The following is a 71,520-nucleotide window of genomic DNA, read 5'->3' on the forward strand; positions in this document are numbered from 1 at the left end:
ATCTCCACCCCCTCGCTCTCTTGTGCGTATTGTTTTTGTAAGCTTTTGCAGAGAGATAACTTATGTCTTCATCTAATTTTTCACCCGTGCTAAGGAAGGACTTTCATCCCCCACACTGGGCACGCGGGTCGCTCCTCAGTCTCACTTAGGGTACAGGTGTCACACTGCAACAGTTCGCTGGATCTGCAAAATGTGGCTTCAACTTTCCAAACCCTTGTGGCAGCTCTGGGGGTTTCAGTCCATTAGCAAGACGAGCTGGCAGCAGCGTTAGCTCTCAAACCCTCCCAGAGGGTAAAACATTTCCCACCACAAAATGCCAGCACAATGCACACTGGGAGGGGAACCAGCTATGCGCTATCATCACCTGGCTGGCACCGGGGCAGGTCCTGTCCTGCGGTGCCGTGGTAGGAGATGGGACATGCTGCACTTGGGCTCTGACAGGTCTCCTCCAGCCAGCCATCCCTCCTGCCATCACCAACCTGTGCTGCGAGGTGCCCTGGCATTGGGCACAGCCGAGCAAGACAGAAAGTGCAGCTGCCTACCTGTGATCCCTCACGTGTTATTTCTGACCCTGACTGAGCAAACCCCCACCTCCCCTCCCTTCACAGCATCAGTTCTTTGTCCCAGATGAAGACCTTGGGAAGTGAAGTCCTTTCAAGGCCTGTTTTCAAGAGCAGCTCAGCTCCCTGCACGTCCCCAGACACAGGCGGAGTGCGTTTTAAAGACAGTCCTTCACTTCTAAGAGGAAAAGGTCATGAATATCAGTTACTCTCAAATTCAAAAGGCTGCTTCTTCCTAATCAGGGGGGTGAAATGTCGCTGGCTGTTCTCTGCAGCCAGTGCTTTGCTCTGAGGGCGTCAAAGATGCTCAGTGTTATCATAGACACTCCCGCACCCCCAAATGAAAGGGGATCGCTGACTGACCAACAGCCCCCACCACCTGGGACCAGGTCTCTCACCATAAGTCCCACTGAGCTGGTTACCAGGCCAAGGCATGCTCGTGTCTGCAGTGCAGTGCAAGTCACTGGAGATGAAAGACCAAGAGACGGGGGAATAAGGGACACACCTCACACCCTGTCCCTACCCATAATGTGAGCAGTAAATCACTACTGCTGTGCTGGCAGGAGCTGAGCTGTCTCACTGGAGTGATACAAAGTGAGCAAGAAAGAGAGAAACTGAACCACCTTTGATCAGCAGCCAAGGGTTGACGAAGACCCACCACTCGGGTCTCCCAAATAGTGCAGAGCAGAATTAATTTTTCTACTTGCAGTGGATGTTTGCAAACAATAAGTACTTGATGGACACACTGTGCAACAAAGGGAAAAGGAGGCTGAGGGGAGACCTTATTGCTCTCTACAACTACCTGAAAGGAAGTTGTAGTCAGGCAGGGCTCTTCTCCCAGGTAACAAGCGATAGGACAAGAGGAAACAGCCTCAAGTTGTGTCAGAGGAGGTATAGATTGGATATTAGGAAAAATTTCTTCACAGAAAGGGTTGTCAAACATGGAACAGGCTGCCCAGGGAAGTGGTTGAGTCGCCATCCCTGGAAGTATTTAAAAGATATGTAGACATGCTGCTGAGGGACGTGGTTTAGTGGTGGACTTGGCAGTGTTAGGTTTGCGGTTGGACTTAATGGTCTTAAAGGTCTTTTCCAACCAAAACATCCAATGATCCTATGAAAATTTTCCTATTTGGGCTGCAGAGCAGCTGTCCTTGCCGTCATTCGGCTGCTGGCTGCTTTCTGGTGTCCCAACTCACACCCGTACTGTGGCCAAACAGCTGCAGCCTGTGGGAAAGGGCAGCCATAGAGGTATCGTCCCATAAGGCCACCTTGCCAGGATGATTGGTATTAGGGATTGATTGATATCTCTAGACTGAGACTAGAGAAAGAGACCTGCTTGATTTAATATTGCCATAACTAAATTAGATATGAAGTTAACTTCATCTTCTTTTCCTGCATCTTTTGCAAGCATTGTAAATTTGTTGTGTGTTTTGAGGCTGTGAATAAATAAATTGTTTTATTTGCGTTTTACCTTAGGCTGGCTTGAACCTGATAACACGTGGTAACTAGACAGAAAAAGGGATCTCCTGTTTGCGAATATGACAACCCAGGACCAGGGCACCTTTGTAAGTGTTTTAGCTCTGCCAGATGAAGGTCCCCAGAGCAGCCAAAGGACAGCAGGACGGGACATCACTTTTGCTGCATGAGTGAGAGGTGAACTGGTATCGCAAGCGTCAGGAGAGGCAGAAGTCTTTTCTGGAGGTTGCCCTAGATGCTGGGACCCAAAGGCACCTAAGGAGTTTGCAGCAGTTTAGCGTGGCCTGGGCTTCAGCTGGGAGAAAAGAGGAAAGGCACATGGGAAGCGACTGCTACTGAAATTAAATGAGAGTAAGGCAGTAGCTGTGAGCATCTGGGCCAGGCTCCTCTGCCAGCAACAGTGAGAGGAGGGCATCCCTTACCACCCCGGTAATACGCATATCCAAGAGGTCTGAGGAGGCCCAGCAAGGCCTCGTGTGTGGTCTGGTGCCCCCAGGCAATGGCAGAGGGAGGGTGCTGGCAAGGGAACTGCTCTCCTCCTGCCAACCACCATTACATTTGTCTTCGCTGCTTAAGTCAGAGCCAACTGCTCCCTGCGCTGTCACGCTTCGCCCTCCTGGGCAACCATTAACCGTCTCCTTCGCACAAGATTTCCAACCGAGAGAATACGGCGTCCCCTGGGACTCCCAGCTCCTAGGCATTGAAACATGGCTCTAAATTGAGCAGAGGAAAACAAGGATAGCGAGAGGAAGCACACAGCGTGTATGTACAGTGATCCAGATGCAAACAGCGTGGGCTGCATTTTGCTTTCATCACTGTCCAAGAGCATCCTCGGGATAAGGCTGTTTCCCAGCAAATTCAGGTGACATGAGGGTGCTGCTGCTCTGCTTCCCCGGGGTGGCCAGCAGCCCCAGGGTGACCTCCAGCAGGACCTCAGCCCCAGCAATGGGTTGGGACTGAAAATGGACCCAGTGCTTGCATGAGGGGCACGGAGGCATGAGGGAGAGATGAAGATGCTCCAAAACCTTTCACCTCCCCCCACCAGGCACTCCAAAATTGCGGCTGCACACCAGTACGTGACTGCTGAGCATGCACGGGTAACTCGGTGCTCGGAGGGCTCTGGCAGAGGGTTTTAAGCAGACAACTTAGGTCTCAGTATGATCTTTGCTTATGTTCAATTTTTTCTGTTATGAACTTTGGTTCCCGATCTGCATGGGTGTAATCACTTTCTTCCCTTTGTCTGGGAACAGGGAAGAAGTGAATCGCAAGCCAGCCAATGTGGTCTTTCTGTACTGAGTTTTTTGTTTGAGTGAAACTTTGCAGCATCCTCTGTGAGATGATGTTCTTGAACTTCTTGCATTTTCCAGGCACTTAAAGACACCCTGAATTACAATGTAATTGAAAAATGAGCCTGTTTCTTAGAAATGAAGTGTAACCAATAGCCCCGGTCTGCTGACTTAATAGAGAAGCTTAACATCATTATATCTATATTAATAACAAGGCCAGTTAGCCATTAGCAAGAGCAGTTCATTCATTGCATCTCTCTGACGCTTTCCAGCTTGCTTTTTTTCATGGTAAATGAGTGTTGCTTGTCCTCATTTTCTATTCAGATAATTCCCATTAGCAAGATAAACATAGGAGTGAGAGATCCCACTTCCCCCTACTTCTAAATACGCGCTGTTAGCAAGATGATGATAGAAATAATATCAATCCATGACAGAGGAAAATGCAAAGAGGAGGAGGACCCATAGAGAAAGCAGTTCTGGGGCGGGAGGGCAGGGAAGGTTCGGGAGGAGGGACCTGGAGCCGTGACCCAGAACAGTTCAAGGCTTTCTAGCAACTCACCCCAAGCTAAAAGAGATTCTCTAATGGGCAGCAGTACTGGAGGGCCTGGGACACGGAGACAGACAGCTGAACTCGCTGGGAGCTTATTGTATTTAGCTTTATAGCAAGCTCCTAACTGAATCAATATTAGCCACATATATTCCCACTGGTCTGTCATTCTGCACCACAATCTTGTTTTGAATAAACATCTTGGCGTTTGAGAGGCAAGTCAGACAGCTTGGATGTATTTCATTGACCAGATGCACTTAATATAATCTGCTTGATATAACGCTGTGAAGGATCTGTTCCGTTTTCCTTGTCGCCGGCAGATAATGTGTACTCAACAGGTTAGCGCACTTACCTCAAAAAAAAAAAAATCACAATTCTGCTGGAGACTAGGTATTACCAACTCAGCAAAGTCATCAGTTTAGTGGTGTGTAATAATTTCCTCTCTTCTCCTCACAAAGCTGCTCAGGGGGTAGCTGTTACACTCTGGGCTGCAGGACTACATCGTGTCTCCCCTTCTCCATCCACCTGCTCCATGGGTACCAACCAGCTTTTGCTCTTAATCAGTCAGCACCGTCGTTTAATCAGTTGTAACTAAATTAAACTCAGCTTGAAGCTTGCTGCCTGTTTCAGACCAAAAGAACGATCTCTGTGTTCAGGGGCTTACCTGCTTTTCCAACTGTATCAGTTGCACCGATAAAATGAATTTCTACACCCTTTTGCCTTGCTTCCATCTGCCTGAGGCAGAACAGCATGAAGTCTGGCAAATGGCAGTTCTTAAGGAAAAGCTATTCAGCTGCTGATGTGGAAAATGCAGATGCAACTAAACAAAGTGCAGCCTTTTTTTTTTTTCTTTTTGTTTTGTTTTTTTTTTTTTTTTTTTGTGTCAAAGACACAGCAATCAGAATTTATTTTTCCTACAAGCCTTCCTGGAAATGGATTATCTAAATCTTCTGCCTGCAAATCAATATTCCCACTACCAAGCAATCTCTCCAGAGCCAACAAGCATTCAGGCTCTTAATGCTCACCACAGTTGCTAAACACCGGGCTGGTACGGCTTTTGTACTGGTGATTAGGGCTGCCTGCACACTGCAAACAGCGTTTGTAAATATTTGTGAACCTTCCCCACTGCCCCCCCCCCCCAAAAAAAAAACCCCACGCTGCTGGATTCATCCATGTTCCTGATCCACACACACTAGTTACTTTTCCGGATATTTCTAGAAAAATCCACCCCTTCCTTTATAATTAGTGGTGAAATAGATTTTCCCGACGGGAGCTCAGCCTGTAGAGGACACTAAAGCAAAGGACAATGGTGTGCTGGTACGTTAAGGCTTCTGTGTACCACAGTTGAAAAAAAGAATGCTGAGTGGTTGATGGGCATGCTTGCGCCTTAAAATACAAAAGCGATTTTAGAAAAGAAAACTTCTTAATTTGTTCAGTTCTATTGGATCAGCATGTGCCTGTGTTTTTCTCTATTTTCACTCATTTTTTGGTCACAGCTATTCCTGGGAAAACAGTTCAGATAACAAAATTACTCAGTCCACTGGTGACAATAGGTGGTCAAAAGGTTTTTAAAAGTCACTGTTAAATAAAAAAAAAACAACGAAAAACCCCAACCAGATAATTGTGCTGATCATCTTGTAGGGCCAGTTAACTTCCTCCCCGCCTCCCCTCCCCCCAAAAAAAAGCTTTGTAAAAGGGGGATGTTTCATTCAGGGTATTTGGACCAGGTCTGCAACGACATTTTCAAACTCCACTTATTCCCTGTGCAGCTGGCGTGTGGCATTCACCCCGTGGTGGCTGGCTGCACTGGCCTGGATGTAATCTTGTTTGCAGAGTCAGTCACACACAAAACCAAGAATTACTCTACTGTATGAACAGGGTATTCATTACTTGCTACATCCCATTTTAAAGGTTTCATTCACCCAATCAAGAAACAAAAATGACACAATGTGACCTGGCTGAACTGAGACAAAATGAATTAACCCATTAGCTGGAATGTGGATTACCTAAATAGTCCAGGAAATCATAACTGGATAATTAATGACTAATTCTTAGAAAGAAAAAGAGCTTTATTTTAGTCTCAAGTAGTTTCTGACCAGTGTGCTTGCATAAATATAAACTAAAGGAATAACAAAAATCATAGAATCATTTAGGTTGGAAAAGACCCTTGGGGTCATCGAGTCCAATCATCAACTCCACTCTACAAAGTTCTCCCCTACACCATATCCCTTAACACCACATCTAAACGACTCTTAAACACATCCAGGGCTGGTGACTCCACCACCTCCCTGGGCAGCCTATTCCAGTGTCTGACCACTCTTTCTGTGAAGATTTTTTTCCTAACGTCCAGCCTAAACCTACCCTGCTGCAGCTTGAACCCCTTCCCTCTTGTTCTATCACTAATTACCTGTGAGAAGAGGCCAGCACCAACCTCTCTACAGTGTCCTTTCAAGTAGTTGTAGAGAGTGATGAGGTCTCCCCTCAGCCTCCTCTTCCTCAAACTAAACAGTCCCAGCTCCTTCAATCGCTCCTCATAAGATTTATTCTGCAGGCCCTTCACCAGCTTCGTTGCCCTCCTCTGCACTCGCTCCAGCACCTCGATATCTCTCTCGTATTGAGGTGCCCAGAACTGGACACAATACTCAAGGTGTGGCCTCACCAGTGCTGAGTACAGGGGAACGATCACCTCCCTACTTCTGCTGGTCACGCTATTTCTAATACAAGCCAGGATGCCATTGGCCCTTTTGGCTACCTGGGCACACCGCTGGTGTGCCACACTTCTCAAGAAGAGAAGGAAGAGACTAATGCATCCGCATCAAGCCAGTGAAGCTACTATGCCAGAAATTCTTGCTAGTATTCAACCGAGCCTGACCTAAAGGTGGCACACAAAGGTTAAACAGCAACAATTGTTCGGGGACAGTTTTGTTCCGAGATGTTCTGGGATCACACCAGGCCAATTCAGCTGATGTCATAAGCATCACCAGACTCTTGTTAGATCTAGCGCTTCTTCCCTCAAAACACATTTAGCAGTGTCCCCAGTTTGATCCACTGAGTTGCTTGCGGAGACCCTGCACAGGGAACAGGGTCTGGTCCAGGGTCTGGCACAACAGGCCACCTCTGAAGCAATTCTAACTGGTGACAGAGGTGGGACACTCAAGTGTCTGTGCTCCTTTTCTTAGTGGTGGCCACTGGATTGCAAAAGATACCAGCTATGTTCAAAATCTTGGAACAATCTCTGTCAGAAATCCTGTTGTCAGCTTTGCCCTTAAGATGACATTGCAGAATGACAATCTTTAATATGTTGTTGATTCTGAAAACAAACGAGGTTAATAATAGCAAATCTCCACAAACTATGAGTAAATCAAATTCCTGAAGATCGTGAGAAATTCTGTTGGAAAATAAAGATTCTGCTGAAAGGATATTTCCACCTGCTCACTGCTTTTACCAAGCCTTGGCTACTTGTCAGTGATTAACTCTGGTCTCTTCTCAACACTTCCACACCTAGAAGAATGGCTGATAAACTTCCTTCTGTTCTTCCAGAGTCCTCTAAATCCTAAATTGCATAGAGAGATGCACTTTTTTCATTGATATTTCTTATTTATTTCTCTTGTCTATCTTTTTAGTGATTGTTTCAAGACTCTGCTAAAGTCCAGCTGCAGTAAAAGAGAAGTTTGTGCGGGTGTATGTGTATTTGGAAGGAGATCAGACAGCTTGTGAGTTATCTAGGTCTGAAAAGCTGACAATAGGGTTCTAATGTTTGAAATGAATATTGCTGGGTTCATTACCAAATAAATCTTTGGAAATGTTCTGGGGGCTGATGGGGTACTTCTTTTTGTGGACAACATTCCTCCTGCTTTCCTTGCCTTTCATTATTTATACCTGCCTGATATTGTACCCTTGATGTTCCTGGTATTCATTTATTAGAAAACAGGGAAAGGTTACTTTCCATAATAGCTTTTCACGTTGCATAAGGTAGAGTGCAAAATGACTGCTTTTTGGCTGGAAAAAAAAGATAAAAATCTCTATTGTCACAAATCACTGTCTGCATTTTACGATACTATATCTCTCTGAGCAGCTGCAGTCTAGTGTAGGGATTGCCCTTCTTCAGCAGCATGAAGGTGTCCTTAAACAGCTGGAGATAAGGGAATTCAGAGCCTTACTGAGAACACACCATCGCATTTCCATTGGTAATGAGCAAAGCATCTACGGTACTTTCCATCTGAAATGAGCTTTATTGTAAGCTAAAGATACCAGCAACCAAGAAAAAATGCCATGTCAGGTGGGCAGTGGCCTCCTGAAAGCACCATGGCTCTTGCCCATACACATTAGCCATCAAATTCATCCCTGGGATATCTCCATTATACACAGATGCTTACTTGCACCTACAAGGGAAGGTTTTCTCATTCCTGGGGTTATGAGAGAGATGATTTTGAACCAGAGAAAGGTGTCAGACTGTAAACAGCAGCAGTACTACATAACAGGAAGATGTAAGAATTACACAGTTGCTATATGCAGATATCTCTATCATTTTTTTTTTCCCTCTTGGTTGCTCAAGTTCTGGTTCCTGTGTTTACATGGCAACTTTTATCAAAGACTGCATGAGACAACGTGCTGTGCAGCAACGCTGCCTGAGCAATAGGCTGCGTTTGATTTTTCTGGATCAGGGATCAGTGCTCATGGCAGAGTCTGGATCCAAACATCTCCCTCAATCAGTGAGTTTCTGCGGTGCTCCCTCAGGTCACATACAGGCTCTCGTGGGTGCCTGTGGCATTGCTTAGGCTCATGGAGCTCCTGCAGGGAAAGAGGAGTCCCCATGGCCACAGCCGGGGGCAGGCTGGGTTTAAGCCTGCAGGGATAGAGAAAGGACCCCACGCTCACCTGCCCCATAATTTACTCTTTATGCAGGAGTTAAGAAAGGAAGGAAAAGATGACTTGGACATCATTGTGCTCCACTTCTCTGATCCTTGGTGGTTTTGGTATGAAAAGCTCCTGAATTGGCTTTATTTCTCATGGGTTACAGTAATGTTGGTAGCAGCCAAAGAGCCTGCTGAGCATATAATGACGGCTCCTACCACTTCCTTGCTCTGGATGGCTGTTACATGGAAACGGGGCTGGCTGAAGCAGGAGCAACATTGCTGAGTCGAGACCCCAGAAGTAATTGTTACTAAAGGGAATTCTAACATGAGACATCTTTCCAGCTGTTTTTCCATGCTGGAGCTACACAAAAGCACCCTCCACTCAGTCCCTTTTGTAAACATACCTATGGTGTTTGACTCACTGGGTTGGATGAAGTGACCTTATAGCCAAACTTTGGGCTACACAACCACCTCTCACAAACATCACTGGCCATTTTTCCTTTGTGGCACTGCAGCACTGGGGCTGGGCTGTTGGCTAGACACGTTCTCTGGGCTCTTCAGGTCAGGTGATGTAGGAAGATGCACCATTAACTTCCTGAACAACAAAGTTCCTCAATCCCCGCACCAAGAGATCAGCTTCCACGGAGATGTGCAACAAGGGGAGTTGAAATGAGGTGTCAGGGTGAAGTTTTTCTTTTCTCTCTTGTGTCAAACTGCCCCTGCTGCCCCACTGCCCCAGGGTCCCCAGAGGAGGAGAGGTACCCCTCAGTGGAGAGGAGGCAGGTTGATGGCACATTTTTCAAATAAAGCTGCATCTGGATTTACATGAACAAGCCACCCATTGAAATGCTTCAGCATTTTCAAAAAACCTGATTAAAAAGTTGGACTTCTAGCTCCGAGCAGGAAAGGACTGCAAATAAGACATCGCCTCTCTCCTCTCACTCTTCTATTGGGGGAATTTTACATAAATTAAAATTAATGCATTTTTTCAACTAGGTCAGTGGAATGTAAATGTTCTGTTCCAGGGAGGATTATACATCGTAACTCAGTTAAGGGATGCACAGCACAGTTCAATCCTGCTGCATTTATCAAAGCTGAGCTGTTTGGAGCAGAAAGCAACCAAAGTTTTCCTACCAAACACTTCATTGCAGTATCTGAAGGCTCACGGGGTTGAGGATGGGTATTTGTCTCGCTCCTGGGAAATCTCAAAAGCTTTGGCTTTTGTCTATGTATCAAATGTGTCCTCAAAAGTGGTCATGAAATCTGTAGGAATAAAATGGGACAGCAGAAACAGCCCATCTCAGTGCTTTTTAGCCCCAGCGGGAGCATGCCTCCCCTGTGTTTGCAGGCCAGGCAGAGCAGCTCGAGACTCAGCGGCAAGTTGAGCAAAATTGAATTTGTGCTGCCCCAGGAGCATGGGGCTTGGCTGCTCCTGCCGCCAGGCCCACATCTGGCTGCCAGCTGTGTGCTGCCCTCAGCCACTGCCTACTGCATTTATACTTTGATCCCATAGTCAGCCCTAGATGCAGACACTGTGCCACTGAAGTACCACATCTGAACCCTTGATGGGGGTCTGCAAACCAGCAAACAATAAAGAATGTAATTTTGTATGTCTCTATCTCTCTGGCTTGGATTTTTTCCCAGTTCCCCAAATCTGCAAGCACGTACACACTCATGTGTACCGAAATGAATGGCCACCCTGACTTCCAGTCACCCTGGAGAGATGCTTCAGAGGTGAGCAGGCGTGTGGGCTGTTTTCAGAACTGGACTGGGGCTTTTGTTTTGATGGGCTCAGTACTGTGTATTCTGGTGTAAGAAAAAATACAACAGCAATCAAAACAAAACCTTCTCAAAAAAATAACCCATTTTTTCATGATGGATGACACTTTGAATTATGTCTTCTCCCCTTAGAGCAACCTCATCTTTCTTGTAAAAAAGCATCATAAGTAAATTTTTCAGAGTTGCAGACTTCTTTTTACAAGCATCAAACCAAAATTTCTATGAATGCAGAATAGCCCCGAACAAACTTGTCAATACCAGGTGGAAGGAAATGGGACTTTGTTTTTCACAAGGTTCCAGTACACCTTCTCCTTGCCTCGCACTGCACAATCATACCCAGGATGCATTTTCCCATTCCTTCAGATAATAAATGCTCTGGTGAATGAGATGAAAGGTCTCTCTAGTCCAGTATCCCACCTGAGATGACAGTCTTTGTGGATATTTAAGGAAGGACAGAGGAAGTACGCAGTGATCTGTACCTGATATCCTCTTCTGGCTTTTGACAGCCAACAGTTGCAGAAGTCCCTAAGCTAAAGGTTGAAAGTGGACTTTTCAGCTTAATAATGGTCCTTTATGGCATGACTTTGTCTAAATCATTTTTGATTTCATTTATACTGTGGCAACAAGTCCCACGGTTTAACGCATCATGTGGAAAATTCCTTCCTTACGGTTTAGACCTACTGCATGATAATTCAATTTGTTACCCCTAGTCCTTGCATTGGAGAAACATAAATTAACCTTGTCCTCTTTGCCTTCTCCATGCCATCGGTGATTTTGTGCATTTACATCAAGCTCCCTCAGGTAGTTTTCTTTCCAAGCAGAAAAGGTCTGCTTTAGTCTTTCCTCATCAATAAACTGTTCCAAACCTCAGGCCATCCTTGCTACCTGTTTTATACCTTTTCTAAAGTTATTAGCGCAGTGCTGTAATACTGTTTTTTATTCTATTTTATTGTGTTCTCTCATTCAGCAATTCCTGCTATCCAATTTGCCTTTTGACTGCTGCAGGGAATGAGTGATGCTTTCAGAAACCTCATACCTTAGTTTCAGTTACCCAAGATCTCTTTCTTGAGTGCTGCTATCTAGAGCCCGTCACTGCAGATGTATAAGTAGAGTTATTTTTTCCCTAAGTGCCTTACTTTGCACTTGTCAATACTGAATTTCATCTGGCACTTCACTGTCAGTTGGTATTATAAGCTTCTTCTGCAACAGTCAGCTTTAGCTTTGATTATTATGAATAATTTTGTATCATCTGCAAACTTTGCCAGCGTTCACTGTATTTGACATGCCACATACAGAGATGGTGAACAGCACTGATCCCAGCGTAAGCCCCTGGGGCACTCCTCTGATAAATCTGCCTCCAGTCCAGAGGAAGTGTTGCTTTATTTATTCTGTTATTCATAAAACTACCTCTCACATTACTCACCTTTGTTCCTTGGGGTGGAGGCTGGCGGAAGCTCTGCATCGGTAGCTCAGCAATTTCATATTTGAGCTCTTTTAGCACATTTAGTTGAATGACATCTCGTCCTTGTGGTTTGATCCAGGTCAGTTTATCCAAGTGGGTATGCTTTACAGAGGTTGTCCCTGCTTCTCTTTACCAAAGATGTACCACCTCACCGTCAAAGCTCCAGCTCTGGGAATGATGCAAGTGTAAAGACTTGTTTACAAGAAAATGTCAAACTTTTGCATCTTCCTAATCCCTAAAAGAAGATCCCTGTACACCTAGGTTAAGCTCTTAAACTGAGGGTGATTTCTCCACCGGCTCAGGCCTGGGGACTCCTTCAGTATCCAAAATTTAAATTCTATTAATTATAACTGGAGAACTGTTTTAAATATATTGCATTGTAAACCTGAAGAGCTTGAATTAGCCTTCTATTGAGCATGTAACAGAGTGCAGTAATCTCCTTCTGAGAACTATTGTCCAAAAAAGGGAGTTAGGGGGAACTGACTGCTGCTAATCAAATGTTAACTTTGTAGAGTCCACCTGAATAAGCTTGCGTTGGCATCTGTTGAGTTTCACATAAGCTTGTGCTTATGTATTTCCCTGAACTGGGATCTATAGCAACACATATGTAGGTTTATACTTCTTACAGGTGGGAAGGAGACTCCTAGCTGGACAGCATGCTGCGTTTTGGCCCTTCCTTTTCCCATTTACTTTCAGTGCAGGCAGCTCTACGGTCTACAGATCTTTCTCTGGTAAGCAGATGCAGAGTTTTGCTTCAGCCAGGCTGGCAAACTGGTAAGCCACTGGTCTCTTCTAGTTTACCTTGTGCCATCCCTCTGTGCTAGAACAAACAGCGATCGCTAAATTGAGGATTGCCAAAGCTGAGCCAAAGTATTTCTTGTGCCACTCTCTTGGAGGAGAGATCCACACAATGGTGCACTCACCTCTGTCCTCGCAGCCTGGCTCCACAATATACTTCGTGAAGAAAATAACACAAATTCTGACTAAGTATTTTAGGTATGAAAAACTCCTCAGATATAAAAGCTTCATCAGATATAAAAGCCTGTTAGCTTTTGTTGCTAAGGTGCAACTCATACTGCAAGTGACAGACATTTAAGCTACTATTAGAAATAGCTGTGAACACTTCTCATTCACCACGAGCTACTGATTATAGAATTTTGTGAGTGAAGCGCTACTTTAAAGCATCATCTATCCGGATTGATTTCTGTCGTCCCCATGATGGATCAGACCTGGTTTCCCAATACCACTGTCTGTCCTGTGAAGCCCTGCACATGCCTGGCAGCTCAATGCACCGTTCTGGCTTGTGCAACAGTGACAGACTTTCCCATGTACCAGATCCACTGGGGCAGAGAGAAAAGAAGACAAATGGTGGACTTGGCATCAGACTTGCAAAAATCAGTTTGGCCACCCAACTTGGACAAGATATTCCTATTGCTATTTGTTGTAAACAAATAAAATATTCATTTTGTTTCTTTATTAGCATTCTCTCTGCAAAAGATGGTTGAAAAGACTGTGTTAGGGCCAATAAACATTCAATAAACATTCTTGTTCTTTCTTTCTTTATTTATTTATTTAATTTGTTTCAGCGTATTGCTCTCCTGTTCTAGACCCCTTACATTGCTGCCTCCCATCAACACCCACCTATAGCCTCCCAGTGGAAATAAACACTGTGATATCCCAGACAAGCAGAGTGTTAATCTACTCTCAAGTATGCTGCTTTTGTGATTTTAATGGAAAACTCATTGGGGAACCTAATTTGGCACCTGTAGAAATCCATGCCCAGCTCAAATTTGGCTTCAGTGGGAGTAACAACCCCAGAACTGCTGTAGCAAACACCCGAGGTCCAGCGGAGAATTATTCTGATCACTGATGCTTCACTTAATAATGGCTTTGTGATTTATTCAATTTCTTCACTGCAGACTCCATTTTCCTCTGAAATTCTTCCTATGAATGCAGGATGGGCCCCGGAGGGCTGGACTTGAGCATCTGGAAGGTGCTGAGCACACTCAGGCACCAGAGAACTGAGGAAGCTTCGAGGCTGCGCAGGGTTTTGCTCAGGCATCTTTGAACCTTTTGCTTGTGCAAGAGAACTCCTGAACACAGAAGCTCATTTGTTTGCCTGCAGCAGCTTCTCCTACTGCACATCGTTTAAGAAGCAGCATGTGTCAGGAGAGCACCTCCCAAATGCACTCTGGCATCACGGCGTAAAGGGTGAGAGGGGAGTAAGGGAATTTTCCCTGCTACTTTTGTTATAAAAAATAATCATAACCCTGATGTTGGCTTTTCTGGCCGGAGTAAATCGCGTTTCTTTGGCAGCTGCTGCCCAGGCAGGATCATTGGAAAGAGGAAAACGAGCAGCGCGAATTTGCGGGCGCGGAGGCGGTGCCAGCCCGGCTCCCACAGTGCGCTCTAGCGGCACCGCCGCGCCAGCGCCCGCGGGGGCCGGGGGCGACGGGCATCAACGCCCACACTGCTGGCGTCTGGGTCTTGCTGTAAAACCAGCTGGGGACTCAGTGCCTCCCTGCCCTTCCCCGGAGATGGTTTCAAGGCCAGGCTGGACGGGGCTTTGAGCAACCTGGTCTAGTGGGAGGTGTCCCTGCCCACGACAGGGGGTTGGAACTAGATGGTCTTTAAGGTCCCTTCCAACCCAAACCATTCTATGACTCTATGATTCTATGGTTTATGGAGACGCGAGTGCTGCTCCCTCCTGCTCTGTGGTTTCGAGGTACAAATACCATCAGTGCACTCCTGGGAAAGGCACATGGGCAGAGGTGGCTGTTCCCTGGAGCAGAGGGACGTGGCAGACAGGAGTTTTCCCCAGCTGATGGCCACGTATCTGTGTTAGAACAGCCTGTGAATCAAATGCATCACGCCAAGAGGCAGCCCCTGGCATACCAGCTTAGCCCCAAGATGCTTGGCACAAGGCTGCAGGTTTGGGCACCATCAGAGCAGTGAGGACGGCAGCAGGCAGCACTGCAGAGAAGCGCCTGTTTCTCCTGTCCGTATGATAGCCATTGCCTCTCCCGGGAAAATTTCTCCATCTAGCCACCTTGCAGAAAAGTGGGCCCTGCAATGCTCCTTGTCCCTGGGTTGCTCAGCAAGTACAGCATGCTGTTTACATTTCCCGGCACTCATCTCCCGGGGACTCTTCCAGGGCTTCCCAGGGCGACCATCAACAGCAGCTGCAGCCCTCCTCACCTTTCCATACTCCTTTGAAGCATAAGGACAACTTTGGAGAAGGACATTTCCAAAATCGGGATGGAGGGATGACACTGAACTTGGTGCTACATCCTCAAGCAGCTTCTGCTTACAGTAGAGACGGTTGAATTTCCCAAACTATGAATAGTGCTAAAGTGATGAGTCAAGACAACAGACAGCACAGAGAGGATTTAGAGGTCTCTGTGGAGTTTTTGCAAGGCCTTCTGCATGGATAATTCAGCCCAGCTAGGCTGGACAGTGAGCCTTCATCCTAGCATGCCTCTGGAAGGGACATTTGGGGTTGGAAGAGCTCCCCAGTAGCTCCCATATTGCAGATCACCAGGAGAGTTTGACAGTGTGGTCCAAGAAGAGGGGTGTAGTTCATCAGCTGTTTCTAGCTGTCATTATAGGTTAGAAGGGATTTATTTTGGTTCAACAATAATGACCCATCTTATTTCTAACTTTGTTTCTCAACAGAGAGAAACTAAAATAGTAGTTAGGGTTAGTTTTTATTCTCTATATCAATGTTATGTATGAAGTATCTCAAACAAGTGTGCGTCTGAGGGCAATTTGTGCTGCACAAACACAGTCTGAGCCGGGATCGCAATGTCACAGACACACAGTATGTTACAGCCACTGTGGCCCGTCAATGTGAAGAGAGAAAGGAGATCAAAGACGCATTTCTTGCTCAGACACTATCTTGCTCACCAAAGCTCTTGTCCTGCTCTGCACTCTGTGGGGTGTTTCGGCAGCGCTGGTGGGCAGACGCCTTGTCTGGAAATGCAATGAGACAGGCAGGCAGAAGGAAATGTTAGGGGTATAACCCCAGACTGGTGCCTTGCTAGAGAGCTGCCCACCTGCAGCTCATGGTCAGACCACCGCAGGGGGCCAGCTGAAGGCTGCCCCCACCTTGTCTCACTGCCAAGGGCTGCGGGGCAAGGACAAGTCCCTGGCTAAGGAAATGCAAGTGCAGGAGTTACGGGGGTCCTTTTCTGGCTGTACCCGAGCTGGAGAGCCCGGCACTGATTTCACTGCAGAAACACCCGCGTGGAGAAGCTCCATTCAAGAAAGTGGAGCAGGGAACAGGGCTGTGAGCCCAGCCAAAACGTGGGCAGGAGGAGCACTACCCTGGCATTGCTCTTCTGTACCGTAGGTTTGAGACCCAGACTCAACCCCTGTCCAGAGCTTGCTGTGCATTTCTGTTTTGGCAGCTTTTAAGAGAAGGTCTTCACCTTTTCACATGCTCATATTCATATCTGTATTTTTTAATCCTTTTTGCGGCGCTATTTCTCATCAACAGAAGCTCCACGTAGCACTTGGCACTGAATTCGTCGCTGATCTTGAAATACTTAATTACTCCAGAATTATGTAAAGAAACCTATATTTGGCCCTGCTGCTGCTTCTCAGTGCATACCTGCTGTGTGGGGAGGCAGGATTTAAACCTCCAGAAGGACCAAAGCAAGGCCAGGCTCATTTTTAAACAATATCTAATTTACCAGAAAGAGAGGCAGTGATAGGCAGGATGGGATTTGATCACACCTAATTATGGAGTGTAATATTTGGATACATGGATACAATATTGCCATGGGTGGGGTTTTTTTTCTGCCCAGAAAAACAAAATTTTCCTTAAAGAAACAGCTGTGTCCTGCCTGCAGCCTGCAGAAGAATGGCATTAGTCACGTGCAGTCCAACACGTAGCACAATTGTGAAGTTCGCTCTATGAGACTGACAGGAGCTATTCATATCGGCCCCCTCCACCATCTGCCTGAATGGCAGGCTGTGGGGCAGCAGCAGCCCCCCCTCGCCGCCTCTGCGCGGCCTCAGCACTTGGTGCCTGCTCAAAGTCTGTCCCCAAGTGCAGAAAATCGGGGATTGAAAGCAAAGAGAGGATGTCACTCAGGTCAAAGCAGATTGTCAAGATGAAAAAAAAAAGGGGGGGGGGGAAGAGTTAAAGCTTCGTCCGGTGGGAATGCCAGGTTGCTCTTCTCCTGGGAGAAGAGGTATTGGCTTCAACAAGAGATGAGGAGGGAGAGCAAAGGGGATCACCAGACAGCACGAGTCTGGGAAGAAATCCCATATTCTCTCTCCTTCTTCCCTCCCTGAGCTTAGAGGACTCAGCTCCGGGGCAGGACCAGGCTGTGTGAGGGTCAGTGCCACAGGGAGACATCCCCGCTGCTGTCTGCAGTGCTGGCGTGCCAGGGTGTGGGAAGGGATGCCGAGGGCTTTGGCTGCATCCCTGTGCACACACTGTCAGACATCCCTTGGGGGCTGATGGCAGGGACCACAGACCTGCAACCATAGTCACAATTTGCCTGTCCCAGATGTCCTGCAGGTCCTTGGACCAGGAACCAGGCTGCTAGCTTTGCCCACACCAGTTTTCTCAAAGATGAGTTTCATCCTCAGAAATATTTATGAGGGTAACTTAGAGGTTTTTTTCTCTTTCAAAATGAACCTGTAGGTCCTGGGATGGGCAGGCTCACGTCCCATGCTGGGACCAGGCTCTGAGTCCAGAGAAAAATCTGTTTGGAGGCTTGAACACCATCAGTGCCCACTTTTGAAGGTCAGACTAGATGGAGAGGGATTCATTTTCATCCTACGACCTGTTTTTCCGTCTCATTTCTGGACAGTGACATCTTTCCTCATGGCAGAAACTCCTGCTATCAGTGCCTGAGGTGTGTGGCTCAGAGTTACTACAATCCTCTCCTCTTCCATTGCATTCACTCCTGAGGTCACCCAGTTCTTGCGTTATGATTTTAAATAACATCTTCCATGTTTATGCCATCAGTGCATCATTAATATCCCTCCACTTCAATCACTGTCAACAAGAAATCTTAAATCAGGACCCCAGAGGAAGAGCTTTAGTGGTCTTCCTCCATCCCAATACTTGTCCTCTTCAAGCCGATACTTCTGGTTTCACCATGAGCCACCATCACCTTCCCTCAGGCTCCTGGATCTCCTCAGAACCCTTGCTCTCTCTTTTTCTGAGTGTGGAGACAGACTAGATGCTTAGGAAACAGCAGGTGAGTGAAAAGATATCATGCATCTGAACAAAAAAAAGGGACAATTCACAGGTGGCCCATCTGGGAATTTTCCAGCTTATTTTCTTACCATGTTTCAAAACAATTGGAGCCCATTGTCCCTTTGCTTCAAAGTGCACATTCATTAAGCTCAACAAGGAATCACAGGACTGTGACCCAAATGGGGCAAAATACTTGAATTTTTCCACAAAACAACAGAAATTTGGGGTTTTCTCCTCTCCTCTCCTCTCCTCTCCTCTCCTCTCCTCTCCTCTCCTCTCCTCTCCTCTCCTCTCCTCTCCTCTCCTCTCCTCTCCTCTCCTCTTTCCTCAACAGAAGGAAGGAAAAACCTCCAAGGAATTTCTAAGGAAAATCTTTTGACCATTGTTAAGAAGCCTTATTTTTCAAGGAAAAATCTGAAAGATTATTATTTTTTTTTAATTAATGGAGATTGCTTAGTTTTAACAACCATGGGGCTGTTAAACCTGAGCACCTATTGCTCAGTCTAGGATGGAGAAAAAGCTCTGTTTTAGGGGAGGAAAAAGAATTTTGAGTAAACTAGTGCCAAAACAGTGACTTCTGTATCATCTCTGTAGCGCTCAGCTGGGCACTGAGCTGCTCTTTGCTTTACAGACCATTAAAACAACAGTGATTTGGGTGTTCATGCTGTTTGAACTGCTCAGGGCCCTTACAGTGGAGGGACCCCGACCCCAGTTAACAGTGTGCGTTGTGGTTAGTGGGTCTGCTGGTGCTGTTAGTGGGTCTGCTCCAGCCTGATGCTGAAATACCTTTGCTGAATGGGCCCCTCAGCCTGGAAATAAGCTGTGGGAGGTTTTGGTGTAGAAGTGGCTAAAGGTTGACATCGCTTACAATGAGTGACACTTTAAAAACACTTCACAGATATTTTTGTGTAAGGAAATCTTCTTTTCTCTCTCCTTTATTCAGTCTTGAAGGAAATGCCGTGAGTTTAGGAGAGACCTGGCTGCAACTTTGAAGTGAATGGATTTGTTCTTGTGTTTTACTTAAAAAAAGGAGTTAGAAAACTTCACATACCAAAAATTCCCAAGAAGACAGCTGTCAGGGGGTGACATGTCGGCTATGAAGTGGCTCTCCAGCTGGTCCCTGTCTGCATGCTGGGAAGGCATGTGGAGACATTTTTTCAATTGCTGTACTAGTTTGACACGTTCACAGTGGAAAATGATGTATCATTCTTGAGCCTTTGGTTGGTGGACACTTCAAAGTGCATTGGATCCTCAGAGAGGAGTGCCCTATTGTTAATTGTTCCTTTCACATGTACATTGGGATGAACATGGCGAGAGCAGTGAGGAACAAAAGGGCTCCGGTGGCCTCTTAGAGAAAACTCTGTGCAGCTCAACCTGAGTCTGACCTTGAAAGGGTGGGTTGCTCTGGTTTTTAAATCCTGCTCTCCAGTTCATTCCCCTCCGGCTCCCCGCCGTTACTCAGCTGCAGGGGAATGGGATGCCGGAGCAGGGAGCGCAACGGCGTACGGGGAGCCCCTCCACTGCTGCCACGTGGTGCCAAAGGAGTCAAGTCCTGAGCAAGCATCCTTCCAGGAGGGGACAGGCATGACTGGAGTCTGGGGGCTTGGAGATGGCCTCTGCAATAGGTGTGTTGGAGGGGTGTCAGGGTTCCCTTATCCTCCAGTAAGCAAGAGAGCCACATCAGCTCTCCTCAATCTAACTGGCCCACTAGCCCTCAGTCTCAGAGCACAGCCCGTGGGTCTTGAGCCCCTGTGATTGGATATAGGGTCTCATAATATGTGGCATGAGTTTCCCAGGCCTCTGAGGACATAGTTCATTAACATGTTGAGACAATCCTTTGCTTCCAGGCACCTGTCCTGTGTTTCTCTGTCTCTCCCTCTCACCCCCTTGGGCAACCAACTAGATCTGTTTAGAGACTGCACTGTGCGACCTGATGTGCAGGTTGTGTTCAAATGCTCAAGCACAGGAGGCAGTTGGTTGCTAAAAACAGAGATGTGATCCCTTGGCATGCATGTCTCAATGAGCTGGACAAGCTCTCCTGGTAGCCTTAGCTGCAGAGAAGGATCTCTGTTGGGTCACAGAGGGGCCAGGCCCCGAAATAGATGCTCAGGCAGGTTGACTGGAAATTGACCTCCGACAAAATGAGCAGAATGGAGAAGATTGTGCAGAGATTCTCATGCTGGCGCGAGGCAGATGATAGAGGCTGCAGGCAGAGCTAGCTGCCCCAGGTCTCCCACGGCATGAACGGCTTCTGAAATAGAAGCTGGGAGGGGAGAGGCACATCTGTGATGGCAAATCAGCCACTGTGTTGCAGCCTGCCACAGTGCCAAAGGCTCTGTAGCATCTTCTGCTGCAGGATATCCTGGCCCTGGGATCTCCCTAGACCTGAGACACCTGAGCCCGGGTGCCAGCACATGTGGCTCGGGACAGACTGGGAGAAATGATGTGAATAGCGATGGCAGCACTGGGCACACCAATATGGGGACACTGAAGAGTCATCCCTGAGGCCTCTGCCCAGAGTTTGTTATAATTTGAATCTTGTCCTTCTCTGAGGAAAATGAAAGTAATAGAAATACAGTAAAATAACCATAAAATGTAGCTGGTTTCAACACTCAGTTCTCAGGCTTTTGGTGCTTTATATCAGTAAGGTAGATTTTACTTTCAAAACGGCTTGGACTTCAGTCCCTGCTTTCCCCAAGGCATGTGTGTGTTTAGTCCAGAGCTGGCAGCACCTCCCTGAGGGTGGGTGCACACCTCCTGTGCCCCTCTCCACTCTTCTCCCACGCAGGGTGCTGCGGGCTGGAGATGGGGAGCAGTGCTGCTCTGGCCACACGAGACAGCGGGTCCCAGGCTGGCACACGGGCTCTGTGTCCTGTGTCCGGTGCACACTGAGGGCAGCCCTTCTGCTCTCCTCTTCCTCCAGCTCCTGGTTTTACCGTGCTATTAAGTTATTGCCACCCCTTAGGGACAAGCCTGCGAGAAGGCGGAGGGCTCACATAGCTCTGGATCAGTAAAGGAAGCAGCTCAATTAGCATTTCACACGCCTTTTCTTCCCTCTCTTCTTACCTTCCCTGCAGCGGGCATGCTTTCCCCTTAAAGGATTGTCCTGTTTCTGCTCCTTGCCAGCGTTGGCAGGGTGACAGTAGTCGAGTGTGCAAACTTGTGCTATTGTCCCTAGGCCAGGGGGAGTCATGGAGACCCACTAATATGACACAGGAAAATGTTTGCTGATGGCAATTCTATGGGCTTTGTCTAACTCTTTCTCCATCATGACGACTCGATTTAAGTCTCTAACTGTTTGACTACAGATGCAAGAGTACTATCCAACTCCATCCTTTTGTCCGGGTAGTTTGAATGGGTAATTCAGCTTTTGTGTAACTCAATTGAGGGGGCAAACATAAAGACAAGATTCTTGAGCGCTCAAGCTCCCTTTCCATGGATATCTGCACATCTCTTTAGAGATTTGTTCCTTTCCTACCTTTTTCTGACATCATCCTCCCCTTAAAAAAAAAAAAAAAAAAAAAAAAAAAGGGCTCTGATGGGGAACGGTTAAAAGTAGGCTAGCCCAGTCCCCCGTATTACATTGTCCTGTGCCAATGAAGCATGGTTAGTATCAGCCCTCAGACAGCTTTGGGGAGTGTGGAGAAAACGGTGTCAAAACTTTCCTAACTCATCCTCAGCGTTTTCACTTCAGCTTGTGCCATTTTTGAAAAGAAAGGCCTCGGTAGGGGTGAAGAGGATAGGGGAGAATGGTAGAAATTGTGGGGAAATTATTGTATTTATTAGCTGTCTTTCTGTGGCTGTCGCCATGGCGACAATTTGTGATGGCAAAGAATGCGAGGAGGGGAGGCTGATGCCTGATTGGGATGCTTTGTATTTGGCAAAGTGGCTTCTGATTGGCCTGGGAGAGCCCCGAACTCGCCGGAGTCGATATTCATTCAGCTTGCTCAAGTGCTCGCTAAACTGCGTCCAAACACTGGCGGGCCCCGGCTGCCTCCGCTGAGGTTGGTGGTGTGTAACCTGCCTAACGAGATTAGCAAGGAAGGGGCTCTTCTCCCCAGCGACGCCGCCAACGCCGCCAGCACCGGCCAGAAAAGCCACCGCGCGCCAGGGTGAGTGTCCGTGATTGCTTGTGGGGAGGTGGGAGCAGCCGCCCCGGCTTCTTCTTTTCCACCTAAGCGCTATCTAACAAGATTAAGCACCGGGATGGCCGGCGTCCGCCGGACCATGCGTGCCGGGGCAGCAGTGCGGGGCAGTGGGCTGCGGGCACACGGCGGCTCTGCCGGGAATTTGCCAGCACGGAGGTGAGCTGATGGACAACTTGTTTGTGTGGCTGAGAAGTTTGACATATTCCCTCACTTCCACCCTCCCTCCATTTGCCTAGTGCTATTTGAACTGAGGCTTCCCGCTTTTAAGTCTGCCCGTCGTTTTTTTTCCCAGGTTTGTCCAGAGGCGGATTATAAACTTTTCATGGGAAACTCTGCACGGCACATCCAGTGAGATGGCATCAGACAGCGAGGTAAAGACCCTCCTGAACTTCGTCAACCTGGCCTCCAGCGACATCAAAGCGGCTCTGGATAAGTCGGCTCCTTGTCGCCGGTCGGTTGACCACAGAAAATACTTGCAGAAGCAGCTCAAGCGGTTTTCCCAGAAGTACTCACGGATCCCGCGGTGCCACCCCGGCAAAGCCCCCGAAAGCGGCTGGCGCAGGGTGGCGGAGGACAGGGGACGTGGCCCCCAGCCTGAGCTGCCCGACCCCAGCCCCCACGGTGGGGCTACCGCCGAGAAGGCGCTGCGGGCAGCTGGGGCGGAGGAGAGCCTCGCCGGGGAAGGGGTTTTGCAGGAGCAAAACCCCGAGGCAGCCAGGCCGGACCAGGTGCCCATGAGGAAGCGACAGCTCCCCGCCTCCTTCTGGGAAGAGCCGCGGCCAGCCCCGAGCCTGCCGGCCAGGGCCTTTCCTGCCGGCATCGAGGGACTCCCGGCCCCCAAAGACCCTCCTCCCTATGAGGGGAAGAAAAGCAAACGCAGCTCAGACACCGCCGGCCCAGAGAGCCCCTCTGAGCCTGCCCCGCATGCCGGGGACAAGGACCCTGCTGGCGTCCTCTCGGCCCGGGCGGGTGCCTGGACCTGCTGCCCCTTCCCCTGCCCCGGGCCGGGGGTGTACCAGCCCCCGGGCACGCTGGCCCCATCGCCATTCCCCGGGCTGGGGCTGTGGAGGAAGAGTGTGGCTGCGCTGCCGGCTGAGGTGCCGCATTTCTGCAAGGAGGCCGACAGCACGGGGCAGAAACTCTACCGGCCCGTGGTTTTGAAACCCATCCCCACGAAGCCCACCGTCCCCCCACCGATCTTCAATGTTTTCGGGTATCTTTAGCCCCCCGGGGTCGTGGCGGGTTTTAGAGTCACAGCGAACACGGTAGCTCCTGAGGGTGAATTGAGACGCCCGGTTGGGCACCATGGAGGGAACGAGGCCGGCAATCGCACCCTCTTCCTCTTGGGTGGGTTGGAGTGAATTAGTGACTGTGGGGAAGCTACTCAGGCTCCGCTCTCCTCTCACTGCACGGGTGTAAATCGGGAATAAGCCTTACGAAGCTGGTGGGATGGAGGATGAGGCAAAGCAGGGCTCTTTCATCGACAGGCATTGTCTGAGCCGCAGCGCGCAGGGCTGCAGGCCATTCACACCCACACTCGTAACACCTAGGAGACCTCCTCCATGTGGGAACATCTTCTCGGGGTTGCCCTATGGCGGCAGCAGCAAAATGAAATGAATTAAACCCATTCAAAGAGTTTTTGTACTCTAAAGTAATTCCGGAGAAGTCAAGATATTCAGGTCACTTCCTTTTGCGTGCAAGAGACTGGAAGGACAGTATTTAATGTAGAAACCACGGCTGTGGATTGATTTAAGCTCTTCTTGTATGTAAACACTGAGAGAATTAAAAGAAAAAAATTAAGGGAAGAAAGGAGGTAATTTTATTTCGGTAATTCTGCAAATGCAGTCTGTTTATTCTTGCCCCACTGGGTAGAGGCAGGTTTGGTTTGCAACTGGTGGGTGGATATGAGGACTGAAATCTCTGCCTATTCAGCGTGAGGTAAATCAAAAGTAATTCTGCTGGGGCTGGGAAATTACCTGTTGTTAAGCTGGTGAAAACGAAAGCAGGATGAATTTCCACATCCTGAAATGTTCTGCATCAACAGAACAAATGAGAAATCGTATTAGTTGAATACAAAGCCATAAAGTATGATAGAAGAAAAAATGGAATAGCCTGCCTTGATTTCTGGCTCGCAGACATCTTTTATCTTGCCTGATTTTAAGATACTATCACAAGACCTGGCTGCAAATGGTTTGCCCGTTGTTTTCCCAATTATTTTAAGAAATTTGCATTAGAAAAGTTAATAGTTTTTTTCTTTTTTTCTAAGTTAGGTTTCTTTTAAGCCCATGGAGAAAGTGGTGCTAAGGCACAGAACATGAGATCTGAAAGGTTTAATACTGCAGGTCTATATCTATTCAGTTATACTGGAGTAAATCACTGAGGTCAGAGAAGTGGATTATGGGGGAAAAAGGGCCAGAGAATGGGCACCTGTGATGTCCCAGGGCCTGAACCTGCTCTTTCTGAAGCTAATGGGAACTTCTCCCAGCATTCAATAAAAAGTGGCCTTGATGGTCTTGGTCTCTGGCTAGCATGGCTTCCTATGACTCTTCGCATCTCTATAAGGGGAAAAACAGGCAACGCTTCTTTTGAGCGCATTTCAGTCAGGAAAAAATTATTGTATCAAGCAATTATAGAGTATCATTTTGGATCTTCTGATGGGGCGTGGTGTTACATAACCAGGTTGCAACTTTCATTGGGATACGAACTACTCTCAGGCTAAAAATAGCTCATTCTTTCCCCCAACCTCACAGTACGTCCCACCAATGTTTACTTTTATGGAAATAACGTCTGTAATGTGTTAGTCCAGCAGGCCAAAAGTAGACAGAGACATGGCTTTTGGTGCTTTCTCCCTGCTACCAGCACTTAATATATGTATCAAGCCTGTACAGGTTACTCCTATAGGAGAGGAAATGGCTTTGGTAGCACATACCTGCAACTACATGCAAGGTGCAAGGTGGTAAAGAGCTGATCGAAGGGTTAAAATCAGGTTAGCTCTTGATCCAGAAGTGAGGATATGAATATATTTAGATGTCTTTCCCTTTTTGTCTTTTTGGAAAAAAAAATCCATGAGGAGACTCTGCCCCTCTCCACGAGAAGAAGCTAACAGAAACCAGGGGCAGTACTCCTGTTGAAGTTGATGGGAGGAGAACTATGGCTCTGAATTTGCAGACCTGCAGGCAAAGAATTCTTTACATGGAAATAGGAGCGCTTTCTCACACCAATAGCTCTGTGGCACCGTTGTAATCCAGGTGAAGCCAGATGCTAGCCTGTCCAAGTGCGGTCAATGCAAAGCAGCCTCCTTGGCATTGGTCTGGATTTCCATCTGGGTGACCAGAGCAGGTCGTGCCACGAACCACAAGTATTGCAGTGATTGCTGTGGACAAGTGTTGCTGCTTGAGTTCAGAAGGGAAATTTGAAAGTGCTGCGAATTGCACCAGAATGTGGATTTCTATCAGAATTAAAATACTTGGCAAAGTGGATAGCCTCCGTAGGAATTTTGTTTCTGAAGAAATCCAGAGAAAGAAGAGAGTTAAAATCAGGTTTCTACCTCCTGGATATTAAATTCTTTGTTTTCTTTTTCTTCTTTTGAACTGTTTCTTATTTGAATATATGTTTGCTGTACATTTTCCATGTAGTAGAATAGCACATTTTTAAGTTACAATGAAGGATTGAACCAGACCATTCCAAATGACCTCCGACACACAGATATTTATGCACTTACCCTCAGATTTAAATGGATGTTACTTTTTAAAATCCTTTGTGACATGGAACTTCCCTTCCCAGCCCAGGGCAGGCAGTGGCCCTTGCTGGGGCTCTGAGTTGGAGCAGCAGTGAAGTAAAACACAAATGAACAGAAGACAATTGTTAAGTATATTTGAAATCAATGAATGGGGATGCATGAGATTTTCCAAAAGGTTTGCAAAGAATAGCAACTCTGTCTCCTCTGTAGCCATACTTACTGTTCTCTCACCCCTGAGATTAACATCAACATTGTTGATTCCGACTTTTCCTGACTATTTTTGTATTTGGTTGTTCAATGTTGATATTCAGGACAGCTGATAGCCCTTCAGAATCCACTTGTTTATTCATACTTTATTTGAAAGATGGAAACATAACATTCTAGAGCTGCTATTTTACTACAACAATGCAAACTTAAACTGTTAAAACCACAATAGCTTTTATAAATAACAGGAAGGGAGAGGTAAATGAAAAAGCTTTCATACAAAATGAAATAAAAAAATCAAAAAAGTGCACAAGAACATCAAGTGAATTGCACATGTTGCGGTAAAAAAAAAAAAAGTACAGTAACCTGGTCATGAAATATTCCGAGAACATTTCACATAAAGTCATCATCTCTGAAGGGGTCTATCTATCACACTAGGTAAAAACAAGTCACTTTACCTTGCACTAGAACTACTGATCTACTTACAAAGCCTGGTTTGTTTGGGTTTTGGGGTATTTGTCTTTTCACTGTAACTTCTAGACAGGTGCATTAAATATACATTGAATTTGTGCAGATTCAGTATTGTGCACAAAATATTGTGTCAATGACTGGAGTGGAGAGGTAGCGTCCATTTCAGTGCGAATAAATGTAAACTGAGTGTGTGAAGATTTGCTCTAAGGATCAAGCAGAAAGGACTTAATAGCACTGTAATCACCAGATTTCCCCTCAAGTAGCCTCTTCCCTCCTCAGTTTCTTTGCACAGTGTGCCCTTATCCTTCCTGCAGTTGTGGTATGTTCCCATCAGACCAGTGCTCTCCTGCTCAGGACAGATGGTTGCGAGCAACCAGAACATGGGTTCCCAATAGAGACAAAGGTCTCTTGGTTGAAAGAAGAAATGGACTTTCCATATTTGCTCCGCTCAAACCCAGTTTCAACTTCTCTGACGACGTAAAAAGAAATGGCAACTCGCGAGACTTGTGTACATAACAGTGTTGGCTTAGGGGAAATTCCCAGTTTGGGATAGCTTATGAAATTCCACCCCTGTGGTTATAGATGCAGTTGGTGATTGTGAAGCCTTCTATTGGCCAGCGGTCTCCAGGGCTGTCATTGCACACTAAAAAAGCATTTAAGTAAATGGTTTCCAACAAGTGGTGTCTGTATCCATTACCCTCTATGACTCTGCTCTGTTACACTCGTTTAATTTCAAGGAATTTTCTTCTGATCTATATCAATATGAGTAAGATCCAGCTGCTCAGCCCCATAAAGTGAGAGATGCTCGAACTCCACAGGTCATTTTCCATCTCTCAAGATATTGCTTACCAATAGAGGGCCTTCATTGGCAAAACTGGTCTAAAGATTTCCTGTTCCCCATCCCTTTCCCTCCACCCAGTACTTTTCCAACCTGAAGCAGTTCCCTGTTCACGCTGCAGGAGACAAGGGGGTAGATCCTAAACTGGTAGTAATGGAAGTCACTGGATGAAATTTCAGCAGTGGAGGAATCTCACCTGCCTTTCCAAAGCTTTGCAAGAAGATCGCTGTTCTGTGTGAATTGAAACTCTTGTTTTTTCAACTTCTTTTGCATTTGGGAAGGGGACAGCTATGGACAGGGTGCCTGTAGCTGTAACCAGTTCTTCTTCTCACATTCTGTCCCATAACTGCTGAACACATTTCACACAAAACCATCACAGAATCTGAACTCATGTGCCCAGACAGACTTACATGTGTGCAACACACTTTTAGTCCTGTGTTAAGGCATAAAACTCCACACAAATAAAACTCGGTGCGATGCATTTTCCCTACTTACATTTCTATCTGATAGCATGGATGGTATGCAGGCCAGCAAACAGAACCAGATCTGTCAGGTCTCTGGTGGAGAATTGAAACAAACCATGGTGCACAGCTCCTTTGTCACCTAAGGTAAGAATGAGTGTCCTTCTAGCATAAGATCTGCAAAGACATAGTTCCAAAATTTAGGCTCTTCCATCCTTACTTAGGTGCCTAGTCAGGAATGAGGCACCCATTGAATCAGTGGTGCAGCAAGTCACACCTGTCAACTGAGCTGTAGTCACTGCCAACAACTGTTCATGGGCTCCTCGGCCTCCCCAGCTGTGAGGGAATGTGACTTGTTAAAAACTTCAATAAAAGAATTTCACGGACAATTATAGCAGTTCAGCTGATAGATGGTAACTTGTTAAACTGCCATAAATCAGTTGTGGACCTGAGCTGTAAATAGGTGACCTAATTTTCAAAGAAGCTGAGATAATAACTTTCATCAGTGTTAAAGGGAGCTAATAGACACTTCAAACTTCCAAAGTCAGGAAATTCAGGACTAAATCCTAAGACTTTTATTCTGCCTCAGTGATATTGGACACAAAATGTGGTTCCCATTGGCTTAAGTGGAACTACACCTGGTGCATGCAACATGTCATTGTTCAGGCACCTGAATAAGGATTTGGAAGCCTAATTATGGGTATTCATTTTCATAAATGTCAAAGTCTGACTTTCATAATTCCAAAATAATCTCTCTTTTCTTACAGTGATGGTATTGTTATAGCCACAGAGGTCCAAGGAGCTAAGAGAGGTTGGGTTTTGTAGGGACAAGATCTTCTAGCGGAGGAACAGGTAAAGTTGGTTTAGCAATGTTGCCTCTCCCTACGTACCTTGACTCTCTCGTTCACATCACTTTCTGTTCCTGGTCCTCTATGGCTTTGTCATGTTCTGACACCAGCTTCCTGACAGAGTAAAGCTACTGTTTACAGTGCAGCTACTTCTAATTTACACCAAAAAAAAAAAAAAAAAAAAAAAAAAAGAAGAAAGAGCTCAGAGTTGCTTTAAAATCTCCAGTCTAGGAAATTCTCTCAAGCAGAATTTCACCTACTTCTTATTGCAAATGTAATGCAAAATGAACTGTATTCGCTATGTGCAACTGCAATTCTTACATCCTTCTTAAATTAACCGTTCCTTGACTTTCAAAGGAATCAGCATTTCTGTATTTCAGTCTATTAAAAAGTTCTGATATTTGAATGTTCAGAAATCAAGTACTCAATAAGAAAGGTCCAAAAAATGAAAGTAAAATTGTTAGCCAGATGGTGTCAAAGTATCAGAGAACTAGCAACCAGCACACTTAGCAGAAAACCAAACAGTAGAATAGAAACTAAAATAAAAATCTCAGTTGGTGAAATGTGATTGTTTTCCCAAATATGTGTACTCTTGACAATTTCTGAATTGTGATCACAGCAAGGATGCTAAGCTCCACCACAACCCCAGGATACCTTTGAATTCCTCACTGATACTTGCTTCAGCGCTACTCATTTTTCAGTGTTGGCTTTCACTTCTTGTTCTTTGCAGACCAAGCTCTGAGGTGAATCGTCAGCATTTTCTCTTGAAAAACCTAACAACAGTCCTATGTTTAGCTCTCTGTCTCCTCCGTTTTCTTCTCACTCATGCTTCAAAAGCATATTTCTCTTAGATTAGTCATTGGAGGGCGCTTGACCAAGCCAGCAGCAATTTCCTCCCCACCGTGCACGATGTGCGCCCTGGCCATGCTGATGACGCTGGGTTTGCCATGCCGGGAAGCCGCTGCGTGTCCAGAGTGCCTGGGATCACTGTGAGTAATCATGCTGTAAGTATCGAATCAGTCTTTCCGGGAGAGGCAAGGTATTGAGAAGCTTAATGCGGTTTCTTCCAACCAGGCTTCGTACCTTGATGCGGCAAAGATGGGAAAGAGGTCGTGGGGGTTCTGAAAGACAGGCAGGACAGAAACATGAGTGGAACAGGTTTAAACTTGAGTGAGACTGCTTCTCCTTGGGAGAGGGAGGAATTTAACATCACAGATTCAGTGACACCCCACCAATGTCTCTTTTTTGTACATCCTACCTGGTCCAAAATGTAATTCAGTCTTCTATCAAGTTTAAGGGATGAATACTAAGGGGGGATGGTATCTGAGGTTTTGAATCCAATAGTGGGACTATTTCTGCCAGGTTCTCTCCTGGGTGACCATACCTGCTTTTTCTTTAATGACAGCCCAGTCCTCATAGCTGTCAATGTGCTCCTTGAGCCGGGAACAGAGCTGCACGTTACCCACGTAATCCAGGAGAACATCGATGATCGGCCCGGCCCAGCGACTCATCTCTGGAGCAGACACCATTTCACAAAACTTCAAGGAAAAACAGAATGACTACCGTCAGTGGGACATGAATGTACCCATGGATACTGCAATGATAGCAACAACCCCTCTGCGTTGGTTGTCCCACCCTTCTACCAGCTGTGAGAGCAATTACCAGTTTCCTGTCAGAAAATTTCAACTAAAGCCTCTTTTTTTTTGCAACTCAGGGCAGAATCCCCTCTTTACAAGCACATGAGGACACAAAACCCTGGTGGAGTCCTCGCTCTGGAGCATGGAAAGGATGTTGAATTGTTTACAGGGTCCAAAGGCCCTGCTTCCATAGAAATGGGAGGGCAGAGAAGTGCTCACAGCTTTGCCGCAAGCCAGTAAGGGAGCTGCTGAAAGCTCCACACAGCCCAGGGCGCTATGACCCAGCGCGCTGGGTCCTTTTCCTTTCTTGGGAGAGGCTCTGCGGGGCAACTGTGCATAAAGGAGACTTAGGGAAAGAGGGAGATTCAGCAGAGCACAGCACCTCCTACTTCTGGTGAACCCATTGGTATCGGCAACTTCTGGGGACCAAACACCTCACTAGAAACAAGCCTGGAGAAAGCTCTGCAGAGATGTATCCCAGGCAGTTTTACTCACCCATGGGAGAACTATCCTGGGCCTAATACAGAGCAGAGGAGGCTGAGGGGAGACCTCATTGCCCTCTACAACTACCTAAAAGGAGGTTGGAGAGAGGTGGGTGTTGGCCTCTTCTCCCAAGTGAATAATGACAGGACCAGAGGAAATGGTCTGAAGTTGCAGCAGGGGAGGTTTAGATTGGCTATTAGGAAGAATGACTTTACTGAAAGAGTGGTCAGGCACTGGAACAGCCTGCCCAGGGAGGTGGCTGAGTCACTAGCCCTAGAGGTACTTAAGAAATGTCTAGATTTGGCACTTCAGGGCATCGTCTAGTGACAGAGATTGTAAGGGTTTTTTTCTGTGTGTGTATGGTTGGACTCGATGATCTCAAAGGTCCTTTCCAACCATGAAGATTCTATGACTCTATGATTAGAGGAGCCTTACTCAGTCCTGGATAAAGCAAATCTTCTGTTGCCCCCAGTGCGAGCTGTAGAGTATTCAGAGCCATTGCATGGAGGGCTGCTTATGGAGATACTGAGGAATAGACTTAAGGACCTGACTTTAAGCAGTTTCATTTCAAAAAAGTAGTGACTTCTCTTCCCACTTTAATCTAAATATGCATATTATACCAGACAGCTTCATCTATCTCGGTTAGGGTGCTGCATATGATGGAGGTATCTGTGGACTTAGCTGCATGTGAGCAGCCAGAAAATTTAAGATGAATTAAATCACGCTGTGTGGATAAGAGCTCAGGCACGTGGCTGAGCCCAATTGAATGATGGTGGCTTAAGCACCATCCATCAGCTTAGTCACTGTGACTGTCTGCAGGCACCCTCCAAGCCCACCCCAAACGTGAAAGATAATGCACCAGCTTAACCCTCTTTCAGTTTAAGCTCCTGTAACTAGATCACATTTGATTATACATGCATGAGCCCTAACTCAAAATGCATTAAACTCTGTGTGGATATGCTTATTCAGAAATAAAATTATATTAGCTCACCTAGGAAAGAATAAAGCTGCAGAAAATTGTAAGGCCATTTTATTTGAGGTGAGAATATTCACAGAGGTGTTTACTATACTTCTGACTTATTTTTTTCACTGAGCATCACCATGTAATGTTTCTCAGGAAAATTAGGTACAGTAATGTGGGGAGGATGCCAGTGGACAACCCAGTTTCCTACCTGGAAGTTCAGTTTAGTATATCTGGCCGTTGTTCTCTAGCGCATATGCCATTGCCACGCAGTTATCCACAAGATGTGCAAACTGGGGATCTGCGCTAACACCTCCAAGCAGTAACTCCACTTTGTCAGAGTTTACATGAGGACACGTGTAGGGCAATAAAACACTGGATCTTATTGCTTTCCTCTTCTTGTCTTTGCCAGAGACCTTGCCTGCCTTTTTTCCTCTTCCCTATTTACAACTTCAGCCTACAAAAATGTTTTCTGGAATTAGAACTTTCCAAAACATGTTGCAGGAAAAGAACCACAGCAAAACGGAGCCACATAATGCAAATGTGCAACTACAGGCAATGGAACTGACTCAGGGACAAAATGACTCTGAGCCTGCAGTCTCGGTGGGCCCCTGAATGCCCTCTCGCGGCAGTAGGATACTTCACTGCCCACCTTCACGGTTTTGACACGCCAATTGTGGAAACGTGGAGTGAGACAGCAACCATTTTTCTGCATTCACTTTATCCAGGATACATTAACTTAGCAGCAACACTAATGATTTATAGTTATGCGTTTTTCAAATCCACTTCCAGTAGCTCACAGTCTTTACTGTATAAAGACTAATCATTCAGATTTATTATCCTTACGTCATCTTATACAAGAAAATAAAAATTGCACATCTTTTGTGTGGAGAAGGCTACAGTTTCATAAGATCCTCTATATTTCAGAATACAAATCGTACCACAACTATACATGAAGCTACATTATACAAGATTTAATTTTATTAGACAAATTCCTAGCAGTAAGAACCAAATTTAAAAAAGTATTGGAGAGAAGGGATTGTTTTTTCTCTGTATGCATTTGTTCCTCACCAGTCTCTCACTAGGCACAGATATAATTTTACACAGCTTTTGCTACCTCTGCCTCATGTGGTCTGACCTTTGAGGTGATGACTCTGTTTGTGAGTGACCTAATATTTTGTTAGGCACTAAAAGTAGTGTTAGGTGAGAATCAGAGGGAAATAATGTGCCTAAATAGGTCAAAACAGAACTGGTTTTGAGTGGCTAGGATATCATAGAGGGCTACAAACAAACCCTCTCTCCTTGCCTTGGAATTCCAGCCCTCTATTCTTTCTACATGCAACCATATTCTCTATATCATAGAGATGATATATTTTAGAAGCTGATTTTTTTCTTCCCTGATTCTTTGCAAAATGGAAAGACTGCCGTGCTGGGATTTCTTCGTTGTGTTGCATGATGAAGGGTAGCAAATTTTGATTGGAGGGTCGGATTTTGTTTGAGATATACTGGAAGGAGTCAACATACAGAGAACAGGAAAAAAAAATGAAAAAGAAGTGTAATTTGAGATTCTGCAAAGTCCTTTAAGGGATTGAGAGTCCAATTCCAGCCCAAAGGAAGCTGAGCCCAGCTGTGCTTTGGAAAGGACTGCAAAGATACACACGTAAAATGTGGGTATCTAAAATCTGTAAGTGGCTTTGAAAATACGAAATCATGCATCTAAATCTCCTAATCTCTTTTCAGAACTTCAAATATAATGTACAGTCATATAGCTAATGTATTGATTTACACTCTCTCTGAAGAGCTGCTTATCCAGTAGACTCAGAAATTGCAACTATTTACATTCAGTAGTTTACACTCATAAAATGAAGCACTAGACAATTTTAATTTAACCAGGAGATTAAATTCCATATCAGACAAAACAAATCTTACAGGGCAAATAAAACAAGCAGGATTCTACTGTCCCTATGCTACTGCCCATATGTTACCACCCATATGACACTGCCTGTCAAGAAAACATGCTTCATGCCTGGCACCTCAGGTCCAGAGGAAAAGACTATTGCAGATCTGATGGCAAGGCTGTCAAAATGGCTATAATTCACTGCAAATTCAAGCTAGGGCCACAGCGGCTGTTGCCTACCCTCCTGCTGTCATTGAACATGGACTTGGAACATTCATACACTCTTATTGAGCCTTTTTTTTCCTGTAAATAAAGTAGGAATAAAGGCACCTTCTCTCACAGGAAATTTGGGAGAAAAAATACATTATAGTTGTGAAGATACATGGGTATGAGAGGTCCTCAGAAGTACTTTAGGTAGACAAGGTAGTGCTTACCTGTACTATGGTTGGCTCCTTGGACAGCTGAGGATCATTAAGTCTGTCCCGTCTGTAATTTAATGCAGGGTGTGGGCCATTTCCATACTGACACTCAAAACAGGAACTTGCGTCACAGCCCAGATCCAGGAGATACTTCAGCACAGAAAGGTACTTCATTGAAAACATGATGGTTGCCGGAAATGTGGTGGGATGGCTTGATATATAGGCATCAATGTTTGCTCCATGGTCAAGGAGCAGTTTCATGGTCTTCAGGCAGCCGTGGCGGATGGAGATGAGTAATGGGTTAATGAGGTCAACATTGGGGTTGGCTCCAGCTTGCAGCAGGAGCTCCGTGGCATAGATATTGTTGTTAAAAACAGCAAAATAGAGGGGAGTGGTGCGTCTGTCCTCATAAAGGCAGGACCGTTCGTTGGAGAGGGCAGTGTTGACGTCATAGCCAGCATCAATGAGCTCTTCCAAGATGTCATCATTATTGCGTTCAGCCGCTAAGTGCAGGGGGCTGATGCCACTACGCTTGACACGGGTGCGGCTGGTCACAGGGATCAGCATGGAGACAATCCTGCCAGGTGGAGAGTCAGTGAACAGCAGTGAGCTCTAGGGGATCTACAAGCATACAGCAAATTGTAGCTGTATGGTTGTAACCATAAGAGAGAGCCTGCTAACTTGGGCACAGGACCAGCTCTCTGAGAGAAACCAGTGTGTGAACTTGAAACCTGCCAACAACTCCTTATGCTCCTACCTTGCAAAAATGTTAGTTGTGTGACTCCCTCTTTCATGGACGAACAAGGTTTTTTTTGAATTATAACCCAGTTTCTGTGAGGTAATGGCAGCTACAGGGGTGGTTACGATGGAAGAGACCATGTGCTGGCACCTCACCTACCCTGTTGTAACTTCTCTTAGGTGCCACAGCCCAAATGCCAGACACCCAGCCAGGATCTCCCAGAAGTTCTGCACCTTCATCATGGTGCTGTGGGTAGGACTGGAGGAACAGGTGCATGGCCTGAGGTGCCAGCAGGTAGGCTGTATCTCACCACCTCCATCAGGATTGCTTTATTGCTCGGCAGAGAAGGGTGCCAACACAAGATGTTGGTAGGCTTCATGGGTCCCAGCCACAGCAAGAGCCTTGAAGCCAGAAAGGGGGTGAAACCAAACCTTCCTCTGCATGACTGAGCTAGGATAAACAACCAAATTCGGTTCCCAGGCCTCCCCACAGATTTTACAATTCAGTTATTACCCTGGATTGATCCCCATCCTGGGGGTCCTCACTGTGTGGCTTTTGGCTGTGGCAAATCCATGGGGCTATCAACGTTCAACCCAGATCATGGGGAGCCAAAAAGGCAATTAGGAAAGGTGAGAAAAAGAAATAAAAATATTTTCCAGGCTGGTTTCCATCCTTTAGCCCAAGGAGAAAAAATGTACAGCCAAGTCCTAAACCCGAGTAATCAGGGATTGCTATTGGAAAGTGTGATGTGGCCTTAAACACAGCAACATAAATCAAGCTGCTCTCGTTACATAATGTCAAGTTCAAATATATGATGTACAGGAGTCCCGCAGTCACAAATCTGTGATCATTTTTATGTCTCCATAGGTGCCATTGGAGCTGCATAGCCAGCCCCATGGGTTAAACCCTTATTTCCTGCTTATAAAGTTAGATGGACTAGCCAAGGCACTGGGTTGATTCTGTAAATGCAAACAAGATAAAGCTACTTCCAGAAAGAGCCTAGGGACAATCCAACGTGAGTCTGCCTACTGTCTCAGGAGATGCCCATGCTCCCTATATAATGCCTGCGGAGAGAGGGATATCTAAAAAGGAACTTGTGGAAGCCAAAAAGCTAAACACACCTTCTCCTCCTCTTCTTCCTCCCATGCAGACTCCTCTATCTAGCAGTCAACAGCTCTTCTAACACATCAACATGCAAAGCTCAGTTTCCTACCATGTAGCGTGTCTCCTTTAAAATGCTGTGTATCTTCAGCTTGACTGCAATGGCTGGTCCCAACACTGGGCCCTCGAACATATATTTACATAATGAACTAAGCCAAATATAAGCACTAGTCTCAGGAAGACCTTTGTCTGTGATGCACGGAATGATCCTGTGAAAGACTGAGCCTCCAACGCTCCCAGGAGCTGAAATAAGAGTTGAAGACGCATAACATTTTACAGGATTATCTTCCTATTTACATAATGGACTGTTGATGTCTCCAAGTTACTTCTACATCTCATTTTTAAACAAAAAGGCTTTTAAAATTATGTAAATATCTTGGGAAATTAAGCATGGGGTTTTTTTCTCCACGCAGCCTCACTAATCCTCCAGCGCTGTGACGCTCACCAGGGAGCAGGAGGTTTGGGTGCTGGTGAGCTGGCAACTTCCCACCGTTAGCAAATGTTCTGCAAGAGCCACAATAACAAAAAGGGCACAGAGCATTATGAGGACACCATGCCAAGTGCCAGCATTAGTCATCCCATGATCAACTGTTTTGAAGATTTAAGGGTCTGTTTTGTTCTTTCCTTCCAGCATATGTGCTTCAGCCAGCTCTTCACGTCTGAGTTAAAGAGGCATTGCATCATTTCTTTCTGCAAGGAGGACCTGAATCTCACCACAGGGGTGCTCTGCATCCCAATGCTGCAGTGTCCCAGACCTCAGTACACTCCCTGTACCCCAGATTTATTTTGAGAGGAAAAGCAGGAAACATCAAATTTTGCAGCTTGAGCCTATCTCTCTTCCTCATCCTCCAAAGTGGGTTGGTTCAGTAACATCATGCCTCCACCTCTGCAGTCTTTCAAGTCTGTCTAGAGGGAGAAGGCACCTCAAGTGAAGGCAGCCAAAGCCAAACAAGCCAGACCACATCCCACACCTGTCAGTCAGCTGAGCTTCACGTACAGTTTTGAAATAGTGCTGAGTTTCCCCTTATCCCTGACACCTGCTTCCATGATTTCTATTTGTTAGAAATTCTATGGAGCAGGAGGCAGAGCATCCTTAGTACAAGCATGCCAAGAGTTTAATGACTTGTGCTTACTTAATAAATCTGCCCACACTTCACAAAGTCTTCCCTTCTCAGCATCTCAGTTCCAAGGGGGAAGGAGTTAAATGACTGCTTGCAATTGTCCTACAGCTGATGAGATGACCCTTATGAATTTCAGGTCAGTGTTGACAAGGTGTCATTTAAAATAAACAAACACCCAGCAACAAGAGTTGACAGTTGAGCCTTGGGACCACATTCTTGGCTTTTTGATGGTAGGGAGCCTTTGTGCTCTGGCAAAAAGTTGAAGAGTGGAATTCCTGCAGAATTACGTATTAAATCTGCAGGAATACAAAGAGAGGTCACCGTGAAGGGTGTTATTTTACTGAATACCAAAGGAATTAAGAATGATCAGCCAATTGGGCTAAAGCTTTGTCATTTAGATAAATATTTATAAGAGAAGATCTTTTCCTTTTTTATTTCTTTTGCACTTAGTTTGCAGCAGTTGTGCACAAAAATTTGTGCTCAGTCTTTTACAAATGAAGGAACTCAGCATTTGGGCTGAATTCTGGTTTCATTTGTGCTGCTGGGTGTTGGGAATAATGGATGTGAGGTCTCAATCAGGCCCTTTCTTTCATAACATGGGGATGGACTCAGGTTGCAGAGTTTCTATATAAATTACTTTTCAGGTCAGGACGTGGAACTATTGAGGAGAGGAAAAGATTCAGAGAGCTGGTCCAGACTCTACGTACAAATTGGATTCAGATCAACTTACTGTACTTTCAAATGAACTTTTTTGAAAGTGAACAACTGGAGCTGGGTTCTGTCTCTGGCACATTTCTCGTCTAAATATGTTTATTTTCAAGAAAATGTCTTTGTAACTCAAACTCCGGAGAAAATTTTGAACCATGGCTGCAATAGTCTATGGAAGGTATTCATGTACATGCCCTGAGCATATTAACCCATTACCTAAATTCACAATGGGCTGCCCTCTGGAATACACAGCTTGCACAAAGAAGCAGGCCTACTCCAACTACAGAAAGTGAATATCCACAGGTCTAAGGTCTATCAAAGTCAGTTGAGAAGCTTAATTGGGATTCCCAAGTAGACCTAAACGCTAGGATAAAAGATGCTATGGGAAGGTGTAGCGCTGTCAAAAGTTTTCATTCCTCAGACATCGTAAAATATATAAGAATCTGCTCTTGCAGTTGTTTGCAAAGATAGCTTTACTACCCAGAAACAGTCTTTGCAGTTGGATATGCTCTCTCCTTCGACTATTGCTGAAAGGATTTTATTAGAAACTGTGATAGTCAGGAGAGTCCACTACAGTCACCAAAAGGGTCTGTCACTGCAAGATGTGACTGTGTTTTGCAAAAATAGCTGTGGGTCGCTGGCCCTCCCAGCAGCAAGGGGTTAAAGGCAGGAGATAATACTTGCTCTAGGATCAGAAGTAAATGCTAAGGACTTCTTCAGAAGCATGCTGCAGTGTCCCAGGTCTTGAAAGAGCTAGGTAAACACTATTTACATGACAGTCCAACAGTCCCATCCCCAGGCAGCATCTTCTAAATTGATATCCTTTATAGCAGGCTTAGCAGAGTTTCTCCCCCTTTACATCTTTATTTAAAACATCTTTATTTCAGAGGACTGGCATATCTACCTGATTCCTGGTTATTTTTTCCATTAGTTACTTTTCTCACTGTTTAAAGAATGTCCTCAATTCTATACCAAACCGGTTTCGTTTCAGAAACAAACCACTGGATCTTTTTAAGCATTTGTCTGTTACATTTAAGAGTCATTTAATCACTCACTAATAAAGTGTATGTTCCAGACCGTGAGTAAATCTTGTACTTCTTTTCTGAAGCCTTTCCAATTTCCTGAAAGGTTTCTGAAAGGGAGGATACCAGAACTGGACACCATATTCTAGCAACAATCTCACTAATGCCCTAGAGATTCACTTAACCACTTCCCGCTGTCAGCATCTGAATTATTGTCAATAAAACCTGAACACATCAGAGACGAAAGGAGCATGTTCCGCCTGTGAAGAATAATTACAATAGGCTCATGTAGGAAAATGATTGCAAACTATGCTGCAATATGTATTGAGGACTAACACACGCACTCACCCACCACCCCACCCCTTTTTTTTAATGTTTTATTCCATTTTTATTCCATCCCCTGCTTTTTTATTCCACCTCAAGCAAATTTTGTGGAGTTCAGTTTAATTCACTTCCAAGATACGTGAGGTTATGTAGGTGATATCTTGGCAAAGCTAAAGGAATCTTGCACCCCACGTTCCTGCTCACCCCATCTCATCCATCCCAACCCGCAAACACACTCTTCAGTTTCTAATTTCCAACCTGAGCTCCACAAGCGGAAAGCCGCATTCTCAACTGGCAGCTCCCTTGCTCGCAATGCTCAGAATTGGACCTAGGACATTACGTTCTCCTTTTCATAAGGACTTTGCATTCTTGTCTAAAAGATGAAACTATGAAATGAACTAAAACTTACTCGCAAATCCCTTTTTTTGCTGCTATGTGAAGAGGTAACAGGCCATCCTTATTGGCTTTGTTAGCATCTGCTCCTTGGGACAAAAGAAACTCCACAATAGGTACGTGTCCGTTTTTACAGGCTTCATAAAGAGCAGAGGCGTTATCACTGGCTTGAGTATTTATATCAGCACCTAGGAAGGAAGAAAATCTTTATAGCACCAAAAGGTTAAAAACAGATGGAAGAAATGTACTTTGAACGAACACATACATTTCCATGACACTGGAGCTATAAAATGGGCTGGATGGGGATGCGAATGAGGTCATACCAGAGGTGATACAGTCTTATCAGTTATATACAGTTATATCATAGATCTCCACTGGCTTTTAATATGCTGTGAAATTTATGAGGGAGGGTTTAACACGGGTGGCAGCCATTAGCTCCCAATCATGAATCCAGACTCCATTCAGCTGTAGCTCCAAGGCAAAAAACTTTAAAATGTGCTGTTCTTTATATAGCATGGCCTTTTCTTTAGACACAATAATTCCATTAGTATTAATGTGTTTAAACTATGTATATACGCTATTCCTGAGCAGGAGTTTGGAGTAGATGATCTCAATAGGTGCTTTCCAAAATTCTGTGTTTAAGTACCTATGATAAATATTTATTGCACCTTGAATACAGTGTCCCATTTTGGGCCCCTCACTACAAGAAAGACATTGAGGGGCTGGAGTGTGTCCAAAGAAGAGCAATGAAGCTGGTGAGGAGTCTAGAGCACAAGTCCTGTGAGAAGCAGCTGAGGGAACTGGGGTTGTTTAGCTTGGAGAAAAGGAGGCTGAGGGGAGACCTTATTGCTCTCTACAACTACCTGAAAGCAAGGTGGGGGTCGGTGTCTTCTCCCAAGTAACAAGTGGTAAGATGAGATGAAATGGCTTCAAGTTGTGTCAGGGGAGGTTTAGTGGATATTAGGAAAAATTTCTTTACTGAAAGCGTTCTCAAGCATTGGAAAAGGCTCCTCAGGGAAGTGGTTGAATCACCACTCCTGGAGATATTTAAAAGGCGGGTAGACATGGTGCTTAGGGACATGGTTTAGTGGTGGACTTGGAAGTGTTAGGTTTATGGTTGGACTTGATGATCTTAAGGGTCTTTTCCAACCTATATGATTCTATGGTCCTATGATTCTGTGATTCTATTGATATTTATACATATTATTTATAATCTATATATTCACACTGTAAGTACATTTATACTATTTATACTATGTTTTAATTTTTAGTACATATCCAGGCTAAAATAGGACCCTATAACATGACATCTGCAGAGTACCAAGCAACAACTCTAATCAACATTTATTTGGTTGTGCCTTAGTCAATGAATATTTCATTTCAAAGCTCAACACCTGAGGCCGTATCTCTTCATTTCATGAGGGTTGAAGTTAGGCTCCAAATGGTAAGTTTTTCCAACAAAAAAAGGATAAATATTACTAATGAGCTACTAGATTATTTTGGAGCATTTTTTCTTGAAGTCTAGTGTGTTCTTGGCTTAATAAACAACACGCAAGAATAAACTGACACCTAATACTTGGCCAAAACCTATTCAGAACCTGGTGTTGTCTGTGCTGGGTATTTAAGGCCTGAAAACCTGGGTTTCGACTGTAATGTACTGCACCATGGTGTCCTCAGAAAGGCTGCTCTATGTGTATTCTAAATGGGAATGACAGTTCACTGGAGTTTTGCTTCTAAACTGCAATAAAGAAGCCGATCAGTCACCCGTTTGATCATGAAAACTCCCTGCCAAAGAGAACATTTCCCTGTGCTCTCACCCCAAGCCGAAACATCTGTGTTGTGTTTGGCCCTTTGAAGATGTTGTAGCTGGAAACATCAGGAGAATTGCAGTGACAACACATAACACAGGACTATGTTCCTAATGAAAAAGAAATGAAAAAGAAACCCTTTTTATGATGAACTTTGCTCATGCAGTGATATCATTGCTGGAACTCTCAGAGGAGTTTTTCAGGGCTTGAAACAATTGGACAGTTTTATTGGATTTTCTCCTGTGTATTTTTCTCAAAATTGAACTTTAAGGAAATCCTAATATCTATCTAGGTTGAAACACAAATCACATTCTGGCTTAGTTTCTAAAATTGTAGGCAGTATGATGGACTAACTGCTCATATAAAACTGACTTGACAATGCTGTCTGGACAGCAGAACACATTTTTTTCATTCCCCAACTCTCATATTTTTCTTAGCCATACTAACTGCTTCAGAAGTTTTTCTTATCTTCATCACTGTTTGGCTCTTGTTTCAGAAGTGCAGGACCCAGTTCTTACCTACATTGAAGATAGTAGCCGATAGTGGAAATAAAATATGCCTCAGAATAAATAGTAAAGTATGTTGTGCTTATTGTAAAGCTGTTTTACATGAGTGGAGCACTAAAAGGTGGGTTTAGTATAAACTAGAATCAAATTCGCTCAGTTTATATGTTTGAATATATCCACATGAGGAGAGTAGGTTGTCTTCTGCTTCGTGTAAATCCGTTAACTATACAATAGTACTTTATCTATTTTTGGCAGGATTAATTAGTGGAGGAGAGCTAACCTTGCCCATCACTGCACATGTTCATGAGCAGATGGGGTTGGCTAATGTTCAGCTTCTGCCATCTATTGCCACCTACAGTTGTCTTCTATGACTGATTGGATTTTAGGCTACATGTGTGCAGCAATACGGATTTTGAAAGCTGTCAGGCAATGCAAGTAGAGAGCACCACATTCAATGTGAGTAGAGAGCACCATATTACTTCCCAAAGTAAGTGACCATGAGTGAATGCTGAAGAAGCATGTGTGTCTAGACCATGGTCTCTGAAATACCCTACACAATTCAGCCATCTGGAGCAACAGGGTTCCAGCACCTCTGCAGGCTAGGCCTTGTCTCCAGAGGCAGAAAAACTGAGCCAGGGGAGAAATAATGGGAACTTTGGAATAGTAAGAATGAAATGAGTAAAGCACATTCTGTACTCACCACATTTTGCCAGGTACCTCAAAGCTTCCAACTGCCCACTTTCAGCCGCCACAAATAAAGAAGTGATCCCATAGGCGTTTGCAGACTCAATCTTGGCACCCCCTTTCACAAGGATATCAATAATCTCCAGGTCATTTCGGGAGACAGCCTCGTGGAGAGCCGTCCACCCTCGATTGCAACGATGGTTTGTGTCAGCGTTGTACTGTACCAGGAGCCTTGCGGCCTCTGCATTCTTGCGCTCACAGGCTGTTTTGGGAAAAAAGCGAAGTGATTAGGACAAGCTTTTGAAAGATTCTGGGTGTTGTGGTACCCATTTCATGTAGCATAAGGTAACATAATACAATTAGGCCATAGTGAGTAAGATCAAAGATCCACCTAGGTCAATATGAGGGCCAAGGCTGCTGCCAAATGACATTGTCTGGGGCTTGCAAAGGATGTGGCAAAGGATGTGGTAAAGGATGTGACGCCAATCGTCAAGCGTGACCTGGGGGAGGCTAAGTATCACGTGTGGGACTGAGGGGAATCCAGCCCAGCACATTTGTACCAACTGGACACCACAGTGACACAGGGAGGTGACAAGGTGCGGGAGGTAATTTATGAAGAACAAACATATTACAGAAATCACGTGACCTGCACACATTTTTTCAAAATTCTGTGCAAAAACTGACTCTGTATCTCACTGCCTTGGACTGCTGATAAAGCTGTATATAGACAAGAAAATAAAAAAAAAGCCTAAGCAAACAGTCTCCCAAAAAGGATGCTTAGCAAACAATAATGGTGTGAGTCAGTAGCTCTCTCTCGGCTGGCAACAATTTATATCGTTCAGGACCATCCTGAACTAAAGTTATTTTCTTGATAATTAATAGTGTTTTGTTGGGGTTTATTCTACCATTTGCTCCATTGCTTTTTGAATCCCAAATCATGAGGCTTCCTACACATCTGTACTGTGGGACCCCAAACCAACGGTACCTAGAATAAGCAGCCACATTTACAAACCCCAACTAGCACTTGTTTTGCAATGTGCAGAGAGGCCAGCACATTCCATAGCAATTGATTTTTTTCTTCTTTGAAATAATAGTGTCGTCTTTTCACAGAGCTCCTGTCTTTTGGTTTGATTCTTCCCTTGGGACATCGCCATAACTTCTGCTCCCATACATAGGTGTAATTTATGTGTACAGAAAGCAACTATCTGATTAGACACTGCTGTAATTACCTATGCATAGCTCTGCAGAGTTTAATTTGCTCCCATACTGGGGATAAGTAATTTGTTATGCTAATTATTTGATTCTTTTTCTTGCTGGAGGATAGACCAGAAGATTTTTGCATCGATACCAGCACATTCTTAACAGGTTTTCTCTGGCTAAAGGGTTCTTTCATTTTATTGGTATTATTGTTGCTATTATTATTACTATGAGTAATACTACTGCTACTACTACCACTACTACTGTGTGTTTAATGCGCAGCTGAACAGCTTTCCCTTTGTTGACTATAAGCCAGAATTTTAAAACTAAAGTATTTTAAACTGAGCAGCTCTAGTGCCAAACATGCAAAGTTGGAGGCAAGATTACTGTCGAAACCAGCAATATATACTTTTTAATATTTTAGAGCACTAAAAATAATCATGACAAGACCAGTCAATAAAAGTGAGAGGGACACAAAGGTGTGAGAGATCAGCTCCTTCTCGGAATCTTTGTGAAATCATGAATGTAACGCTAAAGTAAGTGTTCTCTCTGACCAGCAGCAAAGTTGTATGTAGATGTTAAATACTTTGTCTTCCTTACTGAATTGTTTATAACTTTATGCATCTCCCATAGCACACAGCCTGGCCTGGCCCACACAGTATATGAATCACTGGCACGTCTACAATTACTATATTCCCACATCTTAGTTAGGTCCTGCTGTCTAGAAAAGCATATATATTCCTGTATTACCCGGCTTGCCCTAAATTTGGGACATTGTGTGGACACCCTGTGCTGAAAGGGCCCCTGCTAAGCATCACCCCAACACCACCCTTAGCATCACATCCCACCCCGCAGGGCAGACACTAATCCCAGCTCTGACGTGGATGAGAAGAGAGGCTGTAGCATGGCAGGTCAGGCATAGGAGATAGAAGGGAGAAGGAAGGGAGGAAGAAAATAGGAGGTAATTGCTGAGTTTCAGCCCCGCGCCACAAGCGATCCTTCAGCTCTCCCTTGGTGCTGCCAGAAGGTGCTGCTCAGCATCCCTGGAAACACAGCCTCTCACCTTTGTAGAGCGGCGTTTCTCTGGCCTTGTTGGAGATGTCAGGCTCGGCCCCAGCCTGCAGCAGGGTGAGCAGGCAGTCCAGGTTGCCCCGGCTGGTGGCCAGGTAGAGAGCTGTCTCCTCGTTGAGTGTGCGCTGGTCGATTGTGCCAGGGTACGCTGTGAAGAAACGGTGAGCCCAGAGTCATTATGGCACCTAGTGCACAGCACCATCACCTGTCAAAATCCTTGGAGTCTGAGGTGAGTTTTTGTTGTTTATTCCTTCTTTTCTTTCGCTTGACCATGAACAAGGTTAAGAATATACTATAAAGCCCATGTAACTCAGATTAAGTATCTAAACTAGTCACTGGCTCAGATTAAAATGTTCAGCTCTGGCCACTAGTGATGCAGAAAGCTGTTGAGTAGCAGTTTGAAAACAGCCTACAGTAGTTAACCACCTTCAATCACCAGCAAAGAGGTGCTGGGCTGGATCTCCAGCTAGTGGGAAGAGGGGTAATTGCTGATATTAGCAGCCCAGCGGCTCGCAACAGCCGAGAGCTCAGCTACAAGGCTTTAGGGTAAGAAATCCAGGGCTTGGCAAGATCTGTCCAGAGATCATTTTCTCCTGAAGATCCTAACTTTTAGAGGCTTCAGTCTGCAAACCTATTCTCAAAGAGGAGGTGAAATTAATATACACTCAGAGAGGTTGAAAAAAAGCTTCACACGCAATCCCAGGCAAGGATTGGGCTGCTGCTAATTCTGCTTTTTAGTTTATTCGTGGTGTTCTCCTTTTTGTAATGAATTACTTTTAACTTCACTGACCTTTTTGCAACAGGCTCAGGCAACCCGCTTGGCCATAGTACGCAGCTTCATGGAGGGGTATCCAGCCGTCCTTATTAGGTTGAGAAAGGTTTTTTCCTGATTTCATCATGTTACATACCGCTTTTTCATCTCCATCCTTGATCGCTGCCACTACAGGGTCAAGTTCTCTTTAAAACAAGATAAAAATCTGATTACTGCTTCCTTCATTACTGAGAAACTTTTTTCAGCAACTATATCATTTGTCCAAAATAGTGAACCCCTACAGCCTATATAATATTTGTGGCCCTAAGGTGTCTTGTTACAGGGCCTGCAGAGGTAAAATTTGTCTGCTCTAATTTGGCCATTTACAGCAGAATAATCACTGGCTGGAGGTGCTGATCTCTTTCCTTGGAATGTAAGGAAAGTGTAGGTGTGACTAATCTCTGACATAAACATTTATATTTTAGATATCTGCAGATGGAGGAGACTAGCTCTACCCGTGCTCTGTACACTGCCATGAGCGCCCATGGCTGTGGTAACTACATCACTCCCCCATGTGGTGAGGTGTTTCCATATGAGACCTCTTAAACAAGATCAGCTTTGAAGAGGATTGCCCCTCTTCATCCCTGAAGAAAATTTTAACTTTGATTTGCAGGTGGCTTAGCCCTAAAGCAGAAATTCTCCCTCAATCTTGTCCTTGTGTTTTAAAGATACTTCCTATTTCTCTTACGCAAACCTGTTTTCAGAAGTTAGCTGGACCAGTTATGAAGAAGGGAGAGCTCTGGTTAGATCATGTGGACATTACAGTCTTGGTCTCAGCTCTCCAGCCAGGGAGGAATAAAAAAATAATCCACCCACCAAAATGAAATTTTGAGCTTCCCTTCATGACCATGCCCTAGAGCCACCCAACTGCTATTTCAGCATTGAGCACTCAAGTTTTCAGAAATGATAACTGCTTTGGACTTTATAAACCTTCAAAAGCTTTCAAGAAGAGGATCACTGTGAAAGTCTACAAAAAGCATGAAGTGTGCTCCATGGCAGCCAGAAGTGAGACACAATGAGCAGCCTACAAGGGAGCTTTGCTCTGATCAGCCTTCCCTTTGCCAACCAGGCATTCCGCACAGCCTAGGCAGCAACCCATTTCTCTGAGCTCTGTAAGAGCAATTGCAGAGCAGGGCTGACAGGGCACATCAGTCCTTCTTGCAGAGCAACAGCAGAGTTGCTGTGGGGGTCCCAGTTCTGCTGGAGACACAGCACTGCCTGGCCATCACCCTACCACTGCTCAGCAGTGCCTGCAGTGGGGCCTGGGGTTCCTCTGTTCCAGCAGGGAATGGGATGCTCAGAGGAGACCTTCTCGCTCTCTACAACTACCTGAGAGGAGGTTGTAGCCAGGCGGGGGTCGGTCTCTTCTCCCAAGTAACAGGCGACAGGACAAGAGGAAATGGCCTCAAGTTCTGCCAGGGGAGGTTTAGATTGGATATTAGGAAAAATTTCTTCACTGAAAGGGTTATCAAACACTGCAACAGGCTGCCCAGGGAAGTGGTTGAATCACCATCCCTGGAGGCATTTAAAAGACATGTAGATGTGGTACTTTAGGGACATGGTTTAGTGGTGGACTTGGCTGGACTTGATCTTAAAGGTCCCTCCCAACCTAGACAATTCTATGATTCTATGATTCCAGTGCTAGCGCTTGGTCCTGCTGTGGCAGAGCTGTGCTGAGAGAAGGCAGCCACCAAACAGCTAAGCTCCAGGACAGCAAATGCAGCAAAGGAAGAAGCATTTTCCCGGTTCTAATGGGGAATCGCAAAACATGAATGTGGGCTATATTTTCAGAGCGAGAGAACAAAAAGGTGTTGAAAACATAGGAGAGTTTGTGGTTTGAACTAACTCTTAAGAGAAAATCTTGCAGCCTTGAAGGCAGAGAGACTGGGGAGGGAGGTGCATGCTCAGAGAGACTATTAGCATCACCAGGGCAGGAATACAGCGTGTGATGAAGGTCATGCAGGACAGTGATGATGGGAACAACCAGAAACTCTGCTCATAACAGAAGGTCTAAAATGCCACAACAGAGTGAGATCAGAGACAGAAAAATATGGGCAGTTCAACACAGGAGTCTTCAAAAAGCAGATCATTGCTACGACCTCTGCATTTAGTGCAGGTTACAGGGGCAGCACTGGATTCATTGCTTTGCAGGGGCTGGAGAGACCAACAGTGTGAAACTCACACAAGCGTCATTAATTTCAGCTTGCCCAGACATACACAATCTGGGCAATAAATACTGATATTAGCACTGAAAGAAAATTCAGCAAGCTGATTCTCTGAGGATAAACTCTCAGGGCCTGGAGTGGAAGCAGCTGAACACAACAGGTGTACCAAGGAATGGGAAAAGACACCATTTCCCACATGAGAAAGTAGATAGTGCCACGCGCTCCTTCTCTATAGGTGTAAGCAGTGATCTCAAAACAGCAGGGTCACAAAAATAGCAACACTGGAATTGGGGAAGATATGGGACATGAAGCCAGGCGTTTTGCCTGGGGAGATAACAGCTAGAGCGGGCAGCTGCCTTCCTGGCCACAGCCCACCCAGGAGGAACCGACTGACCTTCTGATAAGTGCTGGGCTGAAGTCCCAGGGACGCTGCTGTATCTCCATGCTGTTCAGAGTACCCTTGGGACTAAACTTAAAATTGCTAGCTTTATATAGATAATAGATTTTTATATAGGCGTTTGGAATTGAGCATTTTGTTGAAGTCAGTTAGCAGCAACAATTGGCGTGTTTGGCCGGGAGAGGAGGAGGAGGAGGTGGGGGATCTTGGTCTTGGAAAGCCTCTGGCAGAAGGCTGCTGGAGCCATCTGTTGTTCCCCGCTAAGGTTCATGTTACACACACAGGGCTGATCACTGCGACCTCTGGATTTGGGCACATGATAGAGTTACCAGCACTTAATGAGTTACTGCACGCCAGGTGGGCCACGGCAGGAGGCTGTGCCTGGGGCTGGCACACGGCAAATACAAGGTGGATCACCTTAGGTGAGGCCTCCGGGAAAGCAGAGGGTACCTCAGATCTGTGGTAGGGTTAAAAATGTGTGAAGAATCAGTTACTATTCTGCCTAAGCCCTCAGATGTTGAATGAAGCAAACTTCTGTCAGGCTCCTTGACCTTAAATGATTCCTGAGTAAAATGAGGGGGCTTGCCAGACCAGGCTGTAGATGCTTTAGCCAAGCAAATTCCAGATCAGAACAGAAAGTTTAACGAATCTCCACGTGAAATCCTTGTTTTCTGCCTGGCTCATAGTTGGCTGTTATAAAATAACAACACATTCTGCTGCTTGGATTTTGCCAGATGCAGAAAAAATGAGTATTAGAACTATGGAGGAAGCCTGAAAATCTGATGAAATCTTAACCTTATAGACGAATCAAAAGAATTATTGCATTTCAGAGGCCAGCAGCCAAGATAATAAATACTCATTGCTGATGAGATGTATGGTGGGGTCAGTTCTGAGAGCTGCAGAAGAGGTTCAGTGGAGCACAGAAAGGTTCAGGAAGCTCCTTTTCCTGGCAGCCTGGTGAGATGCAGGCAGAAAGAAAGAACAACTTCTCCCCGGGTGAAGCCAACTATCATCCCTGCCTGGCTCTGAGACCAGGGCTATAAGGCAGTCATGCCATCATGTTCTCCTGTGGCTTCACAGCCATGTTTTTTGCTCTCACCTGACAGCAGAGGAGCCTTATCCCAGCCTTCTTGTGGGCTGAACTCTATTGAGCTACTGATGCAGAAGAAAAGCTTGTCCTCCAGTCATCGCACCCAGAGCGGGAGAGTGGCATGCAAGGTGTGCAGAGCACTTAATAAGAGGATGCGATTTCAGTGTGGCCAAGGGGAGATGGCAGCTGGCAGAGGTGAGGGAGGCTTCACGTGTCAGCAGAAAAGAGGTTTTCACAAAGTCGGGGGCGGGGGGGGAGCGGGGGCAGCGTCAGTGGAGAGCCAGGGAACGAGCCTGGATCAGGCAGGGTGAGGTGGGGCAGATTGTAGAGCTGGGTGAGGGATGAAAGGAAAAAGAGTGGTGGAGGGGTAGTCACTGCAACCATGCATCCAGGGAGGGACTTGTGAGATGGATAAAACAAAGTGGATTTCAAGTGGGTAGATAAAAAAAGGCAGGGAAGGGTTTTCTGCAGGACCCAGAGAAATGCTCCAACTTTCCTCTCCTCATCTGGTAGCTAAAGGCAGGTGCGTGCATCTACTCAGCCCCTCAGAGAGCTGTAATAAACCCGTCATGTCCCACACTCTTCCACTACACACGGGCACTGAGCAGAGCTGGGGCCACCCCTTTGCCCGTCTGCTTTCCTCATCCATGACTGTGTTCACCTAAGCTTATTGACGGCCTCTGCCAACAGCAAAACGTGGCCAGGAGGATCAAAGTCAATCAAGCTGGTTTCCTCCCTGGGCAGGGCTCAAGCTGTGGTACGGCTCCCCACCAGCCCTCCTCAGCGCGGCAGGACGGCGCAGGTATTGCTGGGAACAGGCATGGCATTTTGGGAGCATTTATAAAATATTTACTTTGAAGGACTGGACTTTCTCACCCCTTTTTTTATACTGCAATAAAATGTTTCTTTTTCCCCACTCTTCCCCACTGTTGAACCGTGAACTTAATACCAGTGGAGTTACTATCAGCACCTGCCTGCCTCATCTACTGTGTTGATACAGGAGTCAGCCTGTATAAATAAACCACAGGCATCGCTTCCCTGCTGTCCTTGTCACCTCAGAGCTACCGAATGACCCAGAGTCCCCAGGACACATTCGCTGGAGAGGAGTGAAGGGGGAGGGGAGAGAACAAGGGACGTTGGAGGTGGGTCACCCACAAGAGCCTGGTCCTGGCCCGTGGGAGGTGGGAAGGAAGAGTGGGGAGGCAGCGAGGGTGCAGTGCAGGTACCAGCAAGACCCCTCTAAGCAGGTCATGACCTCCTCCAGGTGAACACCACCATTTCCCCCCACCAGACACCATCGCTGCCTAGAAGAGCTGGCTCCGGGGGGGCAGAGTGGGTAGCGAGGCTTGTTTTGACTGCGGGGGGAAAGCAGGAGAGGGAGAGATAGGCACTTACATGGGCTGGGATGTGCTGAAGAGGCTGCCGTCGTACCTTCGCCTGACCCCCCAGGCTGCCCCTGAGCTGGACGGCTGAGCACGGCCTCTCGGCTGGGCTGCCAATCTGGAGTGGCGATGACATGAATGAAATAAGGAGAAATACTCCGAATAGGAGAAACAGGTCATGTTGAGGCAGAAACAGAGACGCGCATCCACGGAGACAGAGCAAGAAAGCCTGCTGGTCAGGGCTTTGAATAAAAGCAGATGGCCACGGCTTGCTCGGCACTGGATTCAGCTGCTCGCTCAGCTCGAGATTATTTTTGGCCCTCTGAGGAAGCGTCAGGGGATTCAAATGACCATATAAGACAACAGTGAGGTTAACCCTACCCCCGCCGCACAGGAAGCGGGCACGAGGCGAGGTGACATTCATCACCTCCAAAGTGCCACGCAAGCAGGTTGGCGGTGGTGGTGGAGGCGGAGGAGGACCCAGGGCCCCCCAGTGCCGGCTCCGTTTCCAGCCCAGCTCTCCCCCAGTGGCAGAAGAGTTCAGCAACGCTACAGATCTGGAGCTACAAGGATTTTTTCCTGCAGTGGGAGGTCAAAAGCTGCTGGGCTGAGGCAAAGGCAGGGCAGGCTAATGCACAGAACTGCGGATGCTGCCAAAATAGCAGGTGCCAAAGGACCCCCAAGGAGAACAGGAGCAAAGGGGCAGGGAAGCCCTTGTTCTCCCCGTATTGGGTCCCCGCAGCAGAGCGGACAGTACAAGTAATGAGACCAAGAAGCAGCAACCTTCAGTGGGAGCAGGACTGTCTGCATCCCGATTCTGCAGCTATCAAACATGCTTACTGCTCCTCAAGCTGTCCCCAGTTTCCCAGCCTTGGAAACCAGACAGTCACAGGTGGTGAGGAGTTAGAGGAGAGTAGCGTTTTGAGACAGAAGGAGGAACAAAACTTCAGTTACTCCCAGCTTATTAAAAAAAAGTTTAAAATTATATTTTTCCTTGGTTTGGGGGTGACTTTGTAACCCCTTCCCTCCCCCCGCTTAAGAAATCTGCCTTTTAGAAAATGAAAGGAGAACAATGTCTGGGTTTGAAACTGTCAGCAGGTCTCTGTAACCCACAGCCCAGCACTACAGGGGAAGGGGATGCCGCCACGCTTTGGTATCCGGATCCGCTCCTGGCTGCAAGCGGTGTGCTTGAGGTCAGGCACAGTTATCTGAGGTTATTTCAGTTATCTGAAACAACTACATCCTTTAGAGACTGCAGCATCTAAAAGGTAGCCAGCTCACACTGTTTTATATGCCTGTTTTTGGCCTCTCTCCTGTGTTTTCCCGTAACAAATGCTGCATTCCCTCTCAGGTGAAACTTAAGCTCAGCATACAGTGTGCCCCAGTGGGGGAAAGGAGCCGCTGGCTTCGGCAGGGCTCCTGTCGTTCAGGAGAGCTTGTAGCAGTGCCCCTTTTCTTATTTTATTTGTTCCTCAAAACAGTCAACATCAAGGAATTTCTCATTTTGACGTGAGGGCGTAAATTGTTGACCTCATCGCATTTATGGCAGACTCCGGCTTTCAAGCTAATGACAGACTCGCAGAGCAGCCGCCCAGTAAAGCTAATTAGAAAGCACGTGTTTAGACGAGGGAATTGTTTTCGTTTTGCAGGGACGGCACGGCTCAGGCGGGTGCTCACTCACCTTTGCCATGGGTAGATGCGGTAGGGCGGGTTGTGGCTGCTGGCGTGGCTGGGGACGGCCACCTCGCCGGGACCCGCCACCATTGACTTCTGGTGGCTCTGGGCAGCTGGCTGACCCGCAGGGTCTTCTTCCAAGCTCTGCTGGATGGCCATCTTTATAAGCTCGTCTTCACTCAAGCTGCTGTACAGGCTGTATTCCTCACAGCCTATCGTTTGTCTTTGAGTATTTGCTGCCGTTGTAGCCATTTTTTTTAATTTCCTTTTTTTTTTTTGTTTTGCTTTCCTGTAAAAGGAAAATGTGATCATCAAAATCTGGAAAATGAAAGAAAGACACTCAACTACTATCTTGTGCTTTTGTTCAGCTCTGATTAGACCGACCAGAAAACCCTTCAGAAATGCTTCACCGGGGAGAGAACATTATATAAACTTAATGAACTTTATGTCCCCTAGAAGTAACTGATTTAGCTGGTGTTTGAAAGAGGGAAGGGAGCTGCTGCAAGCAAGGCAGGTTTTTATCTACTTATTCTGCTTACCACTGTTCAAGAAAAAAATAGGTAAAGGAAATCCACCTAAGATTAAAGAGATACAGCTTTCAAATGAATTTAGGAGAACACCAATGGACATCTCCTTTTTTTGGGTGTTTTTTTTTTTTGATTTTAATTCTTGCTCTAATTGCAGAAAATTAAGGGAAGAAGTTTGCCTGTCTGTTTGCTGGTTTTCTGCAAGGGCAAGTTCTCCACCACGAAGTGTAAAGAGATTTCGTAGAGCAATTTTTTCCACCATTATCTGGATATCTCTCAAGCAACATGCAAAGCTATTCTCTGAAGTGTCTTTCTTTGTTTCACTCATCTAGGAGAGCAAAAAGACACCACTCAGTTTCACTTCTGATTTTTGGTTTTCACAGAACAACGTTCAAGGTCATGAGCTTTAAGACTTATGGTCAGACTCTCTTCTAAAAACTGGTGGTTGATAGCTGGAAATGAGAGAACGGGGAAACATCACACTCAGCAATCACAGAATGACTGTGAAACATCACTGCAGCATGGACTCAAGAAAGGCAAAGACAATCCAAAATTCTGAGGTATTTCCAGCAGTGAGAGGGAAGTACTAATGCCATGAATAGTTTGATGCTCTAGCAGGATCTCATCCGGATGCCAGAGAGCACTCTGGCCACTGGTGTTCAAGTGCCAAGGGCTTATTTCATGGGGGAAGATGAAAAACTTTGCCTCTTTTAAAAGGATGACAGCCAAGGGGGCATAGGTTTGCTTTTTATAAGCAGGCAGCAAGAACTGTGTAAAATCATGGAGAACATTGGGATGAGGAGCAATGGCTACAGGCTGCCCGTGGACAGCCTGTGGACAGGCATCAAGCAGAAAGGTACTGTGGAAGCATGTCCCCCAGGCACAGAGAGGTGGGGTAGCCAGCAAAGCCCAACCTGGGGGCTGTCACTCCCTGCCCCAGTGATGCCACAGCAGGGCTGGTCTCCAGCTCCCCACAGCCCTGCTGGGCCATGGGCCAAGCCGGGCCACCTGGCAGAGCCACACACATGAGGCTGGCACAGCCAGCCCAGCCTCCTGCTGCTCAGAACCTGCCTCCCACCACGCTGGGCACCACTGGATGCAAAGCCTTCAGCTCTTCCACCTCGCCGAGTGCCTGGGGCAGCCTGGCTGCCCAGGGACAGGCACCCCCATCAGTGGCAGCAGGGTCCAGCGTGCCATGAGCCCCATGCCAGGAGATTGCCCTGCTCTAGAAGTCCTCGCTGCTGCATGCTCGGCCAAGAGATGGTCCTGACCTGGAGGAAATGGTAGCTCACCAAATCATAGAATCATAGAATCTTCATGGTTGGAAAGGACCTTTGAGATCATCGAGTCCAACCATACAAATGGCAATAGAGCTGTATCTATGCATGTCAGGATGCTTATGTTTGTTTCTTTAACCATAATTTTTAAAAAAAGAAACTAATACAGAGTTTAAATAAACTGAAAGAGCTTGAATCAAGCCATAAGCAACTTAAAATCTTGGATTTAAGCGTTTCACTTCAGAAATGGTGATATATCCCACATCAACAGCCACCTCAGACTCCAAGCACACCCCAGAAGAAGTGGGAAGAGTTCAGGGTAAAGGGAAGCCCAGCAGGCTTCAGATTGACATTATGACTTGCAACAATAAAGGATGTATTTAACAGCCTTGAAAACTGCCAAAATAAAACCTTCTGTTGCTGTAAATAATGCAACCCAGTTTTGTTGGGTTTTCTGTTTTAATTTTCAGCCAGATCTCTCCTGGCTGCTATTGGATACCTTCTCCAGCGAGAGCTGGTGTGCCTCAGCTCTGCTATGACCCTTGCTGTCCCAAGGAACAAAGCCCAGGCATCAAGTCGCTGATAGGTCCCATATGGAGCTGCTCCATAGGCATAGCCCTGTGCCCCAGCCGTGCTGGTACCTGTCCTTGCTTGCTCTCCAGCCCGTCCCTGGCCAAGAACCATGACATAGCTTTGTTTCTGCTGCTGCTTGGCTTGCTCAGCTCCTGGCATGCTGGGCAGCACTTTCATTGTCCGTCAGCCTACGTACTCACTCAGTAACCGGCGCGCTGTGGATGCTTGAAATCCACGGGCTGGAGTCAGAGGGCTTGTCTGCAGCATCCAACTCTGCAATGCCTAAATGTAGGGACCTGGCCCCGGAGGTGACTCAGAGACCAAAACTAAGTTAATGGAGAGGGCAGGATCTGATCATAAGCTCTTAATAGAGGTGATGCACAACGACTCTTGGGAGGAGGCAAGAATGGAGACATAAATGCTCCTTTGTGAGAACAACCTGTGCCAGCGGAGCGTGGGGCACAGACCCCTCCTCTGTATCCTCCCCAGCCCCACCTGACAGCACAGCAGGCAGCAGGTCCAGCCTCATCGTGCTTCTGAGCTGGGTGTTGGAGTCCCTTCATGGGCAGTCGAGGCTTTAAGGAATGTCCAGGAGACCACTGCCAATGGGACTCTGCACTCCGGCACAGAGAGGCTCACTGATTTAGGTGCCTCACTAAATTTCCAATGGATCTAGGTATAAAGGCCATTTCTGGACATCTTCACCTCCCTCCTTCTTTTGTTTCACACCTCCTTGAGGCACAGGGAGGGGAAAGGAAGATTTTGAGTTCGGCAATCACTCCTATTTCACCCTCTTATTCTTTGTATGGGTTAACTGGGTCCCACCCACTCTCAGAGAAAAGGGAGAACCTCCCCTGCATGTTGGTGATCCTCACTAATCTAAATATTATGACAGGAGTCCCACAGAGTGCAGAAACAACAGTGCTGGCTGCAGCTCCCACCACTGACTCATCCTGCGGGAAGAAACATCATGGGGCTCAAAATAGAGAAAGCTTTCATTTCTGCTCATCTAACTGGCACGACCCCAATGAAGGTGTGAGGGTCACATCCCAGGGCTGTAAGAGCTTTTGGGTCAGTCCTGATAGCCAAGGACAGCCTTGGCTCTCCTGACTCCTGGCAGAGACGGTTCCAGTTGGGTTTCAAGCCATTCTCGCTTCCCTCCACCCATCTCCCCTACCTCGGACTGACCTGTGTGGTGTGTCTCAGTTTGGCAGAAGGTATGATGCGTGTGTCCTCCATACAGCTCCCTGTGTGATGGCTCCGAGCAGAGACAAGCCACCACCCTCCCCTTCCACCTGGAGATGCTTTTGTTTGAAGCTGCAGAGCCACAGTGCTCTGCGGAAAGCCCCAGTGAGCCAGCTGAGCTGCAGTAATGGCCAAGCTCATCGCCCCAGCTGGAACACAGGTGGATTAAATTTAACCTTCTTTGGCTGCAGCTGAGCTTGGTGGCATTGCCTGGCACTGCAGTGGCCACCCAGACCCACCCTGGCTCAGCTGAGAGAGCAGGGCTAAGGTAGCCAGTGCCAAAATACCACAACCTTATGAAAGGCCACTAGACTAATGCGCCATAAGCTACGAGCTTCTGTAATGAAGGTGCGAAAAAAAATCAGTCTGGGTTGCTAGGTATGGTTGAATCAGTTTGAATAAGTAAGATCCGGCCAAAGTGGTCTTTCTAAACACAGCTTGAACCTATTTGCTTGCTCTAAGCCTCCTTACTGTAGGTATAAATTATTTGAATCGGATTTATAAGTTGAGTGCTGGGTTTACTGTTCTCCAGGTTTTGGGGGGAGGTTTTAAATGTTTGGCTGCGCCCTGTGTTTCTCTGGCAGCCCAAGAACCCACCTCACAGGCAGGGAGGACACAGCATTGCATGTGCTCTAAATACCTAAATATCACAGCATGTGATATTTAAAGCCGTGGGTATAGTGCCCTTATTATTCCTTACAGATCACTTTGCCTTCAGGTCTGAATGGCTTCATTAGTGATCTCTCTTGGCAGAGACACGTCTTAGGATACCGCTGCCATTTCATAGCTCAGTCTGACAGGATCCTCTGGATCTAAATTTACCATCATTTCCACACAGGGCCTGATTCTTAATTTTGCCATCCCTATTCCAGCGCGAGTTTGTTTATTTAGATGCAGTGACCAGGCCTATGCCATGCAGAGGTGCCTTAGCTGCGTCCAGGGACCAGAAGGTAAGGTCAGAAACGAAATGCTTGTGGCAGGGCCAGGCGTTGGCAGATGCTCTGCCCTGCGTTGAGGAGCAGCTGTACCTGGCAGATCTTCGAAACCAAAGGTACTACTCACCAGTGTGACTTAGTTACCACTCACACTATGGCAAAAGCCACAGACAAACGCAATTAGGTTGCTATTATATTTAGACTGCAAGCTCTGTCAACATACAGTGTTTGGGAGAATGGGCCTCTGATCCCTGATGCAACATAAATAAACAACGAGGATTACAGCTGGCTTTGAGCGTGCAGAACCGCGCTATTCAATACCATTAGCATCTGAAACAACTGGTCCCCATTGATAGCACTTCCTTAAAGAAAAGCTTAGCAAGGCTGCCTGTCCTCCTTCAATAGATCCCAGGCAGCAGAATTAGCAGAATTACTTATTGCTGTCAGAGGAGGGTGGCAGGTGAGTGACAAGGTCATTAAGGGAGCAGAGCCAAGGACTTTGCCTGCCTTTGCACGGAGTTTACCCCAGTCAGCTTGTAACTCAATCCAGGACCTCGGTATTTATGGCTCAGGGTGCGACAAACCACATTTCTAAAAACAAAAACAAGTCTTTGGAGGCTGCAAAAGAGGGAGGAGAGGAGCCCCTTGCTCGTTTTGCTTTTTGCAGGGAATGGTTGAGCCCCAGCTTGTGCAGACACGCGTTTGCCTTTCCGTGTGTTTGCCTTTTTACTTCTGAGAGCAGCAGGAGCACATGCTGGGGGAAGGCAAGCGCGGCTGGAAGCCTTCACAGTAAACCCAGCCTCCACTTCTTTACCTCTCACTGCGGCACCTTTCAGGCCAGACCCTCTGCTGGCAACGGCAACCAGACCAATTTGCAGCACTTCCAGTTCTCATACTCACATTTTTTGCTGCGTTTTAGGTCAGTTTCCAGATAACTGTTTGCAGTTCTCAAAGGATATTATATTGGATAACTACTGCTGGGAAGCAAATGGTTTTAGAAAAACAGAAAGATTTTGGTGCCCATCAGATCTGCCGGAGCTGGGACGTTAGGAGAATGACACCTCGTGCTGCCTAGCTGCGGCAGCAGGCAGATCTATTTTGTCATGACAGTTTATGCAAACCCCTCCAGTTCTAGCCCAGCGCCGAAGGAGCAAAGCCAGACTTCCCAAAAGAATCCTCCAGGCAAACAAATCTCCTTGTCCAGCCCCAGCTGTCAAAACAGGTCTGGCATGTGTTATGATGCCATCAAATTGTGATTCTGTGTAAACTCTTTACTGGAAATGCATACACCTGCAAGTTTTTGTTTCTTTTCAGAGAGCATTAATTCACACTGCATTCAGTGCAACATTAGCTTCATGTCATACCACCTGGAAATTTATAAATGAAAGAAATCGTTTGCTGATGCCATTTCTCTTCCTTCACACTCTGACTTCCACACTACATTGTACATTAGCATGCCGTTACAACAGTGACGATTATTTCTGAGCAAGCTATTCCAGGGACAAAGATAAAATCGTCACCTGCAAGTAAAAAAAAAATAAGGAAAAGGCAGACCTACAGTTCTGCTTAACACCAGCGAGTGTTTTATGGCTTATTTGAAAAAAAAACCCAAAAGCAAACCACGAAACTCCCAAGATTGCGTTAGGGTATTAGGTTATAGGAATAAATATTTGCATAGACAAAGCAAACTGACAGATTGAAAACACTAAATAAGTTCAAAACATGCATATTTGCATTACCTTTTTTGTTCTGAAATAAAAGGGTAATAGTACTGCTGAAATGGGTTATCTCCTTGATTAAGTCTTAATTCAGAAAATCCTCGCTGGCATTCATCTCCCTGCTTTGCCTGGATGTTTCGATCAACTGCAGGACAGCTTTGAAACACTCTCGCTTTGAAGCCTGGAGTTTATTTCTGGATCACCCCATGATCAGCGAATACAAGCCAAAATATAAGTTGTTCTGAATCTCAGATTTCCTGTTTGAAGATGCACGGCAGAAACTTTTATCCATCCTAAAGTTCTTTTTTGTTGCATTGTCTGAAGAACTTCATTTCATCAAGCATCCTGTAGCTAAATGACACAAAGTTGACCCTTCTATTACATCATTATTTATTGTCCCTGACAAGAAGACCATATATGGACATGTTTCTGGAACCTAAAGAGAAAAAAAAAAATTGCCGTATAATTTTGAAGTAAAATATGTTGTCCTGGAGAGTTTTATTTACTTGGGGGGAAAGGAGCTCAATTTACTTTTCTTTTAGCTGCTGCTTGTTAAACGAAACAGACAAATATTATGTGGGTATTTATTGATGTTTTAGAGCGGTTCGTATATTTTTAAGGCTGCAAGTTTGAGACTTTGGGATTCCAAAAGATGACAAAAGCAGCTGTGAACCTGTTCCAAGCAGTATTTGTAGGAGCTTACTACTGGAAAAGAACTGCTTTCGTACCACAAAAATGTGAACGACAGACCCTCTCTCAGACTCCTCAAAGCCATTAATGTGAAATGGTAGCCATCTTCGCACATCTGGCAGAGGGCAAGCTGGCCAAGGGAGAGATAGCACTGATCCGGGGATGAGCTAGAAGAAAACAATCAATCAGGCACATACAGGAGAATTGTCACTGTTGGACTAGCTGGAACATGGGAATAATACTCCCTTTGGGAAGGTTTCTATGTATTTGTCCAGCTAATACGATGAATGAAGGAAAACAGTATAATACAGAGTAAAATGATGCCTATGCTTTTTCCTTCAGCTCCTGCTTCACTGATTCCCGTGGCAAAACATTGCATATAAAGAGAATAAAGCCTGGATTGCTTTATTCTGGATCTGGTTTCCTTTCCGAGTACCTTGTCAAGCCCCAGGCTGGCTGTACTCACCCTGTCAGTGCATAAACACCCCCTGGCTAAAGCTTAACAAGAGCAATCTTGAAGGGAATCAATTCAGCGAGACCATATCATCAAATAATAGCTGATCCCTTTCAACTCACCTGCTTTGCTTTTAGGGTCTTCCAGGACCAGCATCATTCCTTCTCCATGCCTGCTCCTCAATCTGCCTTGCTCCGGCGTGACAGGATGGCCAGTACACGACATGTCCACCTTCTCTGCTGCTCGCAAAACCATCTGCCCCTCATAACTAGTTCTAGGGCTGTTGTTTTTTCCAAAGTTAAGGACATTCAGAAGCTACTGTGGCAGGCGAAGGAGCCCTGGATGTTGTCTCCAAGCGGATATGAATCTCTTATGCCCTTGAAAATGTAACAGCCAACCCTCCGTGACTTTTAAACAACACCCAGAACTTTTTTTCCTGATATTACTTTAAGATTGTAACCAGCCTTGGCTTAAAACCAAGAGTGAATGCCTCCCCCATTTAACACTTCTGTTTGCCTTTTGGCGGTCTCACTGGATCCACACCCTTGGCACTCTTGTGTCCGGCTTGATGCCCCACTGAACTCAAGGAAAAATGTCGATATTGTGATGCAGATTTATGTTTGGCAGAGGCAAGGGTGCCTATGTCTTCCAGGATGGACTGCTTGGTTATAAAAAGGATACTGGGGCTGAAGGTCCCATCAGCTACGAACGTTGCGGGTGGTTCCCCATGCCATTCACACCAAGAACACTGCAATTCCCTTCCCTCCCACATTCCTGGGTTTCCTTGCAAAGCCCTGTGCACCCTTTTGATGTATTTGGAGCTCCTACGAACGCTGCTGCACCATTTTCCGAGAAAAGTGCAGGTCTCTGCTTCAGAAGATCTATTTTCAGATACCACTAAGTCTCTCTTTTGTCTTGAGTAAATCATTTAACTCCTCTGTGTCTCATTTGCTACACTAGTGAAGTGGAAATAATCAAACGCATTAACTTTAGAGAAGAGTCCAAAATTCCTTGCAGATGGGAAACCAACGAGACTACTTATATGGATAGAGATTGCCGAATAGGACCTTATTTAATTAGTATCTGTGAAATACTTTGGTATCCACAGAGGAAGATCTCATAGAATTTTGAAATATTAGTTACAGAAACATTACGATACAAGAATGAAATCATACATTTGGGGGTTGATCTTTTCTTGCAATAAAACAATGTTGTGGCTTTATTACAGCACATCCAAAGCATAATGATAACAATCATTATGATTTATTAGCTTTGCATCAGATTTGTTAATATTTCCCTCGGGGCACGCGCGGTTATGGATCTGCATTTTCAGCTCAACCCCAAGACATTCCAAGAGATTACAAAATGTCACCTGCAAAAATAAATACATAAATTCATGCCTTTTTCTGGGACAGATTTCAAACTCAGGTACTGCATATTAGATCTGTTTCCTTTCTCTTTAAATAGAAAATGATGGAAATAGCCAACTCATGCTGATGGGGGAGTCAGCTAGGGTCTCACAAACAGGGCACAATAAAAGAGATTTGAATCTGAGAGAAGACAATGAAGGATGACCACAGGAAAATAATAAATGGTGAAATAAACAGCAAGATTTGCTTTATTCTTCATGTTTCCTCAAAATAGTGAGCAGGTTAGATTAGGAAAGTACACCGAACATTTCCTTAAGTTTTGGGTTTGTTCAGAGGCTCTACTTCGATTAGTTGAATCAAGTAGCCCTTCAGCTCTACTAAGTGCTGTTTTGTTTTAAGACAAAACTGAATCAGGCCACCGAGGCTGGTGAAAAAGCAAAGTTCATTTGTGCATCCCGGTAGACCGATGAGGTTGTAACAGAGTCATTCTGTGTGCAGAGCTACCATGGATGTGCCAAAACGTGATGAAATGCAGGTGAGAACTGACATTAGCACAACCTGTATTCTTGTCCATGTAACTATCAATGATGAGTAACTTTACTGCACCCGAACACTCGGCTCAGGGGTGGCTCTTCTGAAAGGAAGACAATACTGATTAGTTGTGACAGTAATGGTCCCTGGACAGAAAATCCTCGTAATACTTTGCCACAGAACAGCATACTGCTTTGTGCACCGATTACCTCAAACTGTTCCCTTGTTACTCGTGTCTTGTCGGAACGTTTTTACTGTAGAAAGACAGCAAGGTGCGTGGCATATTTCACCGAGAGCACAGAGCTGGGGCACGCATCTCTGTACCTTTCGCAGTTGCATGGCAGTGAGCAGAGCTTCGCGTTCAGTGTCGCCATGCGGTGCTTCCATCAGACACTCCCAAAAATTAAATGCGAACACCAGAACCAAAAGCACCCCCGCTGTGCCTCCTGCTATACAACCCATGTTCAAATAACGAGAAGATAGAAACTCCCACGGGGGGACGATGGTTTCAATTTCCTTTGCAAGAACTAATGATTGCTTTGGCCCCAGTCCCCTGAGAGAGGTGAGGAGCCAGAGGCACTTGTATGGGAAAAAGTGCAGGATGTCACACATGCCCAGGGGTAGGGAATACAATATACATCACTTCTTGATGACTCTGCTGCCTAAACGCTGCGGCAAAGAAGGAGGTGTTTCGAGATCACTCAGAACACAGTTCCCCTTTCTGGAGGAATTTATCCCACGCTAATGGCTCCTGGCGCACGCCCCCGCATCAGGGTGTGCTTCGGCTCAGTGTGCAACTTCCACCTCGGCACGGTGGCTCCTTACAGCAAATTTTTACCTTTCGGATACAAACAAAATGGAGTCCTCGCTCCTCTGGAGATATCCAGAGTCCTAGGAGATCCAGGACCCAGTATGCAGGGTCCTAAGCCCCATTTCAGGTATCTGACGACTCAGCCCAGACCTGCCCTGCGTTGGAAGAGCATACAGCTACCGCAGTCACTGCCTCTCTGCAAATGTCACCATAAGGTCATATCCACTGACTCAGACTGAAAGAGGAATCAGTCAGAGGGAACACGAAATGCTAATACGAAGTGAACACAACCCCAAGACTGCATAAACAAATACATGTTCCTTGGAGGAGGAGGGAAAGTATAAACATTATCTTTTAGTCACTCTTTGCTGTGCAAATACCATTTATCTTATGTTATAATGTATGTTAGTAAGAATTCTAATGAAAGACTTGTCTTTTTCTTGACCTTTACAAAATCCACAAAATTCAGAGATGTTGCTGCAACCCTGTTGCTCCGAGAATCTTGCGGGGGAGCAGGAGGATGAGAATGGCAGCAAGAGACACAAGCTGCGGTGAATAGCAAAGGTCCTGGGAGGAAAAGTGACTCCAAAACAGCAATGATGGAAAAATGAAATTGATTTTGATGGGAAACAACATTTCCATAGTTTTTTTAAGGCAGTCTTTGGAAATATACAATGGTTGTTTACCTCTCCATTTGATCCCTTAGGCTAGTTTATGAACAAGGTCTCTTTTGATGCTTTTCTTTGGTACCCTCTAATTCCTTTAAGACTGATTTTTTTCTAACTGTTGCGCTTGCTGTATGCAATAAGACCGGTTGCATTTCTCTCCTTCCCTTCCCTCAAAAACATGAGAACAGCAGACTTTCTAGATACGGATAAACAGCCCTCAAAAACCAAAAGATGCCCCTACCTACATTCAGCTGCTTGCAGAAATGTGTGTAGCTTGGCGCATAATGAAGTTCAAGGAATTATGACTTTCTATATGCTTGGAGTTAAATTAAGTCTAGCAGGAGCTACTGGAGCAGCAAGGCAGAGCAGGACCCTCCTATGCACAGCCCAGGGAGAAGGGGGTGGGTTTGGATCCTGGGAGGTGAGCTCCAGCCTGGCTTGGGATGGATGCTGAAGGTGGCTCCTGGCCAGCCCAACTGGAAGCAGGTTTGCTGCCATGGGGCTCAGAAATTCCAAGCAGGGGGACAAGCTGTCATCCACATTGACTCCAGCCGTGCCACACTGGCCTTTTCCCCTTGATGGTATGGCCACGACTGGGACATCATTGGTTGCTGTGCAGGCAAGAGCAGCGAAAGAACCAGAATAGACTGTGCTAAAGGACACCGCACCATCATCTCTATTTACCCGGTGCTGTTTTAGCTGTGCGGTCAAATTCATATGTAATAAACACAGTATCTGAAGCCCTGATCAAATGAACTGTCCTTTATACTGCCACTGAGAGAGCTTTGTTGTCCTGCACTGTCTGCTTTGAGCACGACTGAGAGAGAACCAGAGGTTTATGCCTCCTTTAATTTCAAATAACAATGCAACAGGTTTGTTTTGCAGGGCTGACATTTAATTATTTGCCCTACATCTCTCAGGTTAAATTTAGACCTAAATTTAGGACAAGTGTCTGGACAGAATGTCATATGACACCAGCGTATATCTGCTGCACAACATGCCATACGAACATGTAACGTTCAACTCGGTTAAAAATAACCGTACACTTACCTAATTCAGCAGGCTTCTGGACTCTATCTACTGAGCCTGTGAGCAGACAGTGCAATAACAAGAGTCATAAGCATACTGAGGGAGGAGACATCACGAAAAGCAAGAAGACAGAAAAAAAAAATCTTTTTCTGTATTTGTTCTCTCTTTTTTTGTATCAAGTAGTAATTATTGTCCTGTAGTAATTCATGTATGGCAGTCTATATTATCTTACAAAAGGGCATGAATAGGGAAATTAGAGTGGAATTGTGAAAAGAATTGCAGAATTTTTTTCCCACCAAAGTGAGAGATCTCTGATTCCTCAAGAGCAGAGTTAAATGGCTGTTAAAACTCCCACCCCAAGCTTAGAAGAGAACAGATTCTTCCACAGTAGAGAAGTAACTTGCTACATGCATGGTTTCCTCAGCTACAACAGGGCTAGATGACACCAGTCAGCGTGGCTGAGGCAGGGAAACACCTCCAAACTAAGCATCATTGTCTTCCTGAGCTGTGTGTGGAGATCATAGCTCCAGGGAAAACCTGAGCACAGGGAAAAAAACCTGTCATGCAAGTGTCAAAACCACAAAGTGAGATGGAAAATCTGTTTAACACCTTTACGGATAAGATGAGAACAAGCACACCAGCATGGATGAAGGCTGGAGTAAAGAACTGAACTTCAGCCAGGCTGCCTTGATGGTAGTGAGAGCTGTAACAATAAGCAGGATGCGTTTTCTCCATTTGAACTGCTGCCATGCTTCTGTCCTTTGGCATTTATCTAGGTCCACTTTGCTGATAAGGAAAGGTTAAGGTGTTTTCCCCAGACCTTGGATGGTGGGGCTGTTGATGCTCTGGCCACGTGTGGGCGATGGCCATCAATGCTGAGCTCTCCTCCAGTGTGAGGAGCTGGTGGCCTCCATGGCTCCTTGCTGTGGAAACATCCTCATAGGTCCCCAGCTGGTGCACAGGGTCCCTGTCCACCCGTGTCCCTGGAGCTACAGCCTGGCAGAGGGAGGGTCCCCGGGATGAGACAGAAAAGGTTGAATGCTGCTGGCCACCAAACGGAGGGGCCACCAGCTGTAATGTGCAAATCGGCTTGTTAGCAGGGTGCTCTGCGAGCGCCAGGGCAGTGTGCAGTGCTGCTGAGCAAGCGCTGGGGGAGTGTGGGCAACCAATGCTCCGGTGGCAGCTGAGCAAGGAGAGGGGTTTGTTTCAAGGCATTAGAAATGGGATACAAACCGCTCCCTGGGTCACTAGGGCAAAGCTGGTCCAGCCCAAATGGAGGGGGCTGATGCCTGGCAGTTGCCCAGTAGGTGATAGGGGCACATGCAGGCTCGGTTTGGGTGTAGGAGCAGGGTAATTGGTCACATCATGGGCTACAGCAGGCACTGCCTGGTCTCCTCAGTCAAAAAAACTCTCACCCTTGGGTGGGACAGTCTCTTGGGACCAAAGCAAGGTCTGCTTCAGTGTAGGGAAATCTGTCCATCCACTTTGTGCTTTTTCTCCGGAGAGCAAAGTGCACTGCTATCAGCACAGTGCCTTTCCAAAGTGCTTAAATCATGTGTACCATTTTTTCCTTTAATGAGGGATTTCCTTTTGAACCGAGATTGTGAGACAAGTTTAGACATTTTAAGCTACTCACACTATATATGAGTGTAGGTGGGTCCATGCAGAGTCTCAAAGATATTTTTATTGAAATGCTGCAAAGACTGAGTCATTTCTTGGTTGGCACGTTCTATTTTTCATGAAAATGGTTTTGCTTTCTCTGCTGCAACTGTACATCATGTCTGTCACATTAGTTGTGGTCACAGCTATATAACATGGATTAATCTCTGATTTAATCTTATTTTCTGTTGTTCAGTACCCGAAAATCAATCAGGCCAGCGGTCAGCTAAAACAGACACCATCAGCTGACTCTGACACTGGTCTTTTAGCAGCATTTGCAAGAAACTTCTGGCAGGATACGTTGTTCCCCTCAGAGACATCCTGCCAGCTCGTAAAGACTGGTTTAAGTCTTCAAAACTTGGCACTTCGCAACTCTTCCAAACGTTTTTCTGATTATTTACTTCTCAACAGTCCCTTTTTCATGTAACGCTGAACCCAAATTTGAATCTTGCTAAATTCTTCATCTCCGTGACATTTTGAAGCGATGAGTCCAAGAGCCCCAGATAGCACGTTTCTGGGCTATTGTTGTCAAACTTCTGACAGCCTCTTGCTGTGTACCAGCACGGACCCACATGTGGCTTTGAACACCAGGAGCGGGGATCTCCATCCCTGATGGATGCTGGCACTGCGAGGCAGGCAGCAGGGCAAAGCAGGGCAAAGCAGGGCTGCACGCACCAACCCGCCTTTTGACACATTGAGGCCCGCGGAAATGACACTGGGGCATGCCGCGAACATGGAGGTCAAGTTTCACAGGAAACCGTGGCCACCTTTAAAACGTAGTCACGGAAAAACACAATAATCCCAAACCCCCCACGTGCATCAAGACTTCACTTTTGCAGGCAGCAGCTCCCAATGAACTTGGGTCAGCCTGGGCAGCACATGGCACCAGCAGAGCTTTAGACACATTCGTGTCTGGCAAGACCCAAAACACTCCTACCACCAAAAACTGATTGATAGTGTAAATTTTCACCAGTGCTACGAAATGTCTCTGGCTATTGGTTCAGTGCTCAGGATGTGAACAGGAATGGAGTGTTTCATAATCATGTTATTAATAAATTTTTATTTATTTTTTAAAAAGGGGAAAAAAAAAGGAAAGATTTACCAGAAACCACTGGAGTAATTGGAGGGTGCTGTCCTCATCACTGATCTTTGTAACCACACCACATGTTTGGCCTCAGGGTCAGCTTGCTTCTGCTCTGCGTCACATCTGTGTAACAAAGCATGGGAACCAATAATCGTTTAGTGGCGTGTTCAGGTATATTGGTTCAGTACCAGAGAAGCTGATGGAGTCACACCGGAGTAAGTGAGGACAAAGCAATTAGTCAAAACCCACTAATGTCTCATAAAATGCTGGAAATAACACAAATATGCAAAGAAAGATCAACCAGATAATACTAACCTTTTCTTTTCCTAGAGTAATTATACTTTATGACAAACTATGTTCGTCTCTTCTGACCCACCTGTCATGTAAACCATACACATGAATAGGCACTCACTGTCTCTCTTTGCATGTACATGTGCACGTGTACTGATACCTTACTGGAAATCGGCTGGACTTGGGTGAAGAGGGTGAAGTCCTTTACCCAAGATATCCATTACAGGCACAAATCAGTGTGGCAAGAGAGTAGCTGGGGAAAATATTGCAGAAGGTGCAGGCTTTCTCCACCTTTCTTCCAATAAAGGATTCCTTCATATAGCTAAAACTCCACTTCCAGATGCTTTCCATCCATCCTTAAGTTCTTCACTGCATGCTGCAAAATTGACAGACGAGGCCAGGGAATGCAGTCTTTTGCATTTATTTATGTCAAGAACGAGAGGAGCTTTAGCTACTGGAAATCACTATATCCCTGTTTATTTTACTTGTACTTACTCGTTCCCAAAGAAGATGCAGCTCAGGCCGAGGAGCACAAGGAGCACTTCAGGGAGAGGCATGTATGTTCCATCAAGAGATTTTTTAAAATTGCGTCTCAGATCTGTGAAATAAGGTGACATGCAAATGGCATACGCTGACTTGCCATATGAAGTTCTTACAACACATTAAGACTTTTTCTTTTTGAGCTCCAGAGTGATATCATATAAAGAAACAATAAGACCTCAGGCTCTTTGGAGATGAGTGAAAAGGTCTCTGCTGATCCCGTATGGTTCAGGGTAATTTGCTGACAACCACAATTGCAAACAGACCTGGAAAGGACCTGATGATGTATTTGTGCAGAGAGTCCACCACTCTGTCTGAGGACAGCGGCAATGAAATATAAAAAATAGGTGTGCATTATGCAGATGCTTAGGCTGAATAGGAGCAAGCAGAAAAAAACACAGTTTGATTTAGGAAGTATGTGCCTTTACCATCGTGGGTGGACAGGTCAGAGTTCTGTACTGGCTAATCCTCAGGAAAAAGACACCTACTGCACTCCCAACTCATCGTGAGCGACTGGAGGCCCCCAGCAGTCTCACATGAGGTATTTGCTGCAGCTGCAGAACAGCAAAAGAAAGGTTTTGTTGACCCAGTTGGGTGAATACACGTAGGCAACTTAATTTCAAACTCCACCATACCCTTGAATTTAAAAGAGGAAACCTTTATGGGGACCTTGCTTATTGGGGATTTTCAGAAAAAGCAGTGTTTCTAAAGAATTTGGTACAAAAAGGAAGAATTACTGAGTAGTAACTTTCCTGTACATGATAAACAGCTCTGTCAATAAAGTTAGTGCTGTGCATTAAAGGGTGGCATCCCAGAAAATAAAAACAAACTGGGATGATGTCAGTAGGCACTGATCGAATTTAAATCTATCTTGCAACATAGGGAAGGGAGATTGGAGAAGGCAATGAGAAGATTCATCATGGCAAAGTCAGAATTTATAGCAGATAATATGGAGTCAATAAAAATAAAAAGATAGAACACCACCATGCATAATACGACACATATGTGCACAACTGGTTGACTCAGCCCCAAAAAAGCCGAGGACAGATCTGGGAAACTGACTATGTGCAGCTGCTGCTCATGCGTGAGTCCATCTAATCTATCCCTCAACCATGATGTGGCCACCACTGTGAAATCTATTCACATACTGTAGACCTCTGACACATACATGCATCAACCTGCTTTATCTAAGTTGCTGCCCAAACCTACCCACCTAGTTGCCTACATCCAGCTGACTTGCCCATTGTCCTTCTCAAAATGGTGTAAAAGATCCGAGGGTCACAGTCCTTCCCACGTGTGTTGGCAGGATTTCGTTCCATCTCTTCAAATGAATCAGCAACATACCAGACGTACCCGTTAGTTTTGCACATTTCAAGACCTTTCTCTTGCAGCTTGCCCTCAAAGACCTCTGCCACCAGTAATAAAAGACTCTAGACTTCCAAAAATTATCACCATAAACAAATCAAATGCATAAGATCACTTAAGACATTTTGAACGGGACTAACCCTGGAACAGAAGCCTCATTTTTCATCCCATATCTGCCAGTCTTATTCTGTGCTCAGTGGAAAATTAGTAGCTGGGACCATATCTCTTTTTTCCATTTGTAAAACCTGAGACCAGGTACTTTCTCCAAGACTACAGCAGTTGTGTCCACTGAATTAATCTCTGCAGAGGTGGCAGGACAAACATCTCATCTGAAGAAAATCCTCAGGAGAAGCTTGGCATCCATCCATACAGAAGGATGCATTCAAGAGACCATCGCACTCTGAATTACACTGATAAATATATGTCAATCTTGCCTATCAGGATCTGGGCTCACAGATTTATAAAATTTCAAATCTTCGGAGTTAGATGTTGATGTCAAACTTAAAAGAGAAGTGCGATATAAAGGCTGTCGCGTGAGGGATTGGAGCATCTCTGTTATGAGGAAAGGCTGAGAGAGCTGGGACTCTTTAGCCTGGAGAAGAGAAGGCTGAGGGGAGACCTTATTAATGTTTACAAGTATCTAAAGGGTGGGTTTAAGGAGGATGGAGACAGACTCTTTTCAATGGTTCCCAGTAACAGGATGAGGGGTAACGGGCACAAGCTGGAACATAGGAAGTTCTGATCAAATATGAGAAAAAACTTCTTTACGGTGAGGGTGACAGAGCACTGGAACAGGCTGCCCAGGGAGGCTGTGGGGTCCCCGTCTCTGGAGACTTTCAAGACCCACCTGGATGCAGTCCTGAGTAATGTGCTCTAGGCAATCCTGCTTTGGCAGGGGAGTTGGACTAGATGATCTCTAGAGGTCCTTTCCAACTCTGAAAAAATTCTGTGAAATTCCGTGAAATTCCATGTTGGTAATTTCTGGGTTGAGTCTTCCTGTTGGAAAACCCGCCAGCCTCCTGAATGCCTTTCCCCATTGAGCAATATGACGCAATGTATTTGCTGTCTGGCCCCTGAGTGCCCTGCTAAAGTATAATCTTTGCACCAACTTGTCAAGAAGCTGGACAGGTCTGTTTTATATTCCCCCAGCCTGTATTTAGTCCACTTCATCCTCATAAGGAGCCCTACCCATATAGATATACATGTTTATAAAAACACCCATCCATTTTGCCTGCAGAACATTTCAAAATACTGTCATCTCTATAAGCACTCAGACCAAAACCCCTTTGGCATTGAAAGCACTGATGCCAGAGCAACGAAAGAGACTCTTTTCTTTGTCTCAACACCACCCTTTGTCATCTTTGCTATTGTGCACTACCGAGCAGAGCCAGGCGATTGTTTGCCATGACAATGCATCACACATCATTACTATTATCAGGGTTAAGAAGTGTATCAGGAAAAAAATCTCATCACTGCAAGCTGGTGTTTCTCATACAAAGTCTGATTCCAGAAGCATAGTCTTGATCTGTCTGTAAGCAGGCAGTGTAGTCTTTCTTTAAAAAGCAAAACCTAATAAAATACATCAGATTTCTCGTTACATTACCATTTAACTTAATATTGAACCTAAGAGATAGGTTGAAATTGCAAAAATGACTGAAATGACCTTGCTTCATAAAATAAAATTTTCAAAGTAGTGTGATTGCGCTTGAAACCAATCAAGCTTTATAAAAATCAGAATATTAAACTTCCCCTGTCATCAACTCATAAATTTTTAAAGAACTTTTCAAACCATCACGGCATTCAGTATGCTGATGACAAATCTATTAGAGACAAGGGATGCATCCTGCCCTCAGCTCTTCTAACGTACCTCCTTAAAACACCAATGAATGCAACCAATTCCCTTTCAATCTACGTCAGCATCATTGAGCTTATGACTTGAGCAAAGAATTAAATAATTGTGTCTCAACAGAAAATCAGTAACTAGAAATAATATCAAAAGAAACCTGACGAAAATTATTGCCTGATCAGTCTTTGCTGGTAAATAAGCAACAATAATTTTTAAAGAACATGTCAATTGAATAGTTTTTTGGCTGATGCAAACATCTTGTCCCACATTGATGGTGTTACCTGCCAGCAGAGAGAGCCCAAGTCTGGAAGGAAGGTAACCAAGGCGACCTACAATTGTGCCCTGCATGGCCTAGATGATAGACA

At 45.7% G+C, this 71,520-nt stretch overlaps 2 protein-coding genes across 2 annotated transcripts; one reads left to right on the forward strand and one right to left on the reverse strand.

The window, feature by feature from the left end:
* Positions 1–22,684: 22,684 nt before the first annotated feature.
* Positions 22,685–23,554, forward strand: FAM181A (family with sequence similarity 181 member A). Its single transcript, XM_054200804.1, has one exon. It carries the CDS (start codon positions 22,685–22,687, stop codon positions 23,552–23,554), a length of 870 nt encoding a protein of 289 aa, XP_054056779.1.
* Positions 23,555–26,403: 2,849 nt separating this feature from the next.
* ASB2 (ankyrin repeat and SOCS box containing 2) lies at positions 26,404–59,086 on the reverse strand. Its single transcript, XM_054200781.1, has 10 exons — positions 58,839–59,086; positions 52,550–52,831; positions 50,882–50,986; positions 45,814–45,980; positions 45,016–45,171; positions 42,772–43,017; positions 39,774–39,945; positions 34,305–34,866; positions 30,277–30,430; positions 26,404–30,013 (listed from the first exon to the last, which is right to left on the reverse strand). Exons 2-10 carry the CDS (start codon positions 52,792–52,794, stop codon positions 29,877–29,879), a joined length of 1,944 nt encoding a protein of 647 aa, XP_054056756.1. The 5' UTR covers positions 52,795–52,831; positions 58,839–59,086; the 3' UTR covers positions 26,404–29,876.
* Positions 59,087–71,520: the final 12,434 nt, after the last annotated feature.

This window comes from Rissa tridactyla, chromosome 4 (assembly GCF_028500815.1).
Source record: "Rissa tridactyla isolate bRisTri1 chromosome 4, bRisTri1.patW.cur.20221130, whole genome shotgun sequence".
Lineage (NCBI taxonomy): Eukaryota > Metazoa > Chordata > Aves > Charadriiformes > Laridae > Rissa > Rissa tridactyla.

What these genes read in the sequence shown, in the direction of transcription:
- ASB2 (XM_054200781.1), bottom strand. Translation starts at nt 52,794, where the DNA reads ATGGCTACAACGGCAGCAAATACTCAAAGACAAACGATAGGCTGTGAG. An exon ending in AGAAACGCCGCTCTACAAAG is followed by an intron (nt 43,018 to 45,015) that starts GTGAGAGGCTGT and finishes TTCCCAAAACAG; the next exon opens with CCTGTGAGCGCAAGAATGCA. An exon ending in AGGAGCCAACCATAGTACAG is followed by an intron (nt 30,431 to 34,304) that starts GTAAGCACTACC and finishes TTTTCCTTGAAG; the next exon opens with TTTTGTGAAATGGTGTCTGC.
- FAM181A (XM_054200804.1), top strand. Translation starts at nt 22,685, where the DNA reads ATGGCATCAGACAGCGAGGTAAAGACCCTCCTGAACTTCGTCAACCTG.